Source organism: Helicoverpa zea, chromosome 1 (assembly GCF_022581195.2).
Source record: "Helicoverpa zea isolate HzStark_Cry1AcR chromosome 1, ilHelZeax1.1, whole genome shotgun sequence".
NCBI classification, from domain to species: domain Eukaryota; kingdom Metazoa; phylum Arthropoda; class Insecta; order Lepidoptera; family Noctuidae; genus Helicoverpa; species Helicoverpa zea.
The window spans coordinates 9,360,064-9,431,330 of record NC_061452.1 but is presented as its reverse complement, the minus strand read 5'-3'; the positions used below and the strand labels follow the sequence as shown (position 1 = coordinate 9,431,330).

The window sequence follows — 71,267 nt, the reverse complement described above, 5'->3', positions numbered from 1 at the left end:
GCACATATTTTTCCCTAGCATTGAACGTAGAAATGCTCTAGAATCGGGATACATTGACCTCGCTTGAAATTCAGTCCGGGATCGACGTGATGGATTTCAAGATCTCATTATGCAGATACAGGTGGAGTAATCACCAACCACCATTGCAGTTTCCTACTCCACATTATTGTAGGTGTGGAGCATATGCATCCATTTCTATTTCACAAGAAGAAAATTGTTCTTGTTTTTTTTTTACCATCAGATATTACTTTAAACAATTACCTTCTTTTAGCGACATCGGCATAGGACCGCTACCATTATTGAGCCAGCCATGTGCTAGCACTTTTACTTTGTTATTAAAATCGAAGTTTGAGTCATGTAAAGACGCAGAATCGTTTATCCTTAACATTTGATACTCGAATGGATTCCTCCTGAAATGAAAAACGCCTGTTAATTAATTTTGAATGAGGTTTGTCTAGACTCCAGACCACAAACACTTTATTCGCAGTAATTTGATAACAAATAACAAAGACCGCACATAAACAATGCTCCCAATGTTTTTGGTGAAACCTTTTCAAGTTGCTTTATGATTCAAACGGATAGTTAAAATGTCAAAATTAAAATAAGGTCGATATACTTTTTACAAAATCTTTAAAAACAATAATTGTTTTAAAGAACCTAAATTATTAAATGCTTTCAAAAATCATAAATACCTAATGTTAGTATTTAAATGACGATTATTGAATGAGTATTAATTGACCCTAATCCAGTCAATCAAACCTTCAGTGCTGAAAATGTATTTGGGGAGCGTCTAAGCACACGACAGTACCTATTATAAAGCTTCTTTATTTACAAAAAAAAAATCAAATCTATACATATAATAAATCGGTAGAAAAGTAATTTTTGTACATTGAAGAAATTGACAAAAAAAATAGCCAGCATTTTAAAGGATAACTAACAGAACCCATTTCCATCATTTTTGTAATTTTTGTCTGTTTGTCTGTTTGTCTGTTTATCTGTTTGTTTGTTCGGGATTCACGTAAAATCTACGAATTAAATGCAGACAATGCTTATATACAAAAATTCTACGTAACTTGGGGTATTACTTAGTTTCTGTTTCATCGAAATCGATTCACTCTATCAAAAGATATGATTAATTTTGTGAATTCAAGATGTAAAATATTACAACACGCAAACTATTTGTCAAAACTGTACATTTGAATGTTGTACTTATATTAGTTGATCGGCCTATTATTATTATTAATCTTTACACAGAAAATCACACCTTTATAAGTAACTTCGGAAGAAAAAAAAATATGAAAATTTTGTTTAGCCAAGGTTAAAGTAGCTCCATCTGTGGTAAATAAAATACATCAAATTTGTCAAAGAAGCGAGGTGGTAAATGACAATATTACCATACATTCTTTATAGACGATTATTATTTCAACAGATGGAGTTGTGTATTTTCCGTAATTCACCATATTTTAACACGTAGTGTAATTTTTCGATAGACATTTCAATAGTGTTTGTCAGTTTGCCGTGCCACATCAAAATCCAACTATAATTATTACCTTGATGAAAAGAAAATTAATAGTTCTCAGCCAAATTTAAAACGGTGCCATCTAAATTATTTTTTGAACATTATGTCAAAAATGATGACTTTAGTGGAACAATTAATTATCATTTAAAGTTACAGATGGAGTTCATATCAGGATTTTTTCATAAACATAGTTTAGCTTATCTTCCACTAATGTGGTGGCCTTAAAACAAATTACTTTGAGTGAGTAGTATTAAGTAGACCTTAATTATATTTTCTGATGCAAAATATGTAAACTTAATCCTAGAAGAAATGAGGATCTATCTCTCGCAAGCGCTGCTGAGCGTGAGGTAGGTAATGTAGGATTCTGTAGCTTTAAAAACAAGCCCAGATACAAAGTGCAGATAAGAAATGGGAGCTCTCTCTATTTAATACCATACACACGTAAAATGCTTTATGCGTCTGAAAACGTACATATTACGCGTCGCATACCAGAGACATGCTTACTTTCAACTTCTGATCGCAAATACACTGTTCACGATTACGAACAGTCTCAGTAAGACCCGAGCCAAGTCTAAAAACCCTAAAAAACACCTTTTATATAAAACTACGTTTGATGTAATTTAATCACAAAGACAGAATTGTTATCTGTTGCAAATCCTATCCACCTATATCCTATCCTAATCCAGAATGCATTGCAGGTGTGCATTGTACAAAAACCAATGGTATCCTATTAGAGAAGTCAAAAGAGTTGACCTGCCAACGTCAGCTTCTGCGCTAAGCAAGTGTTCTTAATAGTACCATCAGAATTACATTCATCGTTGAATGAGGTGAATAAATTTTCAGAAACCACAATAACAGTAAGAGCCAAAGCGTATTATCGCTTCATAGAGCTCTGATTGGCCCCAGGTGACCAAGTCAGGTCTGATTTGTTCGTTCATCAGATCTTTGAAAGTGTTTCGGTGGATACTTACTGTCGTCCTGTTTACGTGTGACACAAAATATGGTATATAAACGTCCTCCGCAAGAGCGAAATTTTCCCGGTGTGCGGTAGTGACGCACAGTATACAACACTTATGTTTCTTTTGATTTGCTGGCTCCACCAAGAAATGACAAATTGCGAGCGTACATTCTGAAAATCTTGGCAAAATTGCAGGTTTCAAGTACGAACACATGAAGTGGACTCTCACAGATACGTACATTTTGCCTATTCGTGAACTAATGCAAACATTTCGGTGGAGTCCCGGCTTAGGCCTCCTCCACATTAGGCGCGCGCGATCCTCGGGCGTGTGAGTAGCGCGGGCGCCGCGCGTGCGTCGCGAGCATGTTGCGTGAGCGTCGCGTTTTGCTGCCCTGCGGCATTTGCAGCGCGCTCGCGGCGCGCACGCGCCGCTCTCCTTGACGTTTAACTGCTAAGGCGTTTAGCGGGCGGCGGGGATAGCGGGCGAAGGGGTAAGAACGCAACTCGAGCGCCGCGTGGTCGCCACGAGCGCGTCGCTTGCACTCTTCACACATGCCGCAGGGCAGCAAAACGCGACGTTCACGCAGCGCGCTCGCGACGCCCGCGCTACTCACACGCCCGAGGATCGCGCACGCCTAATGTGGGGTCAGCCTTACCATAGTGAGTAAGTGAAACTATCCTACCCTATGCGCCTGCTGATGATGATGACTCATTTTATCATCCATCCAGCTATTCCCCAACTATGTTGGTGTTGGCTTCCAGTCACCGAATCTGTTTGAGTACCAATATTTTGCTTGGAGCGACTACCTATCTACCTATCTTCAATCCAGTCAACTACACAAGACGATATCCATGGTAAGACTGACAGACTTTCTGGCTTCTGATTAGTCGCAGCAGCTGCAGAAAATGTACAAATGACAGCTTTGTCAGACTCAAAGTATGTAGACATAGATTATAGCTGTTTCCTGTGAAAATTACTTACGCACCATACGTAATAATTTTCCAAATTGGCTGAACAACGTCACAAACTTTAGTTCTTTTGTTTAGATAAATGGTCACATCCACAACACAACCTTGATCAATGAATCTATGCGACTGCTAAGTGGTAATCCTAATTATACTGTCACGTGAAAGAATGCACCTACGGGATAAGTAGTATTTTGACGATTCTGTATTGCCCACGCAGACGAAGTTGCGGGCAACAGCTAGTACTTAATAAAAATGACAGGTAATGATGGCGACGTACAACTAAATATTGTCCAAGTTAACAGAGATCTTTTAAATATTGTCAGACGACAATGTTGAGTAGGTACACCTACTTCTAAGAAACACCAAGTAAGTATATGTTGTAAGTTTAAAACGGTTCCTTATCGAGTGAGAGGTCTAAATAGCATTAAAACTACATACGGAATTTCCTCCTCTGCATTGTACTGTAAATGGCAACGTACATAGACACATACACAATACCTTATTATAATATAATTATGGTCATTTAACTCTTACCGCACATTACATACGTATGCCATGCCAAACAATGGTTACCTTTTCGACCAAAAAGGCAGCGTTAAAAATTTTGTCACACACTTCGATAGGACAATATATTAACAGAACGTATTGCGAATTTTAATTATGTTTTACAATTTCCCCTTCCCGTGATACATTTTTTATGAATACAGAATACAACGCATGTTTTTGAACGTTCAATATTTTTAACAGCGAGCGTAAAAAAATACTGTGAAAAATCTTCACTATAGGTATGTTAGTTCTAAAATCCGAAGTATAACCAATGTTCGTATAAGAATTGAAATCTATCTAAGAGTCAGTATAGGAAACCCTAAATAGTTACTATCTAGATGCAGCAGAATAAGACGGTCATTCTTTCAGCCCAAAATTAGCACTTCATTGTGAAGACACAAGACACTACATAGTCACTTACTCATTTCATTAAATAAACATAATTATAGATATTTTCATTAATAATTATCGATAACTTGATCATTTGGGCACTAGCTACCTGTGATTACATTATCTTTTACCAACTTACACGAAACTTGCGACACGTAAAGCAAAAACTCATTATGGCACCATCTTAGAAAAACTTCACCAGAAGAATATCTTTATATTTTTAATGGTTCCTGCAAGCATTATTTAAAGTTTCAACCGAACCTTCACGCTGCCAATATCAGGTCGCTCGATACCGGCCAAAACCACATCCAAGCGTTACGCCCGAGCAGTTGAAACAATCAGTTTTCGTAGAGTTTGCACTTACAACTACTTGAAGAACTTTAAAGTTAAACACTCTGTTCTCTCTATTTCTTTAAACTAATTTTGAGTTCTGGATTCAAGACTTTAGATTTCTATATTTTTGTTGGATTGCACGTTGAGCGTTCGAATTCTCTTCAGAATAAAAATACGGTTAGTTAAGGCACAGAACAAATGCTGACAGTGGTAGATGCCTGGATAAAAGTTACAACTGCGTTACGGCCAAAATGTATATCTTCCCTTATTGATTGACGTATTCTAAATGAAGCAGTTTTATCCAGATATACTTACTCCTTACTGACTATTACCTTGTGTAAAGTTTGAATTCGACATCGGTCTCGTACACCCAGCCAAAAAAGAAGCGAGTCTCGTTTGCCGCCGTCACGGGGGGGTAGGTCTGCACGCTGGCCAGCCATACCGGGTCATACGGCGCCGGCGCATCCCACTTCACCGCGGCCGACACTACTGCTTCAAGAAACAATAAAAGGAATTAAGCCACAATCAAATGCAAAATAAATCTTTTTCTTCAAGTGGATGGATAAACTTAGAAAATTGGGAACAAAGAATCAGGTAATAGTTATTTGTTATACAAGAGTGCAAAGTTACTTTTTAACCGCGAGCTCAATTTTGATGACCGAACAAGCGAAGGATTCTAAAATTGAAACACGAGCGTAGCGAGTGTTTCAATAATTAGAATCCTGAGCGATAGCGAGGGAATCAAAAGAGCTCAAGGTGAAAAATCTTTGCACTCGAGTGCAACACGTAACTTTTCATCCCACCTCATCGAGGAAATTACTAAATGCAAAAAAACAAAATGGCGCGCACATATGAGTATCAAATTAAAAAGCAGTATCTATTAAAGTTCATTTATTTGAAAACTCAGTTTAAAAATGAAACGAGGTTAAAAATCTATGTAAAAACAATAATAAAAATGACTTAATTAATTGAATAATTATTTTAAGCAGTATTTTATTTGTTTAATATTTATTTGTTTGAAAAGTCTTATCAAGATTGTCACAAACGGAGTATTGCACACGATTTGACACGATGTTCTAAATTCAAATCACTTTACCGCTCTAGAGAATAAAAACGGCTTTTGCGCTCAGAGTGCCTAGTGCGAGTTGAACAAAATTTTGCGAATGACTTCACTGTCGAGTTTAGCGAGTCAACTTGAAACGAACCGAATGCAATATTTAAGCGAGTGCGAGTTGCCATCTCGCAAATTACTCGCATCACGTTTCCTCACGGCGAATAGCGATGATCATTTTTGTTAGGTTGGTGTTCCGTTCGCTTGGTGGGATAAACCTACCAAATTTAGAAAGACGTCATTTTAGCATGTAATCGTATGGGACGACTGTCTTTCAAAATTTTTGGGGTTATTGTTTGGATGTTTTGTTTATGTTTGACGCGACGCCCGAAAAAAGTTTTTAGTTGTTTTAAATTAATTAATTTAAAATGAAGACAAGTTCTTGTCTAGCACCGGGAGTGCTAGGGAAGCTTATATATTTCTATGAGTCAGAACCTCAGTTACTTGTTCTAAATACACACTGCACATTTTTTGGGATACGTGCTTTGCTTCTCTAATTGGCCTTTGATAGGATCCAGTGGCAAAAAAGAATAAAGCGGTAAGTACCTGCAAATAAAAGAAGGAGAAAGTTTCTTCAATCATAAATATACATACCTAGTTTTGTTTTGGAAATTGATATTGTAACTTACATGAATTGATAAATAGGTACCTTATGTTCCAAGGAAACACGTAGAGTGGATTTTAGATTTATGCTTTGTCTCAGTTAATTGCACAAGAACTTAAAAATCTTCTTGGACAATCTATATCTATGTCTAAATTGCGTCTCCGTGAGGTGAACTAACGAATTAAAAAATGCGCAAGCCCTTGCCCCAATTCTGGCGCTTTTGTTGCGTTCATCTTGGGCCTTTGCTGCCGCAAACATCCTCCGAGCAAAGAAAAAGCGTCCTGCCATATTTTTGGTATTATTTTCACTAAATAAAAACTTAATTGTTGATATACGAATATCTCCTCACTTCACTTTCACCACAAAAATCTTTGTGAGAACTTTTTGGTTAAATTCGATCGCGTTTGTATTTATTTACTATTCGATCTGTCAAAATCTGAATCTCGCACTCGCATCACGGCAGAAATAAACCAATCCCGTGCCTGTCACGTTCACTTGAGAGTCCGAGCGATTAGATTTCGAAAATTTGTAAACTGGCACTCGCTACTTTAGGTTCCAATTTTTGACACTAGGCGGAGCTGAGTGCCTAGTGCGAGTTGAACAAAATTTTGCGAATGACTTCACTGTCGAGTTTAGCGAGTCAACTTCAAACGAACCGAATGCAATATTTAAGCGAGTGCGAGTTGCCATCTCGCAAATTACTCGCATCACGTTTCCTCACGGCGAATAGCGATGATCATTTTTGTTAGGTTGGTGTTCCGTTCGCTTGGTGGGATAAACCTACCAAATTAAGAAAGACGTCATTTTAGCATGTAATCGTATGGGACGACTGTCTTTCAAAATTTTTGGGGTTATTGTTTAGATGTTTTGTTTATGTTTGACGCGACGCCCGAAAAAAGTTTTTAGTTGTTTTAATTTAATTAATTTAAAATGAAGACAAGTTCTTGTCTAGCACCTGGAGTGCTAGGGAAGCTTATATATTTCTATGAGTCAGAACCTCAGTTACTTGTTCTAAATACACACTGCACAGTTTTTGGGATACGTGCTTTGCTTCTCTAATTGGCCTTTGATAGGATCCAGTGGCAAAAAAGAATAAAGCGGTAAGCACCTGCAAATAAAAGAAGGAGAAAGTTTCTTCAATCATATACATACCTAGTTTTGTTTTGGAAATTGATATTGTAACTTACATGAATTGATAAATAGGTACCTTATGTTCCAAAGAAACACGTAGAGTGGATTTTAGATTTGTGCTTTGTCTCAGTTAACTGCACAAGAACTTAAAAATCTTCTTGGACAATCTATATCTATGTCTAAATTGCGTCTCCGTGAGGTGAACTAACGAATTAAAAAATGCGCAAGCCCTTGCCCCAATTCTGGCGCTTTTGTTGCGTTCATCTTGGGCCTTTGCGGCCGCAAACATCCTGCGAGCAAAGAAAAAGCGTCCTGCCATATTTTTGGTATTATTTTCACTAAATAAAAACTTAATTGTTGATATACGAATATCTCCTCACTTCACATTCACCACAAAAATCTTCGTGAGAACTTTTTGGTTAAATTCGATCGCGTTTGTATTTATTTACTATTCGATCTGTCAAAATCTGAATCTCGCACTCGCATCACGGCAGAAATAAACCAATCCCGTGCCTGTCACGTTCACTTGAGAGTCCGAGCGATTCGATTTCGAAAATTTGTAAACTGGCACTCGCTACTTTAGGTTTCAATTTTTGACACTAGGCGGAGCTGTTTTTGTTCCATACAAATCTTAGTATACGCGCTCTCATGTGAGTCCGTAAATAAATTCACGAAAACTCGCACTAAGCACTCTGAGTGCCTAGTGCGAGTTGAACAAAATTTTGCGAATGACTTCACTGTCGAGTTTAGCGAGTCAACTTCAAACGAACCGAATGCAATATTTAAGCGAGTGCGAGTTGCCATCTCGCAAATTACTCGCATCACGTTTCCTCACGGCGAATAGCGATGATCATTTTTGTTAGGTTGGTGTTCCGTTCGCTTGGTGGGATAAACCTACCAAATTTAGAAAGACGTCATTTTAGCATGTAATCGTATGGGACGACTGTCTTTCAAAATTTTTGGGGTTATTGTTTGGATGTTTTGTTTATGTTTGACGCGACGCCCGAAAAAAGTTTTTAGTTGTTTTAAATTAATTAATTTAAAATGAAGACAAGTTCTTGTCTAGCACCTGGAGTGCTAGGGAAGCTTATATATTTTTATGAGTCAGAACCTCAGTTACTTGTTCTAAATACACACTGCACATTTTTTGGGATACGTGCTTTGCTTCTCTAATTGGCCTTTGATAGGATCCAGTGGCAAAAAAGAATAAAGCGGTAAGCACCTGCAAATAAAAGAAGGAGAAAGTTTCTTCAATCATATACATACCTAGTTTTGTTTTGGAAATTGATATTGTAACTTACATGAATTGATAAATAGGTACCTTATGTTCCAAGGAAACACGTAGAGTGGATTTTAGATTTGTGCGTTGTCTCAGTTAACTGCACAAGAACTTAAAAATCTTCTTGGACAATCTATATCTATGTCTAAATTGCGTCTCCGTGAGGTGAACTAACGAATTAAAAAATGCGCAAGCCCTTGCCCCAATTCTGGCGCTTTTGTTGCGTTCATCTTGGGCCTTTGCGGCCGCAAACATCCTGCGAGCAAAGAAAAAGCGTCCTGCCATATTTTTGGTATTATTTTCACTAAATAAAAACTTTATTGTTGATATACGAATATCTCCTCACTTCACTTTCACCACAAAAATCTTCGTGAGAACTTTTTGGTTAAATTCGATCGCGTTTGTATTTATTTACTATTCGATCTGTCAAAATCTGAATCTCGCACTCGCATCACGGCAGAAATAAACCAATCCCGTGCCTGTCACGGTCACTTGAGAGTCCGAGCGATTCGATTTCGAAAATTTGTAAACTGGCACCCGCTACTTTAGGTTCCAATTTTTGACACTAGGCGGAGCTGTTTTTGTTCCATACAAATCTTAGTATACGCGCTCTCATGTGAGTCCGTAAATAAATTCACGAAAACTCGCACTAAGCACTCTGTTTTTGTTCCATACAAATCTTAGTATACGCGCTCTCATGTGAGTCCGTACCTAAATAAATTCACGAAAACTCGCACTAAGCACTCAGATATCAAAGGGTAAAACTACTCTTTCCGAGATGGTGGGATGAAAAGGTTTATTTCTGTTCTCCTATTGCTCAATTCTAGCTTTCTCTTCATGGAAAAGACTATTCATAGTCCGCAACAGCGATCTACGATTTCCTAGAATTTGTGGAACCCAGAAATTCTTTCTAGCTATGCTGATTACCAAAGAATGTTTTCCACTATAGTTCTAATTGTGTAAGTCTTACTAGGTAATGTGATGACGCATTATTACGTTTAAATTACTCTATTGTTTTAAGTCACCACCTCCATAGAGGTAGTTACTATCTACAGTCAGATTACATTTAAATTATCTGTATGATATAACGATATAACTGTGACTTTATCAAACATTTTCTATCGAATTTAAGTATTTGTAAATATCATCTTATAAGACATTCCGGTCTCATTTTGTTGAGATCTTGAAGTGTGTAGTACACACTGTGTACCTATATTAACCAGCCAATTTCTTGCAACAAGCAACAAACATGTCTACAGACAAATAAGCTATAAGCTTTGATTGCTAGAAAGTACAATTTTCTAATGGAGGTCAGATAGCTGTCGGAACTTGATTCTCGTATCTTTAATGCCTAGAAAGTACTGTGAAACACTCAAATGTGCTTGCGGGGAAAATAGAAAATCCAAGCTACATTAATTACACATCAGTGTTCCGCCGAACATGAGGTCCCGGGTTCGATTCCCGGTTCGGTCGACATTTGTGTGATGAGCATGCTCGTTGGCCGTGGTCTGGGTGTTATGATATGTATTTATAAATATGTATATATGTAGCTATATGTAGTTTATCAGTTGTGTTAGCACCCATAACACAAGTTAATAAATAACTTACCATGGGGCTAACCGACCGTGTGTGAAAAAGGTGTCCCGACATTATTTATAATTTCAGATTGTTTTTTTTTTTCAAAATTGATTAGTAAGATTAAAAAATACAAGTAAGAAGATTACTTTCTAGTTAGTTATGTTCTAGTTTTGTACTTAGAGAGACTTTTATTAATGTCCTGAGAATTGTTGAAATTACCGAATGTATTTACCTAATGTGTCTGTTGCTATTTTTATTCATTAGCCATTTGTACTAGGTTCTTAAAGCAAATACCTAAGTGCGCAATTTTGTGAGATATTTCATAGATTTTTTGCGTCTTTAAAACAACCAATATTTAAAAGCAATTACTTTTATCAGCATAGTCCTCTGGAGGAGAATAAAACTCAATGACCTGAAGCTTAGTCAAAACTGCCATAAGTAGGTACTAGGTAATCAAAATCGGTTTTATTTTGCTTTAGGGAAACAAAATTTAAGTAAACACTAACTTAGTTAAGTTATGTACCTAATTTATTCCTAGATGTTTTTAACTAATAATAGGATAAAAATTCAAAAATATTCAGACCTATTTCTACCTACAACAAGGTGTCTTTTGGGATGGGATATAAACGATTAGCTTTTCCATAAGAATCTAATATTTAATGAACGGGGTGTTCATTGATGTTAGAAACAGATTTCTTTGGAACACCCTTCCCTCCATTTCCTGCCAGTCAATCTCTCTTCAAAAACATCTACGTGCATACCTAACTTGTACCTACTTAATCAATAATTCAAAAGCTTGTTCAGTTGCTTCGTTAATTTAATAGAAGTCAGTCAGACTTCCATAATGGACTCGAGGATATAGATTGTTATCTTCACTTTAGCATTCAATGAATGCTTGAGCATTTACTTCACCTACAAACACTGTGAAAGTTTAATAGCACCAAACAATTAATATTCATTGTTTGATTTAGAGACGGAACGTTCATGTTGCTTTTGCCAATCTACGGAACCCTAGGGACACTTAGGAGAGTTAAAAGAGGTTGTATCTCGAATCTATTCGTAGCTTCATTCTTTGTTCTTACTTACAAAACTTACAGTGCAGAATAACGGACGGATTAGATTGATTTATTTTTGGCCTAGGTTTTTTTTGTTAATTCGAATTGACTTCTTAGTAAGGCATGTAGGCCTCCTTACTTCCTTTATTCAAATTTCTATCCACTTATAATACCTACCCAACTTTTCGTGTTGAAAATACCGGTTAGGTTAGTTCTAAACGAGAATAAAAATTACAAAGTTTTTAATGGGAATTGCAACGTGGCAAAAATTTTGCAAAAAATTGGGTAATAAAAATAGGAATACAAAAAATACCGAAAAAGCACCCTGGGATCTAGTTAACATACTTCTCACGAACCTGTACACAAAGCAAACAGCAACGGAATCATTCCAACTCCGCTTCCTGGCAACAAACACCAGACTCACTGAGAGCAAAACCAACTTTCCACACATCGAACAAAACTTTGTTGAACTTTAAACTGACTAGAACGCTCATTTTGAAGCTAAATCTAATTGTAGGACCGGCACCGAGGGCTCCCCCATTTTCACTGGCCGCTCGAAACAGAGATTGAATTTAAATTTACGTAGCGGTACCAGCTCCATTACGATTCATAGTACGATTCGCTGGCCAGTCCATCGATCATATTAATCAATCTGGACCTTATTAACATTACATACGGCACCCTGCGGATTCTTCGTAAAATGGTGACGGGAGAAACTTTGAAACTTGAGTCATCTAATAATAATTTTGAAAAGGGAAAATTTTATGCAAATTCGAAATGCTCGGTCTAGTGGCTGATGTTCGGATTTATTTAATCTTTAAATAAAGTTAAATAGATAGGTACTACACCCAGATCTAAAAACACTATAATTTATAGGATTTGACTGTAGGACCTACCCAGTTGAACAGTACCTAAGTATATAAGTAAGTACCTACCTATTGAGTAGGTATGGAATGATAGCCATTTTGATGAACAAGACTTTAGACATCAGGGGCCTGATTCTCCTAATTTTACTAAAGCAACATACGATTCACGTTCGACTCGATTCGACTGAGACCCAATCCCGACTCGATTACGATTGAAGCGTATGTGGCATTCCGCTATGTTTTCTTTGAAATAAACGTTGTTATCCTGTTCTGTCATTCAATAATGAAGTATTTTGACTGCAATTGATTTACGATTGCAAAATGATTGTACAGCAAACTACCGTATAGACCAAAATCACCAAAATAGGAGACCAATCGCACACCAATCAAATGTCAATCGAATACGATTGGTCTTTTATTAGTAGCAGAATGCCCGATATGGTTAAAACTGCTATTGCTATCATATTGCGATTCGATTTTGACATTGTTAACTTAGGAGAATCGGGCCCCAGGTTGTAAAAAAAGGGAATTCGACGAACTACCATTTACCGAGGTTTAGATAGGTACCGTTTAGGGTCTATTTATAAGGTAAATTAACAACTGCACATTGAACCCATATAACCATTTTTGCGAACATAACGTAACCGTTTCGACACTTAGCGTCGACACTGATCTATCTCGAAACATAATCTCGTCGACGTTCCGTGTTAGCGCCGTCGCTGCAACTAAAAATGGGGAAGATCTCGACACAATAAACAAGTAACATTTGGTTTCTAATTTACGTCGCCGTGTCGTAACATTGTTACCATATTTTAACCAGAGTTAGCACTAATCATTCAATCATTCATTCGTTCGATCAATTTCGTTGGCTCGTGCGTGAGTGACACGACGAATACAAAATACAAGAAATCCCATAATGATGGTTTACTTACCTTGAGTTGATGAACTCAAGGTAAGTTAACAAAGTTTTAGTTTTCATTAATTAATATGGTTTATAATGCTCAAATCTTATTGGGAAAAAAAGTTTACTGTGTAATTTCTTTGAATATGTTGATATTTCCAACGCGCCACCGTAATATCATGTTTTCATAATTCTGGCGAAAGAAAAACTTTTGTTAAATAAAATTAAAATATAAAATTATGCACATTGAGTGCTTAAAAGCTTCCATTTAAATACAATATCAAATATTTTAATCCTGATACAAATTATTTTAGCAAGATTGATTGATAAATAATGAACTATGAAAAAACATTTTTGATGTTTGTTATGAAAAATATGCTCGTCGCAACTAGTCACAAAGTTACGATAATGTGTCGACACGTGTCGACATGTTACGGTAAATTGTTACAAAATTACTAGATTTTTAAGATGGTTTCTCTTAATATTTGGTTACAGTGTTTCCCAAAGTTTTTATCAAGTCAAGATGCCTTTTTTCATTGTTCTAACCAAAGGAGGCTCATCAGAATTAATATCGCTTGTGCCGAGTACTTGAGTTAAAGACGAAGACGTCTTGTTTTGGCCGAGAAAACGAAAAAACAGCGATTTGGAGCTCGAAAGTTGAAACTTTGGCACTAGGGACTATACCACTAAGCTCCTCCACTAAATTCCGTACTGTTTTCCTGTAAATGGCCTAGAAAAGAATAAGTTTTAAGTTCAATAAAATGGGTATCCGTCAATGTGCCCTACCAACAATGCACATCATGAAAAAAATATTAGGTATTATAATAAAAAAAAAAAACTTGTGTACGAGTACAATTAGGTACTTGAGATATTTTGGGACGTACTTATTTCTTTTACTCTTCTGTAAAAAGTTGAAGTCCATCGGAATTTACGTAAGGTTTTTGGTTGTTTACTCATTTTAAATTTCATTAAATGGTTGATAATGGCAGAAAACATAGACAGTTTGAGAATAACTGGCTCTCGTCATGTTTTTATATATGCAAGTTAGGTTAAAGTGTTCTGGAACATCGACTACACATGTTACTACCCAGTTACAACACAATTGTGTCAACAATGCACACTGGTTACAAACCAAACGCAAAGTTTCTAAAATGTGTGGTTACAAATTAAGCTGTAAAGTATCGACACAGCGACCACACAAAGTTACTGAATCTAGTTTCCGTCACATTTTTACTGAACCGTTACAACTCGTAAACGCTAATCCCTCCACAGTCACGTTGTGTCGTATCAGTTACGAAACTGTTGCGACTTGTTACATCTTTATCATATCTGCGACCAAAAATGGCTGTATGGGAAAGTAAATGCATTCCAAATATTTTGAAAGTTGAAGCATATTTTTCTGTAAGCAATTTCAAATATTTTTAGGCGCTTTTGGGTTTTTTTTAATATATTTTATCGAATCTTCATGTTAATTTGGAAACAAATTAAAATGCACATTATAGCGGCACCGCAACAGCACGGCTCCACACCAGCATTTAAGTTGTCATTCAATTTAGAGCCTTAAATCGTGTATATTATAATATATTTCCTAATGTCAATATGAAAAAGCCAACGGCGAGCAGTCCGCGTGCTTGCCGCTTCCACACGACTCGCCGCCCGCGTGCTGCGAGCTCCTCATGCGTACAGCGCGCCGACGGCGTGCTAATTGCGCGCCGACTCCGAGCCGGCAGCGAAACAACGTCATTACGTCGTGTTCAATCATAACATCAATCATAATGGTCTTAAAATAATATTGAGTTTGCGTTGACAGCAAGTTTACACCTCGCGGCCGGCGCGCCGACGGCGAGCCGACGGCGAGCCGACGGCGAGCGGACAGCGCGTGGTTGGCGCGCTGGCAGCTAGCCGTAGTCTTAATTCGAGGCGACGCCGTGCTGCAGCCGTGCTGTTGCGATGCTGCTATAATGTGCCACAAGCTTTATTATTGTAATATTTTTTTTTGTATGTAGAAAAAAGGTACTTCAGTGAGGCAGTACTTATATCTAATAATGATAATCATACATTTAGATATTAATAACAAAATAGCAGTGTTACAAGTAAAATAGATACGGACTTGTTACACTTCCGAAAGGAATCGAATCGGGCTTGGGAATCCCCGTCAGACGCATCCCATCGGGTTGAGTTAATTAACTAACATATCGCAGCAGCTTTAATCCAATACTGTTATTAGCCATTTGAAGATTTCTATAGTTTTATATTACATTAACTATAGTTTTATATTTTTTTCAAGAAGGAACACTTTGTAAGGGCTTAACTTTTAAGTCCTGACCAAAAAATAGCTCCCTCTAGAGCAATAGGTGGAAAATGTAGGAATCAAAGCCATTACTGTATTCATTTAGCGCCATCTATTTGCTCAGCACTGTAAGCGAATAGATGGCGTTAATAACAGTTTGAAGCTCAGGAAGCGGCGCCGCCATCGGTAGGTATTGGTATTGGGGCAGATAACGCTCCTTTATCCTTGGCGTCTGTGGGAACCGCACAAAGAGGCCTTTAAAGAGGACTTGTTAACCCTGTTACTAATTCTTCAGGGGATAAAAAACTCAATGAGATAAGTTTTCTCTATTTATTTTATGCAACAATCAAGTATATTTTATTTAGTTTATTAGATTTAGTTAAAAGAATGCCAAGTTAAAAATAAAATCTCCTAGGAAGATAAAGGCCTCGGTTGTTAGGTACAATTATAATAAGTAAAATTATAATAAGGTAGGTAAGGTACAATAAGGTATTATAAGTAGGTTAGGTAAAATTATAATAAGGTAAAGTTCCTGAGTATATCTTTGTATCTAATTGAAAACTACCTTATTTATTTGTGAGTTTCAAAGGCTACAAATTATTCCAATTCTAAAAATAGCTAATTTATAAACGTTTACGATTTGGAATGAATTTTAAAAACACCAAAATGATACTTAAGTACCTTTTTTATAACATCGGTATACCTATTATATCTATAGTCATGGTGGTCAGGAGCCCGATTCTCCTAATTTTACTTAAGCAACATACGATTCACGTTCGACTGCGATCCTATCCAGACTCGATTACGATTGAAACATATGTGGCATTCCGCTATTTTTTCTTTGAAATAAACGTTTTTATTCTTTTCTGTCATTCAATAATGAATTTATTGTGTTTCATTATGTCTGCAAATGATTAACTATTGCAATATGATTGTAGAGCAAACTACCGTATAGGTCAAAATCACCAAAATAGCAGACCAATCGCATACCAATCGAATGTCGTTGGAATACGATTGGTTTTATATTAGTAGCAGAATGCCCGATATGGTTAAAACTGCTATTGCGATCATATTGCGATTCGATTTCTATTCGATTTTGACATTATTAACTTAGAAGAATCGGGCCTGGGGTCAAGCAAATTACAAATACCAATGCAACTTTTCTAAGTTTGTATGTAGGTACCATCGAAGACAATCATCTTAGACACCAATGACTGTGTTTCGGATGGCACGTTAAACTGTAGGTCCCGGCTGTCATTGAACATCCTTAGCAGTTGTTACGGGTAATCAGAGGCCAGTAAGTCTGACACCAGTCTAACCAAGGGGTATTGGGTTTCCGGGTTACTGGGCTGAGGGGGTCAGATAGGGCAGTCGCTCCTTGTAAAGCACTGGTACTCAGCTACATCCGGTTAGACTGGAAGCTGACCCTAACATAGTTGGGAAAAAGTCTTGGAGGATGACTATCTAAAATTTATAATAGGTGGCTGTACACTTACATTGCGTCAAGCGATAATAAAAAACTCAATTATATTTTGACCTCATAACAACGTTATCGGTAAACTGCGGATGTTAGATATGACCTTGATCAGAACAGGAAAAAAAGTCCTTATTTTAATCGGCCAATCCGTGGATAGAAAATTAGCTCTAATCAAATCCAACTTCCGTCTTCCTCATTTTGACATGACGGTTGCAGATATTTTTGCAGTGGTGTCCGATGTGTCCGATAGCGCCATTGCTTGAACTGGCATTCGATGTGGCGACATTATGAAATTCACCAAAAAATTTGGAGTTAACATTTTAGGATCAGTCTTCCAAATAAACAATTTATAACGATACATTAACCGTTTATATTTATCAGCAGTCATGATCCACAACAGGGAGTCTGTTTTATCGTGAAATTTAATTAATTTTGTATCAAGCTTACAAACAAATTACCTACATTCATTGAGTACCTAGGTATTTATAATTTTGAGTAATCTTCCTACGAAAGTATCTGCTTTCAGATAAAACCAAGAGCAAGAAATAAATATACAGATTCCAGACATGTTATAAGATGATAGTTTTAACAGATTTAAGATTATTTTGGATTTTGAATAAAATCTCTTAAATATGGGTGATTTAATTTCCACGCTTGGTATAATTGACTGACTGATAAGTGACAGCAGCTGTCAACTTACTGCACAAAAAATTCAGTTCTCCTATTTAGGTTGTACTGTGTATCCACGTAAAATCAATTAATATTTGAGCGTTTCTTACGGAGTGTGTGTTACTAAGGAAATCTAATAATCCTGTGTAACTAAGCGCCACAGTTGCAGTCGTAGTAATACAGTTAGGATTAAAGTTTATTGTACAAACAAAAACGCACAATGGCACTGGCCCTTGAAAACACAAAAATCTTAGAATTTTTGGAACTAGTCGGTCGTTTGAAGGTAATGTGCTCTAATAAATAAGAATTCTCGCTAATAATATTCTTAAAAGCACTGTTCCAATAGATTTTTCTGCATATTTAAATATTGTTTGATCATTATGTTCGGACGCGTTTCCTTGTGACGAAATAAAATTATTTCAACATTTTTTAAATCATACTCTTGAGCGGATACTGTTATAACTGCAACTGCTATAAAGTGGAACAAAACTATGTTATTAATATAATTTAAATTAATTTTCAGCATGTGAAGAGAACTGGGTGGGTGATTTGTGACATAAATGAGTGCGAGTCTATTGCTGGCCATATGTACCGCATGGGTCTAATGACCTTCTTGCTCACAGACGAAAACAACCCTACCAATCTTGATAGATTCAGGTGTTTGCAAATAGGTAAATATTCCCAATACACATTCAGCAGGTCGATTCTTTTTTCGTACCTTTAATTCCATGTTATGTTCATTTTGGTAGACTATTGGTGATGTTGAACATCCTAGAACAAAAATCATTGTTTGTTATGATGGATTAAATAACTATTTAAATATTTACTTGTAGTCACAGATTATTTATTCTTCACATTCTCATTCAAGGCATTCTAATTAACCCTATTTTGTGTGTACTTTCAGCTCTTGTCCATGACCTAGCGGAGTGCATTGTTGGAGATCTCACACCGCACTGTGGTGTATCACCAGAGGAGAAGCACCGGCGCGAGGACGAGGCTATGCAGAAGATTGCAGAACTCACTGGCATCGCTGGTGACAGAATGTATGATTTGTACAAAGTGAGTAATACTTTATCTAAGTACAGTTAATTTGGGCCCAAGATTACTGACAACATAGACATGAGTTTTCTTTAAAAAAATGTCATACTAAAGTTTATTGGGTAGCCCCAGAATAATTGAGGAGATCAGAAGCAATGGCTTCATGTTAAATACTAAACAGGTACTCTGTTTTATCCAGTAAGACTGAAAACTGACTCCAATATTTTTAATATACACCAGAAGGCAGGCAACTAGGAATTATGCTTGTAGATATTAGAAACTAAATAATAATATAGTTTTCTTTAATTAATTAAATAAATTCTAATTCAAAGTGCATTGAATATATCAGCAATTTCTTTAGACATGGAATTATCATTAGATTACTGATAATATACTGCATAGGTTATCTGCCCCTTTCAAAAGTGCAATGACTGTATACTGATAACTGTAATTATGATAGCGTTACGTAAACCTTATTAAATCAAACCACTGCTCATGCATGCATATGACATGAGTGAACAGTGACACAGTAAAACTGTGATATGTTCATTTCTTAAAGTAAAAGCTGTGAGGCTTTGGAACATTATTTTAGGCTATAGGCGAAAGCTCATTGCTGGATTTTTTAGTCAAAATTATGGAATATTTCTTATGTAGCATGTGTCCTGTGTAGAGAAACAATTGTTTTTGTCTATGGGTGGATGACCATATTTTCATACAAAATAAGTAATCACAAACCATATTGAAATTACAGGAATATGAGAACCAGACATCACCAGAGGCTAAATTTGCTAAAGACTTAGACCGCTACGACATGATATTGCAAGCCTTCGAATATGAGAAGCGTGAAAATACGCCGAAGAAACTGGAAGAGTTCTTTACTGCTACTGAAGGGAAATTCGACCACCCATTCATCAAAGGCTTGGTCACGGAACTTTATAGACAAAGAGAGGAGTTTGAAAAGAAATGCCTAACAAATGGCCATGCATAATAACAAACTTCTCTTCCATGCTAATAGATTGTTATTAATTCAATAACGCTAGCATTGTTACCTAGCCAAGCTAGTTAGTATTATATTTAATTGCACAGAGTGAACGGAACAGGATTAAGGCTAGCCGCTGATTGCAACTTTTCGTCACCGTGACTTTTTATCACTTAGTCAAGTGCAATGAAAACTATACTGAGTGCGCTCATTATGGTGACGTGATAATACGGTGACAAATAGTTACAGCAACGGGCAATGCCGAAGTAACGTGACTGTCACTCGCCCTGCACATTACAATGGGAGTCCGCTCAGTGGTGACCTATTGTCACACAGCCGGCATACAAAAATGAACGCGATTTGTCACCTAAGAACAGATTCAGTGAGCGCATCGTGGGTGACTGCAGGTGACAGTGACAACAAGTCACGGTGGCAAAAAGTTGCAATCAGCGGCGGGCCTAAATGTGTTACATAAATATGCACTTCAGCAGACACTGATATTGTAAGGCTTGGCGCTGATTGCAACTTTTCGTCACCGTGACTTTTTGTCACTTAGTCAAGTGCAATGAAAACTATACTGAGTGCGCTCATTATGGTGACGTGATAAGACGGTGACAAATAGTTGCAGCAGCAGGCAATGCCGGAGTGACGTGACTGTCACTCGCGTACACGTACGTACATTACAATGGGAGTCCGCTCACTGGTGACTTTTTGTCACTCAGCCGGCATACAAAAATGAACGCGATTTGTCACCCAAGAACAGATTCAGTGAGCGCACCGTGGGTGACAGCAGGTGACAGTGACAAAAAGTCACGTTGACGAAAAGTTGCAATCAGCGCCTAGCCTAAGGCTAGGCGCTGATTGCAACTTTTCACCTCTTTTCTTCTCTTTTCATCTCTTTTCATCTATTTGTCACCGTCTTATCACGTCACCATAATGAGCGCACTCAGTATAGTTTTCATTGCACTTGACTAAGTGACAAAAAGTCACGGTGACGAAAAGTTGCAATCAGCGCCTAGCCTAACTGATTTATATGGAACAAATGTACCTAGTATATGCTAGTGCCATATACAATACATATACCAGTTTACTTTTACTGTGATAAATAACCCCACCACCCCATTTTGAAGTGCATATTTTAGGGAAAATTATTTACCTAACAAACTGGTATTAAATACTTTTGTTTAGATTTAATTTTTGTATGGGATTTAGTGCAACATGTCTCGAAACATAATAATAAAAATAGAAGTAGGTACTCGTAAAAAGATTACTTTTGGTGATAATTATTTGTAATTAAAACTTACAATTTAACAAGTATTCTTTTTGTTAGTGTGTGTAAGATGTAGCCATTTTTTATTCACTCATGATTCATTTTTATTTACATGCTGTTACCAAATTAAAACTTATTTTTGAATCTTAAAAACGTAATATTATAAGTGATTTATTTTATTCCATTACATAATTCTAAGTACACAACATTTAGTAAGTGTGGTATAACATGATACCAATATGTGTAATCGTTGTATGGCGTAATGATGGCGTACTATAATTCTATACGTTTTACGTACCTATCACATACTAAGTTGAATTCCTTTTAAAATGACCTACCAGTTGATTAGTTATACACCAAATATCATTCCGACTAGTCACTACGACAACACCATTTTATATATTTGTGATTGTTCTGAAACTTTCATATCCCCTTGTAATATTTAAATCTTACATTGCAAAAGCAGAAGCCCAGAAAAGTACTGTTGTAATTAGTACTTAAATATAACTGCTTGCTTACCTCCTTACTATTGAGGCATTAACTTATTACCTTCTTTTGTCAACCAAAGCCCCATCCTTATGCTACGTTCACACGCGCGCCGCGCAGCCCGGCGGGCTGCCTGGCGGGCTGCGCGGCGTGCAGCCCGTCGCGGGCAGGCGGACATTCAAGCTGTTCACACGCGCGCCGTCGTGTCAGTCAGTGCCACAGTCAGTGCAAGAATGGCGAGCAGCGAGGATCTCGGTGTTGTTGCTGTCATAGCCTTTGGCTTAACTTATTTTTATTGGAAAAAGAATCAAAATGATTAACGACGTTAACAATTCCGCCATGTTGTAATCTCCGATCGTAGCGACTTTCTTAGAACGTTTAATCGTCACGAAAGCGCAGGAGAGACTGACTGCCCGCGCGCGTGTAAACAGTCGCCGGGCGCCCGCACATTCATCCTTTGAACTTTGCCAAAAAACCGACACTCGCCCGGTTCGCGGCATTCACGGGCACGGGCGCGTTCACGGGCTCGGGCGTACCGTTTAGACGCTCGTGAACGTGACTGTGCCCGTTGAATGTCGATTTGAACGCGCGCGTGTGAACGTACCATTACCTATTTTTTTTTTCCATAAGAAACGAAGTAAGCGGGTTAGTATCCCAAGTCATGTGTATGTGTGTGTGATACCTATAGTCTGTTTTTTAATCTCGTAGACTAAATTGACACTTGCAAAATGTCAAACTTTCTAATAATTTTGCTAGCTCTGTGGTGCAGTGTTGTACTTACGATACCGGTTCGTTGAATCGTAACTTTTTATCTATAATAGACGAATTTAATATTCATTCAAAGTTTTATATTTAAAATTCACGTACGTACACATGGCTGTACGACGTGCTACAAACTGCCAGGGATATCTGACCACGCAAAGCCATGCGTAATCATCAAGGATAAGCCCATTATTTCAGGATGACTTATTGTAAAAAGTTACGATTCAACGAACCGGTATCGTAAGTACAACACTGCACCACAGAGCTAGCAAAATTATTAGAAAGTTTGACATTTTGCAAGTGTCAATTTAGTCTACGAGATTAAAAAACAGACTATAGTGATTTTGTTTTCCTAATAATCTCTAAAAATAATTTTAAAAATGTTCCGTAGCCAATCTACAATACACGATTTTTACGATTTGAGTTTTTTATTTCTTTAATATTGACTCCAATGTAACAATGTAAATTTAGAACAAACTTCTCAAAGAAGTAAATATAATTTAATTAATTATAAAGTAGCATAATAAAAATCAACGTTGCTACGATAAAACAGTAGATTTAATTCTAATAAACTCTTAAGGTCTTAAGCCATTAGGGCCTGCTCGCAATCCTTTTGTGTTACAGGACAGCACTCGTAGGAATAAAAAATATGAATTTTGTCATTTAGATAGTTCACATTTTGAGAAGATGCTACTTTCGTTTTCACATGAGTTAACATTTTGAGGCAGCATTCTCTGTTATAACTGTATTCATGAAAATATTGTTGCAGTAAAGTGGAACAAGGTATTTTTATATTCAAATATATTTATTATACAATAATACCTACTACAAAATCGGCAAGATATTGATGTAATAAACATGAGGCTTCTTCATAACCAACTTCCATTTGCATCCACTTCAGTATAGTTAACTATACAACAAGGGCGATTGGCACTCCCACTCAGTGTGACTGAACAATGTCATGGAATCTATTACAACTTAACACCAGGATGTTATTCTTAATTTGAATTTAAACAGGTAAATTTCCAGATAAAACATAACAAAAATTGTACTTTTAAGATTTTATTGTACAAAAGTGGGTAGTTGAGTATACATACAAACCTACTCAGTCAAAATTAACATTAAGATTTGCATAAATGCTAAGACTTATTGTGACAAATCTATTTCCAATTTGCATTGGAGCTGTGATGAATCACAGATCCAACTTCAACCGCTTCAGATCATACTCATTCAAATCCTAGACTCCCAACTTAATTCAACATAAACATCTTTATTTGGGTTTATAATTAAATTAGGCTCTGTTAAACACAAGATTTTAATGTTATTCTAATTTATAGGATTGCTTATCTCACATAAACAATTTCAGCTCTCCACTGACAAGCTCAAAACTTTATGTGATCATACATAATATGGAGCAGTCAAGAAACATTCATATTTAATCATAGTTAATTAGCAGCTTGTTTTTGGTTATTCATTTTTGCTGCTAATTGTTCTTCTTTTTTTCGTTGCTTTTCTCTCATTAGTTCAGCATCCCTATAACAAAAAAAACAGACATTAAAAAATAATTTACAACAATTTATAAACTACTGGCTAATACATAAAGCAATTTGTGTCATTATTTTCAATCCTTTAACTCAGAACAAAGAAACAATAAATTAAAAATGTCCGCAAACACAGATTGTTAGCAAGCAAATGGTCAAAGTCAAATCATTTAGTTCAATTAGACCATTTACAGGTTCCAACTGGCTGAGTAGTAAGCTAGACATAACTTGAACGTCGTTATTTCATTTTAAAACATATTAGTTACCGCCTTTCATTATTGTTCACTCAAAATATTTTATTAAAATAAATAACTGCCAGCCCTACCCACCTGGGTCACAATTTGAGCACCCTCTATTTTTATTTGAAAGATGAACACCAGACATTAGTGATGGGGTAAATAATGTAATTCAAATTATTAAGAGGTTATAAAAACAAGTACCTATGTTTCCTTTCTTGTAAAGACATACCAGACTTTTCACTGGCATTCTTTTTCTTTTGCATTTCTTGCTGTTTTTTTTGGTTCTTGGCGCGAGCCAAATCTCTCTGGTTTCCGCCTGGAACAAAGACTTGTTTACATAAAGGTATCTATGTTCTGACAGCATCGTGAAAAAGTGAAAAATACTATTATTAACAATTTATAACAATAGCGTGCTCTTAATCAATCAATAACATGCAATAAGTAATGTAAACACGAGAAAATGATGGTTCACTAGAGCGGATAGAATCAATTTTCTTGATACAAAGCATAGCGTCACCCAAATATGACTCGTGTCATGTCATGGATACAGCGTCTAAACGTGCTGCATTCTAGAACGTTCGATGGAATTTGTCCTTCCAGTATTATTTCAAAATAGTGTTACGAGCACTTAGTGGTATTTAAATATTGTAAACATGATTATTTACATGTGTGTCACGGTACTTACGGGTCATCTCGTATAATTAATTACTCAACACCAGCAAGGTTGGACTTGTCGACAGTCGCAATTACCTAATTAGTAGTTTTAATAGCGCTATGGAAGACCGGACGATACGCTAGTCCGGCCGAAACCTAGGACAACGCACCGCCCTCTCTTCTTACCAATACGAAAGAAACTTTAAAAACAACTAAAAGATAACGCTGACTTCCAAAAGCTTGAGCCAGCTGGCCACAACCACAAACAAAATGTCAATGACGGGATTTTCTTGTTTATTGGTTATTTTTCTCTTTCATGGATACACAGGCTTTTGAGCAAAATTGTTATTCGAGTAAAGAATCCGAAAACAAGCCCAAGGAAAAAACGATCACTTAAACATAAGCATGTTGTATATTTTTGTAACAAGGAAAACTTAAAGAGAAGTGTTGGAGGCTGGGCGTTTTTCGGGGATTTTTAAGCCATTTGCTTTTAATGGTTTACTATAAAGTTTATAATATAATAATTAACACTTTTTGTTTCGACTTTCTTGTTTCTTTCGAAATAATTCCTTACATATTAAAATAATTCACTATATACAAATCAAAAGGGTATACAAGGTAATATTAAAAAAAAAGTGTTATCGTTTATAAGTGGATTATACATAAGACATAAAGAATAAATACTCACAAACGTGATAATAATATTTTGATTTTAATATTTGATTGAGATTGGGTCTTTATTTTGGTAGAACTAGGAGCTTATCTGCCACTTTCCACCACAAAAACTACAATCATGTATTCTTGATGGGAAGAACAAGTGGTGCAACTAATTTAACAACAACACATGTCTGTCTGTCATGATTTAAAGAATCTTAACACAAAAATATATCATTCATATACTTGTTGTAAAAAAAGTGTCCTTAAATAATACCAATCAAGTAGGTGTGTAAAAAGTATTACAATAGGTTACTAGGTAAAATGCCTTCCACCACGTTCTGCCTAGCCCACACCGGACCCCCCCTACATATCTATTTATCTATGAAATTAAGCAATGAAATGCGGGGGCGTGCGTTTATTGTACAGATTTATTGATTTTCAGCGAACAGAATATTGATTGCACAATATATTTATCGAACTACTGGGCAATTATATTGACCATCGAATGACCTCCTAAATAAGTAACATCCGCACATAAACTCGGAACCAAAAATTATATTTATTGAATAAGTTAGTTGGCTGGCAACACTCGTTTTTTCAGGTTCAGTTTCAGCTTGTTGTCTTGTCTTGTTCAACAAAAAATAGTAAACTGTCAAAATGTCGGTCAATGCACAAGTTCATTTGAGTAGCAGCGAAAATACTATAAAGAGTGATAAATGTTTAAAACAGTTGTTTCCTAAACGGGATGAGTGCTCACATGTGTCTTGTTATTGGCAAGTTTCTTTTGCGATCCCACATTTCTGTTAGGCAATAAAAATATTTAATTATAACGTGCCTTTGTTGTGTTCTTTTCTGCAGCGAGGAAAATGTCTGGAAACTGTGTCAAGATGTATCAATAAGAATCCCAGAGGAATTGGATAGATGTTATATAGTTTTTATTTCTAACCCTTGTCGTACGGTGCCTCTGTGGAAACAAAGGGCTGGGCGCGAGGAAGATCGTCTCGTCATATGGGTGTGTACGAAAATTATGTCACGCTATTATGTGCTTTTACAATGCGAATTCGTACACCTTCCGAGTTCCGTATTATTGAAAAATTATTATTGTCTATTCTATATTTTTTGTTATTTAATTTAACACCTGTTAGTTTGTCATTAAATAATTTTCATATTAGAAGCTGTTATTAAACCCTTAATATACACCTAAATTAGTCAGTGGGTCATCTTAAAAATAATACATGCATTTCCTAAATATGCCACTCATGTGTTTCATGATTGTTAACATTTTATCCACATGATGATCAGTAATGTCATTTACTATAATGTGGTAATTTTATTTCAGGATTATCATGTGATATTTCTATACTCCTGGGACAGCAAAACATGTCTTGTATATGATCTGGATTCTGAGTTGCCATTCCCAACATTTTTCCACAAATATGTTACAGAAACATTTCGCACTGATCAAGTTCTCAAGTCAGACTTTCACAGGTAAACAATAGTTTATTCAATTTAAATATGATTGCTGGATGTATTTCTTTTACATATTTAGGTAATTTTGGGTTATTATCTTTTATGACAAACTAAAAATATTCTTCTTATTAGTATAATTTTAACTGTCGTTTCCAGGTTCTTTCGTGTAGTGCCTGCTAAGCAGTTCTTGCAGAACTTTGCATCTGACCGCCGTCACATGAAGAGACCAGATGGGTCATGGATTAAGCCGCCGCCACCGTATCCAGCAATATGTACTTCAAGTGAGTATATACTTGAAAAAATAAAAAATTAAATAGGCATCCACTGCATTTTATAATTCCAGAATCTATCTAGTAATTTTTGGAACATTCTACAAGTTCTTTTTGTTATGGAAAGCTTTGGTAACTTTTAAAATGCTAGAGGATATTTTTATAAGTAGAGTAAAGCTTTGAGTATAAGCTAGGATAGCATGAATTTGTCTATTAAACAAAATGAGATCTCATTACAATCCAGTATCCACAAATTTCTTTTTGCCTTTGTTTTCTTTGACTGGCTTTCTGCCAAAAGCTTAATCCACTCACTTAACTAATGTAAAACATTTATTTACAAATGGAGCATTCATAATACAATACAACAAATGTACTTTTTGTTATTTTATTTTCTTTGTTCTTGGTGTTTTGTTGAAAGTTAGGAAATAGGTCAATGGGTCACCACCATTATGTTGTCTGTAGACCAACTGAATGTTAATGGAACTGAATATTTGAATACTTGAATATTATGCTTGCTCATGTTTATTCTTTCTAGGTTTTATTATGAAATATTTCTAAGGATGAAAATATAATGACATCATTTTATTGCTGTTTGTTAAGCAAAGTGCTTTTCATACTACAAGGTCTTTTTATGAATATGAGTAAATATTAACTGAAAAAATATGTTACAGTATTGATTGAGTGCTATAAATTTGGTTACGATACGATTCTACGATTTTATTGAAAGGTTCTCATGTGTTTTGAAAATTGCATTGTATGTTGAGATTGTAGATTGAGAGTAATCACGTGATGTATTGTCTGTGTTAATATTTGTTTCTGTGTTTCAGCTTCAACCCACAACTTAGACGAGTACATCAACATGGACTTAGGAGTTGGCCCTGGTCAGGTATTTAACTTGACTGATTTTGTTCAGCGGTTCTACAAAGTAAACAAGTAGTACAAATTATGTGCTGATAGATAGTGAAATATTGTTTTAAAGTTAGTTCCATGACCCAAATGGTTTGTGTTATGTTGATTATGTTTTAATAATCTTTGTTTTGTATGTACCTTAGAAGTTTCTTCCCACCTTACATACTGAATGTAAAAATTATCATTTATTGCTACCAATAATACAGTTTATTGTATTTATTAGTTTAATATCTCCTTGTGTCATAATTTAGAGAGATTTTTGACTTGATTAGTTATTGTTGTCCCCAATGTTGTATTAAAAATACCTTAAAATTTTCAAGCACAATAAATTAACGAATTTTTTCCACAAAACACAAAGATAATGCACAAATATTAATAGAATCAAACAGTTAAAAGCTATACCCACAATATTGTTATGTAGGTTTAACTGAATAAATATTGAGATTATACATTATTAGTAGTTTTTAAATTTAAATGATATAATTATGCAGTTATGTAATCAGTCAGAAACCTACATAAGAATATGTTAGAAAATTATATACATTTCTCAGATAATTTTGAATAAAATAATAACTACATAATGGATATGGCAAATTATATAATTCAGGGCACTTCTATTCCCCTTAAAAAGATTAGCTGATTTTGATATAATTAGATAGTTAAATATTAAGCGTAGGTAACTTTAATCGAGAGGCTAGTGCTTAAAATTTCAATTTTATATGAGTAACAAGTGAGTAGTGTTTTGGATGTTCTGCATTTTCTTTCTATTTGTCGTTATTGTGAAAGAGTATATAAAATATTATTATTCGAATATATGTGAATCGTATTTATTCTCATTTTGACTGAGGTAATCCTTGTTTATGGATTGTGTGTTACCTTGAGTGATATAAATTAATATTTAAGTAACTTTATAGTAGTGTATATGGTCGCAAGTAGCTTTTGTATGTTGTTAAACTATTTAATAATTTTGTAACAACTTTTATACACTCTTTTTATTCTTCCCTAGCACCCTTAGAAAATTGATAAAAATACCAAAAATATATTTACGAATATTCGCTTACGGTAAGGGTTAATCCAAAGTTTGAATTGTATGATTCATTTCTAAGGAGATAAGAGTTGTTTACGTCCTTCCACTTCCACCTATGTATTAATTTAATTATGCAATTTAAGGAAATCTTATCTATTGTTCTAAATCTTGAAATATTTATTTTACCTAAAATATTTACACTTAAAATTGTACCTATTAAATATTTTACAATTTCTCTATTATGAGTAACATTAACTATGTACTTCAATACTATATTATACTTATCCAATAAGATTATTGATACTACAATAGTACAGGTTTAAAACATTAGGTTTATAATTTTACTGATAAATATAAAACGCATTTATTGACTACCTACCTTCTTTTTGCAGGGTTTATGATCTGTGTTTGTAACTTTTACAGTTTACTAGTCCAATGTTAATTATATTTTAAGATTTTAAGACATTCTTCGAGTCCCTCAAATCTTGTTTAAAAATGCTTGTACCTAGTGTAATGGCAGTTAAAATAATTTAACTATATGAATTTGAGACCTAGTCATTATTGTTAATTCTTCCTCCTAACATATAATCACATGTCACATTAGTACTTAGTCGTCGAGGCGTAGCTGGATATTCTATGGGACCAAACTCTTTCGACTGGATGTGGTGGAACCCGGAGCGTAGAGCGAATATTTAATCCCTGGGAGTGTGTTTACGTCCCATTGGTTACGCCTTTGTCCTATTACATATTATCCACATGTTACCGACTCAATCGATACCTTCCTTCTACGCCTTCAAAGTTTTATCTATTGACTGACATATGAGTGATAATTATTGTGCTTGTGCTTTTAATGTACCAAGTTACATGTTTTTAATTTAAGATTTATCAAGCAAAATAAAAGAAACATTACACGCTATTTGAAATTTTATTTCATTGATACCCATAGTTAAACTCAACAACCAATTACAACAGAACATGAATATATAATTATGCAGTTATGTAATCAGACAGAAACCTACATAAGAATATGTTAGAAAATTATATACATTTCTCAGATAATTTTGAATAAAATAATAACTACATAATGGATATGGCAAATTATATAATAATTCAGGGCACTTCTATTCCCCTTAAAAAGATTAGCTGATTTTGATATAATTAGATAGTTAAATATTAAGCGTAGGTAACTTTAATCGAGAGGCTAGTGCTTAAAATTTCAATTTTATATGAGTAACAAGTGAGTAGTGTTTTGGATGTTCTGCATTTTCTTTCTATTTGTCGTTATTGTGAAAGAGTATATAAAATATTTTTAAGAACCAGAAGCAGGTTTGTTTAACAAGGAAATAACAAGAAATAGTTTTAACATTAAAATCAACTACGATTGAACCAAAGTATCCCAAAGCGCGGCAAAATCGTATTCCCGTCAAACTATAGCATGTCTTGTCACGATGACGTTCGAAAATGGAATCCTCCAAGCAGAGATACACGACTGAATGGTGGGGTGTCGATGGTCGCTCGTCTCTGCTGCCCTTTATGTAACCACTAGCAGCTAACACGGCCTCTCCTGACACCCTGACGTCCTCGGCAGGATCTGGCTGAGCCTGGTTGTGTCTCGGAACACCTGCACATTCAATAAGCGAGTTGGACCTGGCTCAATTTCGTCATAATTGAATCTCGATTGGTTAACGTGCTCGTCATCGTTTTCTGGACACATGAAACTTTCAGAATAAACATTATTCGAGGTATTACAAACCTCAAACAAAGAACTAATTCATTTAAACAATGAAAAATAAATAACATCAACTTTAAATCAAATAACAGGTACAAAATTAATAACAGAACACTGGTATACCACCCAGCGACTCGAAAATAAATAACATCAACTTTAAATCAAATGATTGGTTCAAAATAAATAACAAAACACTGGTATACCACCCAGTGACTCGAAAATAAATAACATCAACTTTAAATCAAATAATTGGTTCAAAATAAATAACAAAACACTGGTATACCACCCAGCGACTCGAAAATTAATAACATCAACTTTAAATCAAATAATTGGTTCAAAATAAAAAACAAAACACTGGTATACCACCCAGTGACTCGCCGACATAAGCTCAAAAGTTTGTATATCGCATAAGATTTCCGCACCGTAGGCATAGGCTCCAAAAGTTTGCCTACCTCCCAGTGACTCGCCGGCATAGGCTCAAAAGTTTGCATACCGCGCAAGGTTTCCGCACCGTAGGCATAGGCTCCAAAAGTTTGCATACCTCCCAGTGACTCGCCGGCATAGGCTCAAAAGTTTGCATACCGCGCAAGGTTTCCGCACCGTAGGCATAGGCTCCAAAAGTTTGCATACCTCCCAGTGACTCGCCGGCATAGGCTCAAAAGTTTGCATACCGCGCAAGGTTTCCGCACCGTAGGCATAGGCTCCAAAAGTTTGCATACCTCCCAGTGACTCGCCGGCATAGGCTCAAAAGTTTGCATACCGCGCAAGGTTTCCGCACTGTAGGCATAGGCTCCATAAGTTTGCATACCTCCCAGTGACTCGCCGGCATAGGCTCAAAAGTTTGCATACCGCGCAAGGTTTCCACACCATAGGCATAGGCTCCAAAGTTTGCATACCTCCCAGTGTTTACTCATACACGTACACACATACAACATATAAAGAAATCATGTAAATTATTCAATATCAATCCGTGTATCAATCATGTAAATTATTCAATATCAATCATATAATTATTAACTTGGTACCGTGTACAGCGAAATATTGGGCCTCCAAAATTTAAGTTGCCATCGACTCGCCAAGAAGAAGAAGAAGGTACCGTGTATAAGGCTGAAGCATATATCATAAGAAAAATGTAAGAAGGAATAAAATTTACTTGTTAGTTATACCGTGGGCGCAAGCGTGCACTCAAGCGCCCCCGGGCAAAGGTCTGTAGAAAGATGTTACTAAGAACAAATACTTCAGACTTTACACGAATATAGATAAAATTCAGTGCATCGTGAATGACAGAATCAGTGTCACAACGTGATATATAATCCAACATGGATTATCGCAACAATACCACGTCAATCAGTGGCCCAACACATCAGCACCACTAGCATGCTCTCAACTTTCAATAAGGCTGAGCAGACCACAGCGTCCACTCGACTCGGTAGCAACTCCACCACCAGAGTCGTCTTCTTTCAACGCCACATTGACGTCATCATGGCAAGCTACGACAGCAATCTGCCAGCAGCACCGGCACAGCAGCACTCGTGCCGCAATCAGCAGCACCGGCTCAGCGGTACTCGTGCCGCCACCAGCAGCACCGGCTCAGCAGCGCTCGTGCCGCGACCAGCAGCACCGGCTCAGCAGTACTCGTGCCACGACCAGCAGCACCGGCTCAACAGTGCTCGTGCCGCGACCAGCAGCACCGGATCAGCAGCGCTCGTGCCGCGACCAGCAGCACCGGCTCAGCAGCGCTCGTGCCGCAACCAGCAGCACCGGCTCAGCAGCGCTCGTGCCGCCACCAGCAGCACCCACACAGTGGCGCTGATGCTAAGACCAGCCGCACCGGTACTACAGCGCTGGTTTGCTGCGACACCGCCGTTACATATTTTTGTGTACAACTCTGTGAACAAGCACTCACGACATACATTTCGCTCGGCCACTTCTGACCATCAAAATCTGGTAAGCTTTTCGCTTTTAAAGAAATAAATTCGAGGCATAACCTTGACAAACTCAACTTTGGAACCCTGTCTCAGAAATAGTGTCAGTACTAATCATGTGTCAGCAACACTCAAAATCAAAACACAACCATCATTATGTTTTAGTAAATTACGTGTAATTAACTTTACTTCATATTTTGCTACACAGCATACTCATGAGCAACAATACCAATGGTTGGTACATTATAACACATTTTTCCTCTTAATACAGGTAAGAGCATAATAGCTTCCAATATGGAATCAAAAAGCCATATGAAAAATAGAACAGATCACCTGACCTCGATGCATGATATACCAGGTCTACCATCCACTGGCTATCATTACTGGAGTATGCCAAACGAGGTACTGGCAGTTGGCACCCTATACAGCATGCAAAACTCATGCAGCAGCACAGCACCGAGGCGCTTGAAGTGTCACAGCACTCGTAGTATGTCAAGTGGCACAGCACGTGCAGCGCTTACACCATCACCTTGCATAGTTCTCAAATTGGTGACCTCATAGTGTTTTCTGGCTTAGGCTTATCCTCAAAACCTGTAGTCAAAAGACAAGCAAGCAAGCATCTGGCTATAGCAAACAAACATTCAATTGAAAGACTCTCATGCATTGTCATGTTACAGATTTGAAAGTTGACATCACCAATTAATGCACCCAAATTACATAATCAGTAAAATGAAATAATAACCAAGGTCGGTAAACAGACTTTCAATTTATAAAATGCGAATTACGCCATTGCCTTCCATTGGGATCTTAGATATTGGTTGTATCCCTTTCTTGAGCTCTACAGGCCTTCGAAGGCCACAACTACAGCGGCATAACACCAACTGTACCAAAGAGTTTACAAACCTGTACCAAAGAGTTTAAAAGAGTACACAAGTCTCTTTTCGGGCACCTCAATGCCATCAGACAGGCCAATGGGTCTTTTCCAAGTCACCCTGATATCCATCATAGATACTGCACAACTCAATAGAATCAAAAGTAGAAATAGATAAATAAATCAAACTAATAAATCTAGAGGCTGATGCACAATTTGAACTATTCCACTTTGGTGTAAGGAAATTGAGCAAGTCAATATCAAAACAGAGTGCAGTTATATCACAACAGCAGTAAACTTATATTTCTGTGTACTTGTTGAAACTCTCATAAGCAGAAAGATTAGGAATAAACATTACTGAGCTCATTTACATAATAAGCCTGTTAGTTATTCGATTTCATGGGACAAAAACATTTTAAATGCAAACAAAAGATGCACATTATTATTCCAGCTTGTATATCATTTTGTTCAAGCTTTAAAACATTTATCTAAGTTTTGTATTAAAAAATCAACCCGTTGGTCATTAGCGGTGGCACCTGAGATTCTAACTCAAGGTTTCACTCAACACTTTCTGTATGTTTTTAACCAATAAGTTACCAAAATGGATTACAAGTCATGTATTACAATAAAGGCTAAATAAAACCGGATTGATCTCACCATTTACATACAGGTAGGCACATTACAGGATACTTCTCGTAACATCTGGAACATAGTGGGAGCAAAGCATGTTGTTCACAGACACCACGGCAATACATAAGCAGAAACTCATTCCGCCCGAAGCACACAAGAGTCCCAACAGCATCACCGTTCTAAGCTCAAGCAATAGGCACTGCTTGCGCTATAAATCGGAAGCATCATAACTTCTCAACTTATTTCATCGTTATATCTGTTATTTCCATAAAAATAAATAAAACCAATGTTCCTTTGTGATTTTTCCAATAATGGAATTTATGCAGTCCACATTAATGCTATCCTTCAATGTATTCTTCCAGTTATTTGGGCATTGATGTCATTAACTCTTCAGAATACGATAGACCTTCCGTATTATTTTTGTTCCACAACAAGTAAACCAACCAACATATTTATTGGTATCACTTACGCTGCCTGCATAGCATCTTGAATATACCAATCTATGCAGCGCACTGCAATCCATTACAAAATTAAAATAGAACAGCAAAAACTTTGGTCGGCGGGTTTCCTTACACCGTGTCGTACTTAATAAAAAGTGCCAATGAATCTAAACTGAAATCAAAAACTTTATAGTGGGAGTGAGACTATCCCACTTCTGATTTTAAGAACCAGAAGCAGGTTTGTTTAACAAGGAAATAACAAGAAATAGTTTTAACATTAAAATCAACTACGATTGAACCAAAGTATCCCAAAGCGCGGCAAAATCGTATTCCCGTCAAACTATAGCATGTCTTGTCACGATGACGTTCGAAAATGGAATCCTCCAAGCAGAGATACACGACTGAATGGTGGGGTGTCGATGGTCGCTCGTCTCTGCTGCCCTTTATGTAACCACTGGCAGCTAACAATATTATTATTCGAATATATGTGAATCGTATTTATTCTCATTTTGACTGAGGTAATCCTTGTTTATGGATTGTGTGTTACCTTGAGTGATATAAATTAATATTTAAGTAACTTTATAGTAGTGTATATGGTCGCAAGTAGCTTTTGTATGTTGTTAAACTATTTAATAATTTTGTAACAACTTTTATACACTCTTTTTATTCTTCCCTAGCACCCTTAGAAAATTGATAAAAATACCAAAAATATATTTACGAATATTCGCTTACGGTAAGGGTTAATCCAAAGTTTGAATTGTATGATTCATTTCTAAGGAGATAAGAGTTGTTTACGTCCTTCCACTTCCACCTATGTATTAATTTAATTATGCAATTTAAGGAAATCTTATCTATTGTTCTAAATCTTGAAATATTTATTTTACCTAAAATATTTACACTTAAAATTGTACCTATTAAATATTTTACAATTTCTCTATTATGAGTAACATTAACTATGTACTTCAATACTATATTATACTTATCCAATAAGATTATTGATACTACAATAGTACAGGTTTAAAACATTAGGTTTATAATTTTACTGATAAATATAAAACGCATTTATTGACTACCTACCTTCTTTTTGCAGGGTTTATGATCTGTGTTCGTAACTTTTACAGTTTACTAGTCCAATGTTAATTATATTTTAAGATTTTAAGACATTCTTCGAGTCCCTCAAATCTTGTTTAAAAATGCTTGTACCTAGTGTAATGGCAGTTAAAATAATTTAACTATATGAATTTGAGACCTAGTCATTATTGTTAATTCTTCCTCCTAACATATAATCACATGTCACATTAGTACTTAGTCGTCGAGGCGTAGCTGGATATTCTATGGGACCAAACTCTTTCGACTGGATGTGGTGGAACCCGGAGCGTAGAGCGAATATTTAATCCCTGGGAGTGTGTTTACGTCCCATTGGTTACGCCTTTGTCCTATTACATATTATCCACATGTTACCGACTCAATCGATACCTTCCTTCTACGCCTTCAAAGTTTTATCTATTGACTGACATATGAGTGATAATTATTGTGCTTGTGCTTTTAATGTACCAAGTTACATGTTTTTAATTTAAGATTTATCAAGCAAAATAAAAGAAACATTACACGCTATTTGAAATTTTATTTCATTGATACCCATAGTTAAACTCAACAACCAATTACAACAGAACATGACAACAATGAAATAAATACAAGTAATACAACAGGCCAATACTTTAACTATCACACACACAGTAAATTATTTTATAATACACAAAGAGAGAATTATCACAGTTATTGTAACTATATATTGATTGGTAAAATTTGTCTAATTATGTAGCTATCTATCACATTTCTATTATTATACTAAGGATATAAGTTCAGGGTAACCAACAGGATAAGGGCCTATGCGCACCACGTTTTTTAAACGCGCACGCAGATTTTATCCTGCTGCAGTCCTGACTTGCGTGCGAATCGCGTCTGTATCGCTACAAACGCGCGTCGACGGCGCGTTTAAAAAACGTGGTGTGCATAGGCCCTAATGGTCAGTTGATTTTGGTAACCAGTAAATCTTATCTAATCAAGTTGGCCACCCTGCTGCAGCGTATTTTTATTTGGTCAATATCTCAGCTCCATTTTCAGTAATTAAAACTGTATGTTCTGCTTGAGCACATCGAGAGCCATCCTCCGTCAATAACGTCCAGCCATCTTCCAGTAGTACTGTATGTTCACTACCATGTGATATCGCAGGCTCAATAGTGAACACCATACCTGGTTGCATAAACCCTGGGTACTTGTTAACTATGGAAAAGATATTAGAATTAGGAGAAGATAAAATTGATGGAGGTAAACAAAATGTTGTGAATGTAACTCACTTGTGTGGTGGACTTCGGGAGGGCCATGGAAATACTCCCCAATCCCATGACCAAGTACAGAAGGAATTACAGTTAGGCCATATTTTTTTGCATGTTTGTATATTCTGTGACCGATTTGTGAAAATGGCACACCTGGACCACACCATTTTATAGCCTGAAACATTAACCAAGATGCTAGAACATAGTGTGAGCATTTATTGTTACATTTTAATCAATAAAACACCTAAGTACTATCTTCAGTATGATAGATGCTGATACTGGTCATCACATTTTTTTGACAATAAATAAATTATAAATATGTGTGTGTGGTTGTCTAATCAAAATTCTGAATTACTCACAAGGTCTAAACAGTCCTCAGTAACTTGCACAAGTTGTAAGCCTCTATCATCCACATCACCAACAAGGAAAGTCTTTGAGCAATCTCCATGAAAGCCTTTGTAAAATACCTGCAGACAACTCATCAATTTATAATGTACAGAAATTTACAAGATAACAGAACTTTTTCATTTATAAAAATAATAATACTAACTGTTATGTCCACATTAACAATATCTCCGTTCTCTAGTGGCCTCAGATCGGGTATACCATGGACAACAACATTGTTGACAGATGTACACACACTCTTTGGGAAACCATTGTAATGTAATGGTGATGGATAAGCTCCAGCGTCAATAGACATATTGTGGGCCAATTCATCAATTTCATCCGTTGTCACTCCCGGCTGAAAAAATTATGAAAAAGCAAAACTTTATAAAAGTGCTTGTGTTACATGAGGTTCTGTACAAAATGAGGAGCACAATTAATTTGGCATGTATTTTATCTGTGCTGTATTCATCATGACAAAGAAACTTTTATGTTAGAGCAGTGAACTAAAATATATGTCTAAAATATATTTTTTTTTTTTCAGTATTAGTGTGGCTTTGAAAGATCCTAATCTATAATATAAAAATGAATCGCAAAGGACAATGGGCGATTCCGGTCCAAATGTCCACCACGAACGAGACCTATATGGCTAGATAGCCCGTTAAATATATAACATTTTTTGTTATGAAAGTAAAAAAAAAATATAATGCCAGAAAAAAGTTATAGCAAAATCAAATAAAACATTTATAGATTTTTTCAATTTAATTTTCGTTCGATTTTCGTACTTTCTGTAACTTCTGACAAAATAGCATTGTTCATTATTAGAGAGAAGACCCCACCAGTTACATCGAACTTTCTTAGATCCAGGAACCGCTGAGTATATTCAAGCACTTCTGGCGCCTCAATTGGTTAGTGATTTGTACATCCATCGGGCAAAAAAATATGGGCTGTTTATATGCAAATGTGTCTTATTCATTTTAGTTTAAGATAACGTACGGAAATGGAAGTGGAATAAAATAAAAAATAATAATGATAACATAAAACATCTACCGAAAATTAAGAATACATTTTTGGCTATAACTTTTTTTTGTCATTGTTTTTTTTTTACTTTCTTAGTAAAAGTTGCTCTAAATTAAGTGGACTATTTAATTATATAGGTCTCGTACGTGGTGGACATTTGGACCAAACTTCATACATTCTTGCCCAATCTCCTTTGTTGGTAAGCGCATTACTCAACAACGCCTGGACCAATTTGGCTAATTCTTTTTTTGTTGTGTTTGTTATTGTCAGGAGAAGGTTCTTATGAAAAAAAAAAATAGGGTAAAGTAGAGAAGTCAGTTGACGGGAGCGAAGCCGCGGGCAAAAGCTAGTGTAAAATAAAATATTTGCAGCAATACCTGTATGAATTGTCCCAGTCTCTGTAATATGTTAGCTGCTAGCTTGCAGCTTATTTGCATGCCTCTAATTTGGTCAGCATTTTTTATTTCAGGTACTTTAGGCACCTCTAATTTCTCAGCTATTAATATATATTTTGGTTTTTCAATATGATCAGGTACTATTCTACTTGGGGTTGTAGCCTCTGGTAGTACTTTACTATATACACCAAAGCGTTTCCTAAAACATTATATAATGTTATATAACATTCTTTATACTTTGAAGAATAACTCACCCAAACAGATGTGCATCAAAATAATACCAATACCAACCAGTTCAAATTCCACACAACGACACATAGACAATACACACACAACATAGAAAAGCTAAACAGGCACAGGAAACAATGTAAGGCAATGCATGCATACATGAATAAAACCTACAACATGAACTGTGTTAGTGAACTCACAATATTACTCACAAAATTAATTTAAAATCACTTAATACCAACTTACAGTATCCGTCTTTGGATCCTCGGGTTCAAGGCTTTAGGTACTCTCATTTCTAAGGGTTCTACTTTGATTCTATGCTTGCTGTCTCTATGAGGTTAGGCATTAAACTGAAGTGCAGCTTAAATAAAAAATCATTTCATAATTTAACACAATATTGGTGCAAGGGATCAATGATATAGCATGTTGATGTAGAGATGAATGATTATAGGGAAATTTGGATAAGAAATCAAGCCAAACACTACTTAGAATCACAATCAATCTTACACATTTGCTCTCCAAAACCGGCCTAATGACTGCATTATAGCTGAAACAAACTGATATTAGTACAGATGTTTTATTAATTCAACATCAAGTTCTTTCATAGAATTCAAAATTAATGCTTATTTGCCGTGATAATGCAATATTATTATAAAATTACAAATATTTTAAATGACTTTAACTTGCATGTGACTGACAAATGACACATGATATATATTGACAGTACCTGTCAGTACCAGTGCTGACAGAGATGACAGTGACAATAATGAATATTAAAGGGCTGATTCCATCATCGATATATATGTACTACGTACTAGATAGAACGTTCCGAACAAAAAGCTTACCACACTGAACTGCAGTGCAGACTATGCAGTGCCCAAAATGGCAAATCAGAGCGATTTTGACACCTGCGTCAGATGGATGTCTATGAAACGACAATTATAAAATAGAAAATACATATCAAGGTATAAACTTACACATATAAACTAATTCGAGAGTCAAATTAGTAAAATTACACGCTGTTCATGCTATTACAACGCTTGAATATCATACTTTTCATTTATAATTCAATTTTACAAATATGCATTAATTTGTTCCCGCCCGCCATCTTAAATTATGGATTAAGAAAATCGTGCAGAAACAGATGTGCCATAAAACTGGCAGTAGGTAAAATATCAATGAAAACAGACTTCACTTTGTCATGGTATGTTCTTACTTTCAAGAAAAAATAATTAAATTCGCGAAAATTTGTGATAGCCCTCTTAAGAAAAAAAAAACATCGTAATTAATATTAAAAACCCTAAAAATAAGTTCCTGGTTTTAATATATTACATGATTTTGCATTCAATTAGATATAAATAAACTTTTTGATATATTACATGATTTTGAATTCACTTAGATATAAACTTTTTGAGTAATGAAAAATGTAGGCAAAATACGAGCGACACTTCTGCAATTAACATCAATGAGGATGACTACATGTCACAATACGTCATCGAGATGTCAACAGACGACATAAGCGGGTAAATTATTTGTATGGATGTTCTTGTCTATCGCTAGAATATATGTCAATGGATTCCATGATGTTATGAATATTCCAAAAAAATACATTCTGAAAACAGTTCAAAGTTAATGACCTTCCATACTCAAACTACAAGCTTCTTATTATAATAATGTTAAGTATATGTTCATATATAAATTGCAAATATTGAAATTAGAATAAATAATTCTTTTCAAGCTCCTTGCTTGGGTAGAAACCGTAATTTCATTTCCGAAAGTAATTTAAGCTCCACTCTACTATTCTTAGTATATTCTGTGGCTACTTTTCACAGATAAAAAAATCCCTCTGTTTTTTACCGCTATCGATTGTTTTTATTTTCTTTCAGATCTACGAAAAATACATAAATTGTTAACACGAAATAAAGCTTATAAGTGTTGTAAGACATGTCTCAGAGTAAGTAAAGAAAGATTAGCTGTTAATGCATAAGACTTTACATTGTCTTTCGCAAATTACGAATGGGTTTTAAAATGAACCATACGCTTACATTACAGACTCTGAAAAACCTTCAACGCAAGATGTTGTGGATCCGACGGGTCCTGCGGCAAGAAAAGGAGTCCTTATATCATTTAGGACTGGGAAAACAATGGAAATACCCGAGAAAGATATTGTATGTAAACATAACCTTTAAACTACCAGTTTGTTGTGCTTGAATGTTTTGGTTTCATATCATATCATATTGTTTCCATGAAGTAGGTAAATAGTTTAATATGTTTCATTCATAGATATATTTTGCGCAAATGTCGAAGAGTATAATAAAGTTATGTACTTCCTGGGCAAATTTTTTTAAAGCTTAGTATACTATTTGTAAATATTAGTTTTAATATTTCCCTATCATAAATTGTATTCTTATTATTAGTATACTAGGTTTTAAAATGTATTCGTATCCTCATTCTAGCTTGGCAGATGCAGGTTTGTTGGTGAATTTGAAAAACTGAACAGAATCGGAGAAGGCACATATGGAATAGTGTGTAAGTAGAATATAAAATAATAGAACCCCAGATGTTCTAGTCTAGACAAAGTGAATCGCGAGTTCCATAAGTAACATATCTTTTTTTACAGACAGGGCCAAAGATAAGTTGAATGGCAGCATAGTCGCCTTAAAGAAGGTGAGGATGGATGTCGAAAAAGATGGCTTGCCTTTGAGTGGTCTCCGTGAGATTCAGGTATTGATGGCATGCAGGCATGAGAACATTGTGCAACTGAAAGAGGTTCTAGTTGGGCGTTCTCTTGAGAGGTAAGTTCCACCAAGAAGTAATAATAGTGGTCCTAAAACTAACCTTGTGGCAGTCCTTACTCATAACGGCATGCAATGATAGTAGAAAGTTTCCTGTTTTGATACTGAAAGTCAGTGAAAATTATTACCTATTTAAGTTCTGTTCAAAAACTAATTCTATGGTTATTTTTTCCACAAGCATCTTTCTATCAATGGAATACTGTGAACAAGACTTAGCCTCATTGCTGGACAATATGACGTCGCCGTTCACAGAGTCTCAAGTAAAGTGCCTGATGCTTCAAGTGCTCAAAGGCCTTAAGTACCTGCACTCTAACTTCATAGTGCACAGGGATTTGAAGGTCTCTAATTTACTTCTGACGGATAAAGGATGTGTGAAAATTGGTAAGCAAATTGTTCACTCTAGTTTGTTTGCATTATTATATAATTAACTTTTGAATGGTCACCATTTGCCTAACCTGTATCTAGGTAGGCCCTATACCCACCAAATTCGTGTGATTTAAATAAACATCTCACAAAGAGGACTTCCAATATTACATAATTGCTAAAAAAAATTTAGCGGATTTCGGCCTCGCACGCTGGCTGGGTGCACCGGCTCGAAGCGCGACTCCTCGCGTCGTCACTCTATGGTACAGAGCACCCGAGCTCCTATTACAATCGCCGAGACAAACCCCAGCACTCGATATGTGGGCCGCAGGCTGTATACTTGGAGAACTGTTGGCTAACAAACCATTGCTGCCTGGAAGGACTGAAATTGAACAGTTAGAGCTGATTGTTGATTTGCTTGGTGAGTTTTTATGCCTTTTCTTAAACATTACCTGAATCACACGAGAAAATACGCCCGTTATTAGATGTTGCGACGTCACCTGAATTTTTTTATAATTCTTCTAGGTACACCATCAGATGCGATCTGGCCAGAGTTCAGTGCATTGCCTGCTCTGCAGAACTTTACACTGAAACAGCAGCCATACAACAATCTCAAGCAACGCTTCCCATGGCTGTCGGCCGCGGGGCTGCGTCTGCTAAACTTCTTGTTCATGTATGACCCCAACAAGCGCGCTACGGCTGAAGAATGTTTGCAGAGCTCGTACTTTAAGGAACAGCCGCTTCGTAAGTATTCAAATACCCTTAGACGAAATTATGTTTGATTAGGTTCAGAAAGTATAGTGGAAGATCCGAACTTAAATCGACCTTCACCAACTTGATTATAGAATAAATATAATTTATGACAAATTTCATGTATTAGAAAATATATTAAAAATAGGTTGTCTAAAAAAATCCTGGACAGACTATTTTTAAATAATTTTTAACTAAATTTTGTGACGTTAAGATAATAAGAAAATTTTTATTCTCACTTAAAGTATAAAGCTTATAGAATGTGCAGTCATTGGGTTGTCTATTATTTACCTGGACAAACTGCTCGGTTGTCAGGTATAAACAGGTATGTTCATAGTAGTTACCTTCATTAGATTCTTCCTCTTTTCATGATGAATCAGATATTGAATAAAAAATATTTATTATAATGTAATTTTCATTGTTTTTGTTTTTATATACATGCTTTTCAGTAATAAAACTTTCAAACGTAATGCAAGATCCTTTAGCCTATATTTTTTGTTACTTTTTCATTTGGATTTTTAGCTGTCCACTTTGTATTTCTTTTATTTTCTCTGGAAAGAGAAAAAAAATCTTAGTATAAATATTTTCATTATTTAAGTCATCATATTTTAAGTTACTAAATTTTTTCTAATATTAACCAATTATTAGATTTATAAGTCACTATGAATGAATACACAAATTCTCATAAAAATTTATTTATTTAAATGATGTTATTGTGTTCGATTTTTTATTCATATGAATTATATGTATTTAATTAATTATTCTTTTTGCAACTAAAACATCAGTTGCTCCAAAATAACGCTCACTGTTTACTAGAGTATCGCTGTCATTCTTCGCCGTATAAATACCGAGCATGCGCACTTTCTTATATTCGAGGCCCCGTCACGTGTGACTGCAATGCCTTTATTATTACAGGCTATGCTAAACTCGGATCTCTTTGTCACACATTTCCACTCATGTGAAAATTAACAGCTTTAAAAATCGCAAACCCCTATTGGGCCTAAATTTTTCACAGACAACCCTATATCAACGTGTTCGTAATAAAACAGCGCTTCTATTGGTATAATTTTTTTTTATATTATCATTTCAAGTGAAGGTAACTACTATGAACATACCTGTTTATACCTGACAACCGAGCAGTTTGTCCAGGTAAATAATAGACAACCCAATGACTGCACATTCTATAAGCTTTATACTTTAAGTGAGAATAAAAATTTTCTTATTATCTTAACGTCACAAAATTTAGTTAAAAATTATTTTTAAAAAATTATTTAAAAATAGTCTGTCCAGGATTTTTTTAGACAACCTATTTTTAATACATTTTCTAATATATGAAATTTGTCATAAAGTATATTTTATTGTATTATGAAGTCGGTGAAGGTCGGTTTAAGGTCGGATCTTAGACTAGTATATAAATCAATCATGTGTTGTTCCAGCTTGCGACCCTAAGCTAATGCCCAGCTTTCCTCAACATAGAAACATGAAAGGGCAACAAAAGAGCTCGTCCAACCAGTTGAACATCCCTCTGTCCAATTTGAATACGGGAGCCAACGACCAAACCAACAACTTACCAGCCATTTCTGACCTGCTAGGGTCGCTAGTCAAGAAACGAAGGCTGGATTGACGCCCTGATGATAAATGAGTCAGTTATTATAGATATTTAAGATAACCAATAAACTTCGTCGAAATAAGAAAAAAAACTTTTATTGTAATTAAATTGTAAACACTCATATTTTTTTCAAATATTTAAGTCAAATACTTTACTAGATTACTATTTTTTTAACAAATTTATTTTTAATCTGTCGATGCGTCTTCGTCGCCCGAGAGTCCCATGGCTTGTTTGAATTTCTGCTGATACTTTTGGATCATGACAGTCTCGTTGCTCTTAGCTTTTATTTTTTCTTTCTGGAATAAATGGACGCAAATAAAAATACTCGAGTATTTGCGCATTTTTTTATAACGATATAATTATACACACATTCCACACAACGAATGCAAAATCTTAGTATGGGTAGTAACCACGCTATTAGTTGGGGGTGTTGTACTCACAATTTCTTTTTCTTGCTTTTCAATTGCTTTCAAGGTTCGCATACATTGTGAACAAAGAATAACATCTTCCATGTGGTTTATGGTCTTTTTACGATGGTGATGTTTTAGTCTGCGGACAAAAATAAATTTCAAGTCTGTAGCTAGTTTATTTAACCCTTCTACGATTTTAATGATTCAAAATAATTAACAGGCCGAAAATTTCTGGATAGCATGCATTATACCGTAGGAAGTGTACTCTAATCTGTGTTTATACTTACTGTTTTCCACAGTAGTCACATTGGAGTTTGTCGGTGCGATGTGTAATGATGTGCCAACCCAGCTCGTGGTAGGTCGGGTAGCGTTCCGAACATCGCGGACACACGATCTTGCCTTCTGACCGACCGCCATTGCTTTGATGTTCGTACAACTCTTGCGAAGTTTGGAAGTTCTGATGGCAACTTGGACACCTGTTGAATAAATTGTATGTTCATTATATAGTTTATTGAACGCAGGCTTCCCCTTAATAAAAGAACTCGTTGCTTTTTTAGCGAATTCAAGCAGTTTTTTATAACTGACAAAGTTCACTTACATAAATATGTTGGGTTGAAGGTGAAATGCCATGTGCTCTATAATTTTTTTCGGGTAGAAGTAGTGAAACTTTTTGTCGCAACACGTTACATAGCCTGGTACGCCGTGCCTTTCTTTGTAATGCTTCATAAGGGATCTGAAGTGAAATCCGTTCTCGTGACAAATGCAGCATTCCATTTTGTAAAAAAGTGTAATTTGGCGATCCAGAGCTGCGCCCTGCTTGGCCGGTCTGCCGTCCAACAACACCACTGGATCTAGACTGTCTGTATTCAAGTCTAGATCCGCTTTGCTAGTCTGATGTGTCTCTTTCTTCTGTGAGCAGCTTAGAAATGACTTAGTGCCTGGGGTACTAAGCAGACTTTTGTCTAGCTTCTCACTGTTAGCGAATTCTTCTAACGTCATCGCTTCCATGTACTTCATGTCTGAAGGTGACTTCTTCTTTGGTATTTTGAACTTCGCTAGTTTCGTGTCACCTTGCTGGAGTTCTGATGGTGGCGATTTAAGATTTTGCGTGATGCTCGCAGGCTTTTTCTGTATATCTGATAAGTTTTGGTTCGACAGTGTTGTTATAATTGGGTGCAATAGCCTGTCAGTAGAAATGTCCCGTTTTTCTTCTTGCATTTTCATTTTATGGAATTCCAAAAACTTTTGTGTTTTCTCCACTTTGACGGCATATAAATGAAGGGCAGACACTTGCTGTAAACAGTCATGGCAAATAGCCTTGGGCAAGGCATCATCTGTGCGAACCTGAGGAACGACAAGTATAAAGAAGGCGTGTTTAACTTGATCTATTAGGTACGTTATATGCGATTGTAACAATGTGGTTGGACAAGACAGTAGTTTTGTATGATATACACACTACATTGGGGTTGATTAGACGCGCTCTTGCTTAAGTCTAAATGAAATAATTTTAAACATAAAGCTGTACCAGTATATCAAAGAGTCTCTTGATCTTCCTCTTAACTTCGGCACTCAGCGGCTTCAGTTTGACCACATCTGTGCACAGACACAAACGACACGACAGTTCACGAACAATAGTTTTTTCTAAATTCGCAAAGTCATTCATATTGTGATTTTCTTACAAAAACGATTGAATACATAATAAAAATGTACAAAATAAATATAATATTGTAAATGATTGTGTAGGCTTATTTGTTCATGACAAAAATACTATTTTAAAATCAATCTGATAAATTTGGACACAGTGACAGATCCATGACTGGTTACATATTATTATTTTGTCGTTGTACCCAAAGCGGCCAGCGCCAATCAGGATTAATTACTTCTATGTTGACCTTTTTAAATTCATGAACAATTTTTTACTATGTTAAACTATTTCTAACTCGAGAGTTATGTTTTGTCTCTGTTTTTGATTTTACTATTTGATCATGATCTCCAAAAAACTTACCTATCTAGTGTTTTTATCGCTAGTTAGGTCCTCTTATTTTATTTGAAAGGCAGACGTGTGTTGCGTTCGCCAATAAAATGGTATTAAGTAAAGAGATTCAGTCAGGTTCAGTTTAAAGTACCTACCCTGTCTAGGCCAGCCTAGACACATTACGTAAAATGTTTGATACAATTTAATTATTTGGGCTTAAAAACGCGACTGTGTCACTTTAGCAGAGGTCGTGTCCACGTCACGTACGACTGTTCGACTGTTCATCTGTGTAAATGAAAAAATACACTTCAAAGACGCGATCTACATTTTTAATTATTGTTTTTTTTTGTGCTTTTCAGTTTTATTATCTCGCTCGCATTTGTACCTACGAATGATGGATGAAATTCTGTCGTAGAATAAAATAGTTCCATTAGATCTGTCATTTAGAAAACTTTTTATTAATGACAAAATGTTCAACTCACGATAGAAAAATGGAATTTGCTTAGGCTTATTGAAATGAAAAACTGATTCCAGTTTTTAGGGGTGAAATTACCTTCATAGGGTTTTTAGACAGGTATTGGTATTTATTAGTGACCCAGGTTATAAAATCTCTTGTCGTACACTGCTGTATGCGCATATTAGGCAATACTTCAATACACATATAGGTAAAAAGGGTCTAATATAGTAAGCATATGCATGTTAAAGCAAAAATCTCCCTTATAAACTTAGAGAATAAAAGGCAATAGACTTTTCAGGGTTCAATAAGGTCCGTTGTGAGTAAAGGACTCAGTATCAGTATAATAACGTTTTAGAATTAATAGAATCCGTGCCGGCCGGACTTTTTGTGTGATCGCGGGGACGGATTATTTACAATATTCCGTCTGGCAATCCTGAACTAACATTCGCTCTGTGAAAATATTTAGCCACTGGAAATGTTTGCGGAAAATTCTTACCTACTAGTGTAACTTTGAAGTAGTGTACATACGTACGTAGTTTTGTATAGATATGAATTAAAAAACTTGTATAGTAATTTTATATACCTAACTACCATTGGTATATGATGGCACTTAGACTTTGCAAGTTTTTTCGCTAGGACATGGCTTATTCAGAAACAGTCTAAATAAGTACTTCGGCATGATATTCATTCTATTGATTATATCAGGTGAACTCAGCCGTGATGCCAACTAATATGGTACCTATTTCGATACATTTTGGTAGATACTAGGTAACTTATAGGTATATCTATATGCCTCTTCTGTCCTCGCTATGAATGGCGTGCCAGCTGCTTGTTATTCCGCTAAAGCTGTAACAATCAATTGAACGGAGAATTCACACGAGACGAAGGCTTTCAGCGAAGGCATTACTTAATATTATTATAGCTAGTTGAATACAAAATTGATTTTGGTTTGAATTAAGCTCTGTTACCTACAAAGAAATAGACAATTTTTAACACGCTTTTAATAGGTCAACCTGTGCGTATCTAAGTAAGTATGTAATGTAATCTAAGTTAACTAATTTAACAATCTTCCAAGGATCCGCGTCATGAAAATTAGCAGTTGTAGGTATGTAGCTACATAGTTCTGATGACAAAACCGCCGAGCCGGAAGATATGGACTGGAACTTCATGATGGAACATCGTATCATAATTGTGTTTGGACTTCTTAGTAAAGTTTTGTAATATTTTGTAGAGGTAGGCATAAAGGAAAGCGTGTTTTTCTAGGATTTTCTAAACTACCTATTAATTTATTTACGGAATCATTTTTAAATTAATGTAAGTCTTATATTGACTATACCTTAACATTTGATACCTCGACAGCAAATAACCATTACCTACGTCTAAAACATTTCAAAATCGGGCTACCTAAACGTCTAAACCGAAAGATGATCCTTGATTAAAGGTAGGTACAGGGTCGGTACTAATAATTTGCTAGGCTAAACCTATCAGCGTTATAGGATGCTAGAGAGTTCGATCCGTGTAATCAGAGAATGATTAAGAGGCAAACTAAGCCCAAGTAGTCGGGCGAAGTTACTGGGCGGGATCAGTCTTGCGCAATGAAAGGGTAGCTACGACATAGGAAGAGAATCTTCAAGTTCAGTAGATAATGTAGATACATAGATAACTAGCCCAACTTCCCACTTCGGTGAAAGTTCAAGGAAATTATCAATAAGAAGGTAAGTACTACCGTTCATAAACGAAGAGTACCTATGTTTGAATTAGGAATGGTTGAGGTGATTTAATATTCGGAAAGGTTAGAAGCCTTTTTGGTTAATCCTCAATATTTTCTTGTAACCACTGTTTGCTTAGACCATATTAATTAACGAGCTTAATTAATTCTCTATATAGGGTGCGTAACCAAAATAAACATATCTAGATGGAATATTTGGGTGCCAACATCGTTTAGCTATTTTGTAAATTAATTTTCAAATTGACTTTTGTTGCATAATAAGAAGTTGCTCTAAGTTAAACTTTAGAACGGAGTCGGTTTTAATTAATTTGACTTGATAAAATTATGAAACTTTTTAGTAAACACTAACAAGTTTCATAATTAATAATTTAATCAACTTAAGTTTTAAAAGCCACTTAAATCTCTTAATATTTTAAAATAACAGGTAAAAGGTTCCTTCGAGTAATGAACACTTGGCAACGTTTAAGTGGAATTTGAAATTAAAATAAATATTGTTCCTAAAGTTTCATGTAGCTACGGACTTAAGTAATTGTAAGCTTAATTGCTGAAATTAACTTTACTAGATCCGCTACTTAAAGGTCCAGTAATTTCTTTTTTGTATCAAATATAACGAAATATGTACCTAAGAGGTGATAATTGTAGGTAATAGATATACTTTAAGTATTTGGGTACCTACTTCCCTAGCCACCTTTCTAAAAATCTACCTGTGCTTGATTGAGACCATTGGCGAAGACAACTTGTAAACAAAACTAAAACTATATAAACTTTTAAACCCGACACGCAACCGAAGAGTTAGAAACTTTGAAGAGGCGAACGCCGACGGTAAAACGGTTAATCCTTAACAAAAAACGTGATGTGAATATTTAAAATAGGAGCACTATTCTACTATTTTGAAAGGTAAATATAGGTTACTAGGTTCCTGTGAAAGCAAACTCCATTTTTATCCATATTATTAAAAGTATGCCTGCTAAGATACTGAGAGTGATTGATGACAAGAAGCGAGAATAATTTAATACAGTGCTATCTTCAAAAACTCAGGTATCCCGAGTTGCTCGTCCTCCGTACTTACTTCTTACGACTATAGGCCCTTGTTTTGTTCGACGCGCTCCTCAAATAGCAGTCAGTCAACTTTGCGAGCTTCGAAAGAGTAACCGCGGCCCAGGCACACAAGTGATTGAAAAAGAAATAAAAGTGGGTCTTACTCAGTAAAAATCTGACACTCCCTTCTACTGCACCCACAGAGAGAGGGGTCATCATGATTTCAGACATAAAAGAAAAGCTAAGTAGCTAAGTCCATGTTTTTGAGGTCGCCATCTTGGGCAGAGAAGATGGGGTGGATCAACGCTTAGACGCCCGGGGCGACTTGTAATACCGGAATCCTTTTACCGACTGAATAAGATAGGAATAAAACACGACCTACTTAATTAAATTTGAATTTTATGAAAATTGTTGGTCTGTTTATTACACGAAACGTGTTTTAGAAGTCCAAAACCACTTAAAGATGAAAATAAAAGTTTGTTTAAGAGTTTAGGATTAAATATTTTCTGTTATATGCAAAAGTACCTAATGCATTTTATTTTTAGATTCAAAATATATCTAGGTATCCGTCTCTTACAATATCAGACCGTCTCTTTATGCCCTTAGTCCGTGACATGATATTTTCAGGATTCCTGCTTCCTACGTTACGGAATGGCGGCTGCAGCATTTGGTGCATTCAAACACCGTGTTTGGAACTCACACGATCTTAAGTTACAGACTAAGATTGCCGTATACAAAGCTTTAATTCTACCACTGCTTCTTTACGCCTCGGAGACATGGTGTCTTTACAAAGGTGATATTAAACGCCTTGACACTTTCCACATGAAGTGTCTCCGAGCAATACTCCGTATACGTTGGCAAGATCGGGTTCCCAATACGGATGTTCTTCGACGGACGGGCTTGGCGGGCATGGAGTGCCTTCTGATGAAAGGTCAGCTGCGCTGGTGCGGTCACCTGGTACGCATGGAGTCCTCCAGGTTGCCGAAAACTATTTTCTATTCGGAAATCAGTTTGGGTAAACGACAAGCTGGAGGACAATATTTACGTTACAGGGATGTATTAAAGCGCCACTTAAAATCAACCGGTTTATCCCCGAACTCATGGGAGGACCTAGCCACCCAAAGATCTGAGTGGCGTAAGGCAATTCATCAAGGACTAGAAAACTTCGAGTCCCATCGTCTTGAAGACCTTGATGGTAAACGCCTGGCCCGTAAAACTCGTCCAAAACCGACGTATAATTATACCTTTAATGCAAACGGAGAGCTCTACTGTGCATCATGTGACCGAGTTTTTAAAAACAAATTCGGGTTCGCAAGTCACTACCGGGCCCATGAGCGAAGACATATTGCCGGGAATTGACAGGGTGTCGCCGTCGACGGACACGTCTGGGAGGACATCATCATCATCATCACGTTACGGAAATAAGTTGGAACGAAGTTTTAAAGGAATTCACCTAGAAACATGCGCATCCAAAAAGAATAAAGCAAACGCTTTAGAAGGGCTTGTTCAAAGAAACGTTCAAACTTTTTAGTGAAATTAGTATGAAGTTGTATTGTTATATTATACCAATAATTAAATTGCAATAGACAGCTGTGTTGCTGGGAAGTTTGTTTTTCACCGATTCTTCTTTGCAGCCATACCTAACACTAGGATGTGGTGAATGGGGGTCGTTTTAGGGGGGTGTTGTCTTATTGTAATTTTAATTTGAAAAAAAAAATGCTAATATAATCATCCTACTTTGAACCGAAAGCTTTGAACCATATTAGCTTAACCTCCTATCTATAGAAAGGTCAAACCTGCCACGACCTTAACCCTAGTGATTCCTAATAGATTTGTCTGGTAGGTCTCACCGCAAAGTTCTCTTTTCTTTGACTGCGGTCGAGACAAAGCCTTGGCCTCATTTTGCCTTAACACTTTAGTAGCTAAATTCATCTTTATTGAACTTGAAACATAGTGTTACATTGAAGAAACCTCCATGATGAAGATTAGCAAGTATTGGGCAATCGCTTACTCACGAGGGCTTTGCATTATTTTTATAGGTGAAAGTGAATTTTTCACAGGGTTCATGTACCTATAAGAACAGAATAAACATTTATCGTGTGGTATTTAGGGTGAAAATATGGCTTGTCAGTAGCAAAATTATTTTAAAAAAAGCTATATCTATGTGTGATTGTACTTAAAATCTTTGGAGGCCTTTTGTCTTCAAATTATAATATAAAAGAATAAGAATATATTAAGCATAATAAATGTACTTCAGAACATCATGTAAATGGAATAACAATTTTCATTACTTTGAACAGCTATCTGTATTTTCTTGACTTTCTGAAATGGTAATACAAATCATATCATTTTAGTCGCACAGTCTCAGGGATTTAATATTTCTTCAAAGATTTGATTACGTAATGGTGGCCATTTATCTTATTTAGAAATCCTGCTTGTTTATTTAGACATTCTTAAGATTAAGTTACATTCCATTTGAATATTTCCAAGAAGGCGAAATTAAATTTATAAATACGAGTCCAAAACGTTATCGGAAAGAATAGAAATGAAACTTCATCTTTTTCACAAATCGACTGAAGAAAAACTTTGGTTTAAATTGGCTTTTAAATAAATAGTTAATTGTAATCCTATAATTTTGGTTAAAAAAATGAGATCCACCATCCACCTTTCGTATACCTTGTGACAAAATATATTAGGCCAGGGTCGGAACCAGCCGTCAAAGAATGTTGGGGACAATAATATCCGATATATGGTTGAATAGTCACATAAATTCACAATAATTAAATTTAGGTAAATGGGGTAGAGCATACAATTTTATAAGTGTAAACCATACTAGTATATAGGTTGAGTACATAACAGGGTATATAGAAGTAGTACCTACATAAATAAAAAAAAATACTCAATTAATTTATTAGTTAACTAACATACTTGACATCACAAGTGAATGAGGGTTGTAGGTACACAGTGCACACTACGGCAGATACGGCGCTGCGTTAGGCCATGATTTCAGTAGTTTATAAGATTGTTTATATTGTGCGTAGAGCCAGGTGCTGTTGCTATTATTTACCTTCTAAATACGGCCGTAGCAACTACTAAAGTAGGAGAAAATACTGATAGTTTTTCTTTGAAGTAGTATGTAGTCTTTTGTGCAATTATATTGAGCAACTAAAATAAATTCATAAATGGCAATTACGAGTAAAAATGTCAAATTATAATTCAGCAGATGTTCAGACTGCAACGCTAGAGGACATATTTACATACCCATTTACATCATTGCCATTACAAATACAAAAAAATGACCTGCTGAAAATAGAAGGTCAATCAAATATAATCTGTTTAGGGTTCAAATATATTTGGCTGGGGCGGATTTGTAAAATCCGGATTAATCAAAGTTACTACGACATAAATAAAGTCTTTGAAGTTTGGTTTATGCTGAATATCAACGGACGCTTGTAATGTGTAAAAGGATTTTGTAATAAACACAAAGAAAACTTTTCTGGCCTTACTACAAAAACTTTAACAACTGTTTTACACTTGTCTATAAAAAATGTGTCTCCAAAATGAATGTCTTATGTCAACGTCATAATTTGACATTTTTTTAGACAAGTCTTAAACTGACGTTAAAAAGTTTTTGTGGTAAGACGGACAATGTTTCGGATTTTACGTGCTTATTTCTTGCGTAGGTATGCAGTGCCTAATGCATTTGCGGTGTATCGTAAAACATAAAAATATATTTGAGTGATAATTTGATAAATCTTGTCTTTTTTATAGGTATTATCTAGACACACGGCAGTGTGTCCGCCAAGTTCGAGCAAAAAAAGCGACACACCGGCCGTGGGTTATATTACACGAACCATTTCGGGCCAAATTCGACCCCCCTATAACTCAAAATCTATTTTATTTACACATTTCAAATTTCTACTATCTGTTGAGACCCCCTCACTTATCTAAAATACAAAATTTCATTAATATACCTATTGTAGGTCTTGAGATATTGACGTCAGAAAATCGCTATTTTTACTATACACTCACTGACTGACTCACTCATCAAAAACCTAGACCACTTCCAATGGTCGTATTGACTTGAAATTTGGCATGGAGGTAGGTCTTTATGTCAAGGTAAAGGGAAAATACTGAAAATGGCCAAGTGTGAGTCGGTTTCAAAATAATGAAGGTGTAAAATACCCAGTGTAAATTTATACCCCTAAGGAACTAAAACGAACTAAATTTATCTATATTTATATAATATATCTTCGAATGGTCGTACCAATCTGAAATTCGTTACAAAGGTTTGTATTTAGTCAAAGTAAAAATCTGAAAACGGCCAAGTGTGAGTCACTTTCGAAAATAACGAATGTGTAACTTTGATCCACGAACATAATATATGATAACATGTCATGTCAGTCAGTTGGTAAATCTAGTCCATTTAGTTAATCTAGTTCATTTCTTTGTAAGAAGCATAGTGCATATTCAAAAATCTGAAAGATAGTATAAATGAGACATTTCCTTAACTAACTTAATCATAAGAAAAAAATAAAATAAACAACCTTACAAAAATAAATGAAATCCCACCCAAAACAAAAATGTGAAAGGCTGCCAAGTTCGATAATATGGAAATCCTTCGCCTATAAAAGAAGTGAGATCTGAATAAGTACCAAGTTCCATACACATACCTACCTCAGTTAAAAATACACTCGGGAGCAATGAAATCGCACACTCCGGATTTTAACAAAAAAAACTGGATTTTCTTATTATAATTGCTAAAAAAATATTAAATTGCAATGGACACTTAAAGATTATTTCATTACCTTTCCAACGATACCACTGAAGTGCATGTAACATGCTCAGAAGGATCTTTCAGGAGATAAAATGAAACTTGCATGTAAAGTTGTGATTATTGCATTTAGCGGACAAGACATTCAATTGAAACAAATCAATACATTTTCAATAAAATCTTTATTAATATGGAGTGTTACCCCCTCTAGCTCTAATTACGGTTCTTAGACGGTTTTTCATCGACCGTATTAACTTAATTATGAACTCTTGTGGTATACCGTTCCACTCTGATGTGTGGGAGCTGGACTTCTTGCTCGAACACGCCTTTTCAGCTCGTCCCATACATGCTCGATAGGATTGAGATCAGGACTACGAGCTGGCCACTCCATCACGTTAATACTGACGTCTTCCAAGTAATCGCGAACTGTCCTAGCAACATGTGGCCTGGCATTATCATGCATAAGTAGGAATTCTTCCCCCATAAGCCACGAAATCGGCCTAACATGATGTTCGAGGACTTCTTCCACGTATCGCTGGGCTGTTAATCCTCTCGATCTAGGGCCAGTATTGGCCCCAGTAATGAAGACAATGTCGGTTTTGGAATCGAGCATTATGCCACCCCAAAACATACACGATCCACCGCCATAAGCGACACGTTCGCTAATGCAGCATTGTGAAAATCGCTCTGATGACCTTCTATAGACTCTTGAGCGTCCATCGTGGCCATGTAAAGTCATTCTACACTCATCGGAAAACATAACTGCCCTCCACTGATCGTTCTCCAATTTAAATGCTCTCGGGCAAATTGAAGCCGGGCTTGTCGGTGGACTGTGGTCAATTTCGGACCATTTGCGGGGCGATGTGCAGTCAACCCCGCTTCAGACAATCGTCTTCTGACTGTCCACCGACTTATGCTGACATTGCGTACTTCTCGAAGCTGTTGTCCTAGCTCAACCGCGTTCAGCTGTCGATTTCGCAAAGATCTTGTCACTAGAAAGCGGTCATCACGGTCTGATGTAGTACGATGGCGGCCTGATCCTGGTCGCCGAATATAGCCTCCAGTTTCTCGAAACCTCTGGTATACACGTCGAACTGAATATCGACTTAAATTCAACTGTCGAGCGACTTGACTTTGATTTTGCCCAGTTTCCAACAAGGCTATAACTTGAGCAGCCTCTGCAGGTGTCGTGTCCATGTTTTTCAAAGTTTTCCGTATGTATTCACAAGAGGGGTTATCACGTTAGAACTCGGTGCACAAATGATTTAAAAAAACCTTTAACTGACCCTTTTATACCTGCGATAAGGGGCGCAAGTAGTGCCTACCTGAAACGAGTTAATTCGAGGAATTTTGTTGTTTTGATGTTTTTGCGCGTAACTTCCAGGAAAATGAATTTCTTTTTACATGACATTTTAAACAAAGTGTGTATTTTTATTTAAAATACCTTTCATTTACTTAAACCAAAGAGTTTTAAGAATATCCACTGTTTTTGGTCAAAATCTAGGGTGTGCGATTTTATTGCTCTCAAGTGTAGTTACTTTTTAATAATGTTACTTGGCAAGTTTTAATAGAAAATTAAATACTTGATTCATTGCGTTTAGTAGGTTTATAAGAAGGTGCGTGAAAACTTGCCAAGTAACATCATTAAAAAGTAACTATTTTTAACTGAGGTATGTGTATGGAACTTGGTACTTATTCAGATCTCACTTCTTTTATAGGCGAAGGATTTCCATATTATCGAACTTGGCAGCCTTTCACATTTTTGTTTTGGGTGGGTTTTGTTAACGCTCCCATTTTAATATTCTAAATATGATATAGGTAATCTGGTGTGTTATCCTAATGTTTTTTTCTTTAATATTTAGTTTAACGAGAATTCAAAAACAGTGAATTTAGGCATGTTTTAATTACTAATACTAATCACAGTAGGTCATATTTTAGCAAAATACTTAAAGTTCTGAAAAAATACGATGAATGGATCAACCTAATAAAACACTTTTACGTCAAAACCAAAACCCCGTTTAATACACTATCTAAGCCGTCTAAGCCGTCTCCGCCCAGAACCCTAGCGCGCCGGTCCTGCAGACCCCGAGTGGTCCACGTTGGGCGCTGAGGCACCTTGACCGGGAGCTTCTCCTGGAAGCCTCAGTCGTGCAGGCCTGGGTGTCATCACCGGACAGGCCCGCCGACATCAACGACGAGGCGGAGTGGTTCCGGGAGACCATGTCCGAGATTTGTGACGTGGCCATGCCCCGAGTCCCGCCAGGACGCGCCCGACGCCAGGTGTACTGGTGGTCTCGCGAGATCGCCGCCCTTCGAGAGGCGTGCGTCGCTGCGAGGCACCTGTACACCAGACACCGCAGGCTGCGCATCCGCCCTCCGGATGCAGAAGCCAGGGAAGCAGAGCTGTACGAGGGTTACAGAGCTGCGAAGACCGCCCTCCAATTGGCCATCGTCCAGGCCAAGGAGGTGGCCAATGCGGAGCTGCTGGGGTCTCTGGACAGGGACCCGTGGGGGCGCCCGTACAAAATGGTGCGGGGCAAGCTCCGCCCATGGGCCCCCCCGCTGACCCAGAGTCTTCGGCCTCAGCTGGTGGAGGAGGTGGTGAGCGCTCTGTTCCCTTCGCGCGGGGAACACTCTCCCCCGCCCATGTCTCTGCAACCCGCGGTGTCAAGTACGGACCACACTTCCGACGACGACGATGTCCCCGAGGTGACTGGGGTGGACCTGAGAGTGGCGGTGGCTAGGCTGAAAGCCAAAAACACCGCCCCAGGGCCTGACGGCCTGCCTGGCAAGGCCTGGGTCCTGGCCCTTGAGGCTCTCGGGCCTCGACTTAGGGGGCTTCTCAGCGCATGTTTGGAGAGGGGCCAGTTCCCACTTCGTTGGAAGACAGGGAAACTGGTCCTCATACGGAAGCCGGGGCGCCCTGCGGACTCTCCGTCCGCATACCGGCCTATCGTGTTGCTCGACGAGGTGGGCAAGCTCTTTGAGCGAGTTGTCGCACACCGCCTCGTCGCGCACCTTGGGGGGATAGGGCCGGACCTTGCGGACCACCAGTTCGGTTTCCGCAAGGGGCGCTCAACGGTGGACGCCATCATGCGCGTGAGAGCTCTCACGACGGGGGATGCTGTGTCCCGGGGGGGGGTCGTCTTGGCGGTGTCTCTTGACATCGCCAACGCCTTCAACACCCTTCCCTGGAGTTGCATCAGGGAGGCACTCCGGTATCACCGGGTGCCGACCTACCTTCGTCGCGTGGTCGAGGCCTATCTGTCGGATAGGTCCATCATTTACCCTGGTCACAACGGGGAATGGAACCGGCGAGAGATGTCGTGCGGTGTTCCGCAGGGGTCGGTACTGGGGCCGCTCTTGTGGAACATCGGCTACGACTGGGTGCTGCGCGCCGACCTCCCTAGCGGCGTCAGCGTGGTCTGCTACGCTGACGACACGCTGGTTCTGGCACAAGGGAGGTCGCACCAGGAGGCGGCCGACATAATGACGCGCGGGGTTGCGATAGTCATCGAGAGGATCCAGCTGCTGGGACTGGAGGTGGCCTTGCACAAATCCGAGGCCATGTGCTTTCATGGGCTTCGGAACGCGCCACCTTCAGGCTCCCAAGTCACGGTGGGGGGGGCTACCATCGGCGTCGAGAGGGCGATGAAGTACCTGGGACTCGTCCTCGACGGCCGGTGGAGCTTCGTCGAGCACTTCCGACGTTTGGGCCCCAAACTGGAGAAGGCAGGTGCTGCATTCAAGCGGCTCCTGCCCAACCTGGGAGGCCCAAACGCCCCCTGCCGTAAACTCTACGCGGGGGTCATGCGGTCCATGGCCCTTTACGGGGCCCCGGTATGGGCACGTTCGGCACGGCCGCGGGCTGTGCACTACCTGAACGTGCCCCAAAGGGTGATAGCCATTAGGCTAATCCGGGGGTACCGCACGATCTCCCGCGAAGCAGCTGGCCTACTCGCTGGACTGCCACCGTGGGATCTGGAGGCGAGGGTCTTCTTGCGCCTGTACGACTGGCGCGAGGAGGCTCAGCGCCGGGGAGAAACCCCGTTGCCGCGGCAAGTTGTCGCGCAGCGGGCGGAGCTCCGGCGCGATCTCATGGTGGCCTGGAGGGAGCGACTATCGCAACCCAGTGCAGGGCACGCCACCATCGTGGCGGTAAGTCCCCTCTTTGAGGAGTGGCTCGGGAGGAGTCACGGCGCCCTCACGTCAGTGGCGTAGCTTGGGTATCTGCCGCCCGGGGCAGTTGTCGATTTTGCCGCCCCTTCCCGTGTATTTTTTTTAACAAGTGTTACTGGCCGTTTGTCATTTTTAACCGACTTCAAAAAAAGGTTTTTTTTTTGTATCGACGTTAAAAATCATCAAATGACCCTTCCCGCTGTGGGTTAGCAGCGGCGAATGAGTGTCAGACTCTTACTGATTAAAAACCGTCGTGTTCTGTCGAAGGCCTTTTATGTTTTATGGTAACTCTTTCGAACAACCCGCAGCCCCGGCAGAAGGGGGAGGTTCTCAAGTAGACTTTTCTTTTATATCTTCGTTACTTGATTTCTGGAAGGTATTAAAATTCCAAATACGCGAGCGAAGCGAGCGGGAAATTTTTATCGGATTTAAACCAAAAATTACGTAAAATTTAGCCCAAACGTACTTAACTTTTTGCTTGTTGATAGATGTAAAAATAAGGGCATATCGTTTTTGAATACGCGAGCCAAGCGAGCGCGAAATTGTTATCGGACTAAAAACAAAAATTACGTAAAATTTAGCCCCAAACATACTTAATGTTTTGTTTGTTGACAGATGCAAAAATAAGGGCATATCGTATTTGAATAAGCGAGCGAAGCGAGCGCGAAATTGTTATCGGACTTAAAACAAAAATTACGTAAAATTTAGCCCCAAACATACTTAATGTTTTGTTTGTTGACAGATGCAAAAATAAGGGCATATCGTATTTGAATACGCGAGCGAAGCGAGCGCGAAATTTTTATCGGATTTAAAACAAAAATTACGTAAAATTTAGCCCAAACGTACTTAACTTTTTGTTTGTTGATAGATGCAAAAACAAGGGCATATCGTTTTTGAATACGCGAGCTTAACGAGCGCGAAATTTTTATGGGACTTAAACCAAATATTACGTAAATTTTAGCCCAAACGTACTTAACTTTCTGTTTGTTGACAAATGCAAAATCAAGCGCATACAGTTTCTGAATACGCGAGCGAAGCGAGCGCGAAATTTTAATTATTTTTTATTGAAGACTCAAAACCAAAATAACGTAAAATGTAGTGTCACGTGTGTTTTAAGTACCAAATTTTAACAATAATTAATTTTAAGTTTAAAAAGTTTCAACTTGTTTAATGTTTTGTTATTGTTAGACAGTTTTATGTAGCGCAGATACTAGTTGCGAACAATTTTTTTTTAATTGGGTTAATTTTGCCGCCCCCTAAAAGCTGCCGCCCGGGGAATGTGCCCCCTCTGCCCCCCCCACGCTACGCCACTGCCTCACGTACCGCATGACGCAGGTCCTCACCGGACACGGTTGTTTCGGGAGGTACCTGCACCGCATCGGTCGTGAGGAGGCGCCCGGGTGTCACCATTGTGCGGACAGCCCCGAGGACACGGTGGACCACACAGTCCAGGTGTGCCCCGCATGGGAAGGGCACCGCCGGGTCCTCGTCGAGGCTTTGGGCGGCGGCGACCTCTCGCGTCCGGCCCTGGTTCAGGCCATGGTCCGGGGCGAGAGGGAATGGGATGCCGTCGCCTCCTTCTGCGAAGCGGTCATGCTCGAGAAGGAGGAGGCGGAACGCCAGAGAGTTCGCACCTCTCATCCCGGCCGCCGCGCTGGACCAGGTAGACACCATGGGCGCCGGGTGTCGCGAGATGACTCCCGGCCACCGTAGGCGTGGGTCTGTGGGCGGTGAGTTCGGGTGGCTCATCGTCCCTCTGTCTTCCTAGACGACAGACCCGTGTCGACGGCGCGCGTTGTTCCACGCGCTCCTCAAAGAGACGTCAGCAAAGCCCAGCGGGGCCCAGCAGGGCCAAGGCCTGCCGGGGCTGCGGGTTGTTCGAAAGAGATACCGCGGCCCTGGTACATAAAAGGCCTATGACGGAACACGACGATTTTAGTCAGTAAAAGTCTGACACTCCCTCACCGCTGCTAACCCACAGCGGGAGGGGTCATTTGATGATTTTACGTCGATAAAAAAAAAAAAAAAAAAAAAAAAAGGAACTAAAACGAACTAAATTTATCTATATTTATATAATATATCTTCGAATGGTCGTACCAATCTGAAATTCGTTACAAAGGTTTGTATTTAGTCAAAGTAAAAATCTGAAAACGGCCAAGTGTGAGTCACTTTCGAAAATAACGAATGTGTAACTTTGATCCACGAACATAATATATGATAACATGTCATGTCAGTCAGTTGGTAAATCTAGTCCATTTAGTTAATCTAGTTCATTTCTTTGTAAGAAGCATAGTGCATATTCAAAAATCTGAAAGATAGTATAAATGAGACATTTCCTTAACTAACTTAATCATAAGAAAAAAATAAAATAAACAACCTTACAAAAATAAATGAAATCCCACCCAAAACAAAAATGTGAAAGGCTGCCAAGTTCGATAATATGGAAATCCTTCGCCTATAAAAGAAGTGAGATCTGAATAAGTACCAAGTTCCATACACATACCTACCTCAGTTAAAAATACACTCGGGAGCAATGAAATCGCACACTCCGGATTTTAACAAAAAAAACTGGATTTTCTTATTATAATTGCTAAAAAAATATTAAATTGCAATGGACACTTAAAGATTATTTCATTACCTTTCCAACGATACCACTGAAGTGCATGTAACATGCTCAGAAGGATCTTTCAGGAGATAAAATGAAACTTGCATGTAAAGTTGTGATTATTGCATTTAGCGGACAAGACATTCAATTGAAACAAATCAATACATTTTCAATAAAATCTTTATTAATATGGAGTGTTACCCCCTCTAGCTCTAATTACGGTTCTTAGACGGTTTTTCATCGACCGTATTAACTTAATTATGAACTCTTGTGGTATACCGTTCCACTCTGATGTGTGGGAGCTGGACTTCTTGCTCGAACACGCCTTTTCAGCTCGTCCCATACATGCTCGATAGGATTGAGATCAGGACTACGAGCTGGCCACTCCATCACGTTAATACTGACGTCTTCCAAGTAATCGCGAACTGTCCTAGCAACATGTGGCCTGGCATTATCATGCATAAGTAGGAATTCTTCCCCCATAAGCCACGAAATCGGCCTAACATGATGTTCGAGGACTTCTTCCACGTATCGCTGGGCTGTTAATCCTCTCGATCTAGGGCCAGTATTGGCCCCAGTAATGAAGACAATGTCGGTTTTGGAATCGAGCATTATGCCACCCCAAAACATACACGATCCACCGCCATAAGCGACACGTTCGCTAATGCAGCATTGTGAAAATCGCTCTGATGACCTTCTATAGACTCTTGAGCGTCCATCGTGGCCATGTAAAGTCATTCTACACTCATCGGAAAACATAACTGCCCTCCACTGATCGTTCTCCAATTTAAATGCTCTCGGGCAAATTGAAGCCGGGCTTGTCGGTGGACTGTGGTCAATTTCGGACCATTTGCGGGGCGATGTGCAGTCAACCCCGCTTCAGACAATCGTCTTCTGACTGTCCACCGACTTATGCTGACATTGCGTACTTCTCGAAGCTGTTGTCCTAGCTCAACCGCGTTCAGCTGTCGATTTCGCAAAGATCTTGTCACTAGAAAGCGGTCATCACGGTCTGATGTAGTACGATGGCGGCCTGATCCTGGTCGCCGAATATAGCCTCCAGTTTCTCGAAACCTCTGGTATACACGTCGAACTGAATATCGACTTAAATTCAACTGTCGAGCGACTTGACTTTGATTTTGCCCAGTTTCCAACAAGGCTATAACTTGAGCAGCCTCTGCAGGTGTCGTGTCCATGTTTTTCAAAGTTTTCCGTATGTATTCACAAGAGGGGTTATCACGTTAGAACTCGGTGCACAAATGATTTAAAAAAACCTTTAACTGACCCTTTTATACCTGCGATAAGGGGCGCAAGTAGTGCCTACCTGAAACGAGTTAATTCGAGGAATTTTGTTGTTTTGATGTTTTTGCGCGTAACTTCCAGGAAAATGAATTTCTTTTTACATGACATTTTAAACAAAGTGTGTATTTTTATTTAAAATACCTTTCATTTACTTAAACCAAAGAGTTTTAAGAATATCCACTGTTTTTGGTCAAAATCTAGGGTGTGCGATTTTATTGCTCTCAAGTGTAGTTACTTTTTAATAATGTTACTTGGCAAGTTTTAATAGAAAATTAAATACTTGATTCATTGCGTTTAGTAGGTTTATAAGAAGGTGCGTGAAAACTTGCCAAGTAACATCATTAAAAAGTAACTATTTTTAACTGAGGTATGTGTATGGAACTTGGTACTTATTCAGATCTCACTTCTTTTATAGGCGAAGGATTTCCATATTATCGAACTTGGCAGCCTTTCACATTTTTGTTTTGGGTGGGTTTTGTTAACGCTCCCATTTTAATATTCTAAATATGATATAGGTAATCTGGTGTGTTATCCTAATGTTTTTTTCTTTAATATTTAGTTTAACGAGAATTCAAAAACAGTGAATTTAGGCATGTTTTAATTACTAATACTAATCACAGTAGGTCATATTTTAGCAAAATACTTAAAGTTCTGAAAAAATACGATGAATGGATCAACCTAATAAAACACTTTTACGTCAAAACCAAAACCCCGTTTAATACACTATCTAAGCCGTTTATCTAAGTTCAGAATGGACAATTCTTTTTCAAACTTATATAGAGATAAATGTTCGAATACGAATCCGTGGGTAATCCTTAAGTTAACGTTCGTCTGAAACGAGAGACCGGGCCTAAGTGAATGTATTTTTAATTCACTCAAATCTTGCTTGAGGCCTCGCCACCATTGCTCTAATTGAAGATTACGTTTCACAGATATTGTTACGGCCATTACTTTATTTAATGGGTTTGACATTACCGGTTTAGGGTATAGCTAAGTATATGTAGCAGGCTGTTTACTTTCTAAATATAAATAAGATTTGAGACGTACTTAAATGGGAAGAAATTGAAGGTCATTGTCATTGCTAAACGCCGAACGAACAATGTTTAGGATATGGGCTTGAAAAAACTTATTGAACGTCACTAGGACCATTTGCTTGGTTCAAATGATGTTTGGTGTAAAATAATTTTCAGTTTTCTCCCCCAGCAACAAATTAATGTGTTAACAATTTGAACCTCAAGCTTAGCTGTAGCTCTGAATTGCGGGCACTTCTCAACGTGTTCATTAGCAGCAATTGTTAACAAACTCCCACCTATTAATCATTCACAAAGTTATTCGACAAATAATAGTCCCGCGCTCCCAAACATTCAGATACACGAATCAACAATGTACATTGAATATAACCGTCAATTGTTTCTACAAAACACGTTTTCCTTTAAAAGGATAAATTAAAGTGTTTCCGCCTGATGGAGCAGAAATTGCATTTTCAAAGCGTTCTTATTAATTTATTATAAACTTTTCATGTTAACAAATTGGTCAAAGAGTGTTATTAATGTAGAATGTATTCTGGGAATGCTTTGAACTGTGTAATTGTGTATCTTTTTAGATATACTTAGGTATGTACATAGTTCCTGAATCTCTTTGTGGTTATAATTCCAGTTCATAGTGGGAGGGTGAAACCATTTGTTAATTTTTTGGACGTGGATGAAATATTTATGTGATCATACAGCCAACAAATAGTTCTATAGAAAAGAAAAAAGAAAAGAAGAAGAAAGAAATACGTTTATTCACGCGTGTGACACATGGACTTAATAAATAAAACGTACAAAAAATTTGACATTAAAAATACGAATAAGAAATACAATATCGGGAAATATGTGTATCGTTTTGGTGTTCTACAATTTAAGACAAACTCGTATCTAAAAACATGCAACCTCCATGGTTCGGCCTGTATTAATTGATCGCATTTCCAGTAGAGTGGCCACTGGCCGGTTCGGTACACGGAACACGGTATCACCACTCGCTGCATTAGCGGCTGTTTTCATAACAATGCACAAGCGAATAGATTACGTAGATTGTGTTTTAAATTTTATTAGGCTTTAGGTTACCAAATAATTCCCAAAACAATTGGTAAAATTTTATGCAAAAGTCTAAAAGAACCTTAATAATTTGGAAAGTGGAAACACACATAATGAAGAATCAAAATCCCAAAATGGATAAATACTAAAATGTTTTTATCGTCATCATCACTTTGGGAATTATACAAGTTGAGGAACTTGGAAATAAAGAAACTTGGAAAAAAAGTCGTGGTGGCCTAGTGGGTAAAGGACCAATCTCTCAAGTATGAGGGCGCGGGTTCGATCCCAGGTCAGGCAAGTACCAATGCAACTTTTCTAAGTCTGTATGTACTTTCTAAGTATATCTTAGACACCATTGGCTGTGTTTCGGATGGCACGTTAAACTGTAGGTCCCGGCTGTCATTGAACATCCTTGGCAGTCGTTACGGGTAGTCAGAAGCCAGTAAGTCTGACACCAGTCTAACCAAGGGGTATCGGGTTGCCCGGTAACTGGGTTGAGGAGGTCAGATAGGCAGTCGCTTCTTGTAAAGCACTGGTACTCAGCTGAATCCGGTTAGACTGGAAGCCGACCCCAACATGATTGGGAAAAAGGCTCGGAGGATGAGGAACTTGGAAATAACCTCTACATAGGCTCTACCAGAACAAAATAACTTCGACATCAGATAATTACAGAGATGCTGAACATCGCTTTTGTATTTGAATTTTTTGTTACCGACTCTAACCTTAATGCTGATGCTGGGCACAAGGACGTTTTACATATCCGTAAGTATCATCATCTTCCGAGACTTTTACCCAACTATGTTGGGGTCGGCTTCCAGTCTAACCGGATGTAGCTGAGTACCAATGCTTAACAAGGAGCGACTGCCCTATCTGACCCCCTCAACCCAGTTACTCGGGCAACCCAATACCCCTTAGTTAGACTGGTGTGACTTACTGGCTTCTGACTACCCGTAACGACTGCCAAGGATGTTCAATGACAGCCGGGACCAACAGTTTAACGTGCCATTCGAAACACAGTCGTCCGTCGCAGATATCCGTAAGTAACATCATATTATATGAAACACGCTGCTAGCCTTTTCATACTCAGCAAGCATAAATCCACTTCGTAAACTGTGCCAAAGTATTCAATAAATAGTCCAGCAAACTTGTGACCGTTATGAGAAATCGCCACCAACTCTAGTACTCGTTGTTGTAATCTAGTTGATGTGTATCGCTCTCTAAGTTGGTAGTCATGTGAGTGTGATTTGTTGGGAGACGGATTTCAGCTCGTTAGTAGTGTCCAGTTTTTGTTCTGATTTACGGTTCTCAGAATCTTAATCTGGTGATAGTTCGTGGAATTATTAAGTCTTGTTACTTGTAACATGCAGAAGATAGGTATATACAGCTTGGATTAAAAGAAGCTTGTAGTTTTCCTCGATTAATGGGCTTTCTGCCACTTAACAAATTTCTTCGAATTGGTTTAGTCCTGAGATTAGCTTCAGTTTTATAATATTAGTAGTGTTCAGTTTTATAGTTCCTGTGACGATTATTCAATCTATATAGAACCTTTTTACCCTCATAGTCATCATTATCAAGAGGAACTATTTATTTATTAATATTTTTCTCAGTCACTATGGTTACCCTAAATTTTCATTTTTATTAATTTATAATTTCAAACAAATTAAACAAACAACATGCTAAAAGTTTTCTTTTTGATATAAACATAATAATGGCGTCCACGGCCGATTTCGGCCACGGCGGCTGTTCTCATTTAAGGAGATCAGCCAGCTGCGCAGGACCTATTATAGTGCACGAGCATTTGCGCAGACACAGGTGCACTCACTATTTCTTCACTCTCATAACCCGATGGGACAGCAATCCGACACAACCGGAAAGAGATCAGGCGCAGGACCGACATTTACGTGCTCTCCGATGCACGGGTGAATCAATCACCAACTTCCAGACTACGGGCTGCTTTGTGAAAGTTCAAGAAAACCCACAAAGCGATTTCGGCCCGACCCGGGAATCGAACCCGAGACCTCGAGAACAGCAGCCACGCTTGCGACCACTAGACCAACGAGGCAGTCAGATAAACATAGAGCTTTTAACGATGCCCAAGGGACAATATGAGCGAGCTTTTAACGCTAGACTATCTGTCATAACGTTTTTCTGTGGAATTTAAACCATTTATCAAGGCATATTCCTTAGGTACACTTTATTTGATGTGACGTTTAGAAATATTGATCCAGCATCTTACCGTGCCTAAGAGTATTTCACCAGGTATTTTTATAACTAGTATTTACATATTTTGGTACATAACAGGTGCCTATATCCTTAGGTTTTTTTACGACTGCCAATCCAGATGTTTGAGTTTTCCAATTTTATTGGATTTTTGCTACACCTACGTGGAGATCGTAAATCCATTATGTTTTAGTACAGGAACGGCTGTTGGGTAAGATTTCCTTTCTTCATCGTGTGAAGGTATATTTAAAGGGCGGATTTATTTTACTTTATTGGTGTTACGCACATATTTATTCGCTGCGTGAACATACTGTGTGTTCGGGGGTTAATATATATAGTAAATCCGGGGATTTTTGTGATGTTGCCTACGAGATATGGAACTAATTTCAAGTTTATGTGACTTATGTTTCCTGATACTGTTGATTTGTTAAGATGAATAATTTTATTTGGAGGATAAGGAAAATTATGTCCATCCAGCTCCTGCCAGCGGTTTCACTTGCCTACTGAGGAAACTAATTATAGAATAAATGATAACAGTTAGAACAGATGATGTGATGTGAAGTTATAATCTTCATAATTATTGAATAAGATTTTTTTGCGTCAACTATAATGTAGAAATTAAATATTGTTGAAATTCTACTGAATAAAAAAGCCTAAGAAATAATATACCTTTGTAGAATTGTTCATGAATAAACAAAAATTGGTCACTAAAATGTGACCATTTTTTGTTTTTTGCTAATCATTTCAAGGAAAAATTACTACACTTACCTACTATCACAACATACTTACTGGCTATTAGACAAATATTATCACGTGAACTTAATGGCCGGAGAGATATATGTCGTTAATTACCAGGAACCTGAACTCTTAGATACCGACGAGCGATGTACGAAAACTGACTCTTAAAGTGATGTAGCTAATAAAATATGTATATAATTACTTAATATTATTCTGTATCAGAAAGCTGACTTGAAATGTTCAGAAATGTCTTATAAAAAATATGGCTTGTGAAAAGCAAGTTTGATGCTAGAATGTGTGTTAATGTGGTTTTTAATTATTTTTTTTGCCATCGTGCATGGATGACATAGGATATATGCAAATACAACCTTTGAGACGTGTTTCTCAATTGGCTATACCCTATTTACCGCATAATTTACTGATCACCATAATTTACCAATTAATTTGTAGTGACTTACAGCCAGTTTCTTCATCAAAAGTTAAAGCCAAAGTAAAAGTCAAAGTAATGTCTAAAGTAAAAGTAACGGTCAAATTCAATTTTTCTATTAGTTTTGCTGTCACTTTAGCCTTGAAAAAACGAATTTGACCGTTACTTTTACTTTAGACATTACTTTAACTTTAACTTTTGATGAAGAAACTGGCCGTTAATGTAAATTCTGATAAGTGTATAACAACTAACATGAATACCAGAGTCCCTAAAAAGATAACGTTACGTAGGGCCAGAAAGAAACCTTTTGCTTTCTTTTTTTTTCAAAGTAAAATAATAGAACGTCTTCGTTAAGCATAAAGTAACAAAAGATCAGTGATAAGAGTGCCCAAAAAGGTTTGAAATAAAGTAACGAAATTGAATTTCACATTCAATTTTATATTACTTAATTAAATAAATAGAAAAAGGGTTCAATGTACTGTAAGTGGAATTTCTAGGTTTTACTGTATAATAGAACTAAATTATTACGTGTACGAAAGGTTCTTTTCTTTTGGAGTTAGTACCATGTACTGGAGAGTAATTTAATGACTGATCTGACAAAAACTGATAAAAAACTATTTTTTTATGAAGATTCTATCTACAGTGTTTACTATTAAACTGATGTCCTTCCGCGTTATAGTATCCTAGCTGATTCCCACGGTTTTACAAGCATGCCGGAAGAACCACTTCTCGCAACCGGGTAAAAAGCAGTCTATGTCCTTTGTCATGCTAATTGTGTACCACCAGCCCATAATTTGACATCTAAAAATATTATACTTCTTAGTTCTTATTAGTTATTAGTAGAAAATAGGTATAGGTGATGTAAGAACATCAACAATTTCGCTTCTAGAACTATTTTGGTGAACCAACTTGTACTGTACCTATTTATCTTAGATGTGGGGTGTGACAGCTTGCATTAATAATAGGCCACTGTTATTATAATAATATGTGTAACAATCGTCTTGAGACCTCTTGAATAGGCTTAAGTAGGTTATGACAATTTGTATGTGAAGTCAAAGACATATTTTGTGGTACTTAACAATTTCCTACCCATATGGACTTTAAATTGTGATTCCTTTTTTTAAGAAAATACTTTCTCATTCCTACTATGTATGAGACGAGATCAGTATCATTGGCACGATAAAAAGACTGCTGATGAACGAGTAAATACTTGCACTTACCTTATTTTAATTTCATTAAAATTTCACCCTTTGGTAATAAAAGCCATACACCAATAAGTCAGGGACCAATAAATATATTTACAGCAATAGAAGCGTGCTTGCACGAGTTTAATTTACTGTAATATGACCGCTGAGCTCACGTGCCTCACGTTGCATGAAACTAGTTCGAATCTAGATTGTAAATAGTACCTATACCTAACTCTTTTATTATATTACAAATGTGTATATTTTTATGTTTATTGTGATGTTATCTTTAAGGGTTCCATATCAAAAGAGAAAAGGGAAACTATCTACTCAATATGCGGAAAAATATATAACACGAAAGTTCTTTAAGGTGGCCTATCTGACGCTTGCATGATTACCACAGCAAAGAAATATTGTTCTGTGGTGTAAACCTGTCATGCTGTAGTTTTCTGTCGCGCGTTTAAGCGCCATTATCAACACTACTTGACCTCTCCATCTAGTGCGATAGTGATATAAAACGTATTGGAATTTTCCTTTACTTTACATAATTAGAGAAATCTGAATCTCACCTAAAAACAGAGCGCAGCTCAAAAAAATCCAGTCTAGTTTTAAGTTGTGTAGTCTTTTTTAGTTTCGAACGCGATAATTGGCCGTATCAGGCGAGCGATTAAGGGCCGGTATACAAGTGCAGAAGCCGGCAAATCGGTAAGTGCTCGGGTTTGCCGCTTCGACAACGCCTCGCTCGTTAATTGGTTTCTGCGTTCTAGAGTTCTAGAACACGCTATTACACGCTCACTAGGTTTAAGTTGAGAGGTAGGTTTTTTGTGGTATCGAAGAAGTTGTTTGTTTTTTTTTGTTATAGGTTATTCTTTGTTAGTATAAATTATACCTAATCAAAAATTAATCATCGAAATATCGTTCCAAAAATATTTTTGAAACGACAAGTCTCAAACAATGGTCAAATTTTTTTGTCAATGATATTGTTAAATCATTGGTTTCAATTTACCGTCATTTATTCCTCGGTGATTTTAATATTTATTTAATAAAAACACACAAGTTGATGATTTCAAACTTTTAACAGAAACCACACTTCAACAATTCATACTTCATTACTAGAAGTCCAAACAAAGTCAGCAACAATTGTCATACCAGCAAACAACGTTATAAAGACAAAACAACAGTTGTTTTTAGAGCAATCACCCAACAACTCGAGGATAACTAACTCTGTACAAAGAACACTGAAAATTGCTGAAACTCGAGATATCTGATCATTAAAAAGACTACACAAGTAATCACTACAAAACTAAGATTTATTTCTGCAACCAACTGTAAATTGAAAAACTAAATAACTCTACTAGAAGAAACCTTAACTTTTCCAATGTTTTCAAAGATTTTAAAGTACTAAGATATTTTAATATGAGTTTGAAAGTTTGAATACTGTTTGCAAGATTGTTTTAATGTCGGTATAAATAACAGAATAAACCTTTTTCTGACATATTCCATATTTTGAAATACATACTACGATGAAATTGGACGGACATACAGTGTCCGTTCGCGCCAACTCAGCAAGGCTGTCATTTTTAGCTAACCCTCTTATCCAGCAAAAAAGTATATAAAAAATCAGCACATTTTTTTTTTGCAATATCCCTTTTATTTTACGTTAGTCTACAAGAATTTGTTTACAACATACCTCAACCTTAAA

At 37.1% G+C, this 71,267-nt stretch overlaps 7 protein-coding genes across 12 annotated transcripts in view; 3 read left to right on the top strand and 4 right to left on the bottom strand.

Annotated features, from left to right (window-relative positions):
• Positions 1–12,057, bottom strand: part of LOC124633484 (pancreatic triacylglycerol lipase-like) — an 18,507-nt gene extending 6,450 nt beyond the window's left edge. Inside the window, exons 1-3 of one of the 2 annotated variants that reach the window (XM_047168725.1) lie at positions 11,830–12,057; positions 5,048–5,207; positions 262–410 (exon numbers count right to left, since the gene is read on the bottom strand). In XM_047168725.1, the coding sequence (XP_047024681.1) occupies positions 262–410; positions 5,048–5,207; positions 11,830–11,860 (340 nt within the window). In that variant the 5' untranslated portion in view covers positions 11,861–12,057. The remainder of the gene's footprint in view (positions 1–261; positions 411–5,047; positions 5,208–11,829) is intronic. The other variant, XM_047168732.1, reaches the window with a different exon arrangement.
• Positions 12,058–17,685: 5,628 nt separating this feature from the next.
• Positions 17,686–19,806, top strand: LOC124629919 (5'-deoxynucleotidase HDDC2). The gene is made up of 4 exons (XM_047163593.1): positions 17,686–17,959; positions 18,200–18,347; positions 18,581–18,735; positions 19,466–19,806. Exons 1-4 carry the CDS (start codon positions 17,897–17,899, stop codon positions 19,700–19,702), a joined length of 603 nt encoding a protein of 200 aa, XP_047019549.1. The 5' UTR covers positions 17,686–17,896; the 3' UTR covers positions 19,703–19,806.
• Positions 19,807–23,257: 3,451 nt separating this feature from the next.
• Positions 23,258–24,937, bottom strand: LOC124629926 (putative SERF-like protein). The gene is made up of 3 exons (XM_047163604.1): positions 24,677–24,937; positions 24,193–24,307; positions 23,258–23,744 (listed from the first exon to the last, which is right to left on the bottom strand). The coding sequence occupies exons 1-3, from the start codon at positions 24,681–24,683 to the stop codon at positions 23,657–23,659; spliced, it is 210 nt and encodes a 69-aa protein (XP_047019560.1). The 5' UTR covers positions 24,684–24,937; the 3' UTR covers positions 23,258–23,656.
• A 933-nt stretch (positions 24,938–25,870) lies between these two features.
• Positions 25,871–36,186, top strand: LOC124639084 (protein N-terminal glutamine amidohydrolase). 2 transcript variants are annotated; one of them, XR_006985446.1, is made up of 6 exons: positions 25,871–26,075; positions 26,161–26,314; positions 26,642–26,790; positions 26,929–27,053; positions 27,869–28,797; positions 35,091–36,186. XR_006985446.1 is itself a non-coding variant. In XM_047176341.1 (5 exons), exons 1-5 carry the CDS (start codon positions 25,960–25,962, stop codon positions 27,976–27,978), a joined length of 654 nt encoding a protein of 217 aa, XP_047032297.1. In that variant the 5' UTR covers positions 25,871–25,959; the 3' UTR covers positions 27,979–29,893. The 2 variants fall into 2 exon arrangements, 1 of the variants encoding a protein (XP_047032297.1); XM_047176341.1 differs by lacking the exon at positions 35,091–36,186 and having other exon boundaries at positions 27,869–29,893.
• On the bottom strand, positions 36,177–39,643 carry LOC124638842 (methionine aminopeptidase 1D, mitochondrial). 4 transcript variants are annotated; one of them, XM_047176000.1, is made up of 7 exons: positions 39,443–39,639; positions 39,182–39,296; positions 38,690–38,906; positions 37,459–37,650; positions 37,268–37,375; positions 36,930–37,083; positions 36,177–36,855 (listed from the first exon to the last, which is right to left on the bottom strand). In XM_047176000.1, exons 2-7 carry the CDS (start codon positions 39,226–39,228, stop codon positions 36,665–36,667), a joined length of 909 nt encoding a protein of 302 aa, XP_047031956.1. In that variant the 5' UTR covers positions 39,229–39,296; positions 39,443–39,639; the 3' UTR covers positions 36,177–36,664. The 4 variants fall into 4 exon arrangements, with proteins under 4 accessions (XP_047031956.1, XP_047032113.1, XP_047032036.1 ...); XM_047176157.1 differs by lacking the exon at positions 37,268–37,375 and having other exon boundaries at positions 39,443–39,641; XM_047176080.1 differs by lacking the exon at positions 39,182–39,296 and having other exon boundaries at positions 39,443–39,641.
• A 1,107-nt stretch (positions 39,644–40,750) lies between these two features.
• LOC124633553 (cyclin-dependent kinase 10) lies at positions 40,751–44,543 on the top strand. Its single transcript, XM_047168827.1, has 8 exons — positions 40,751–40,889; positions 40,988–41,103; positions 41,392–41,464; positions 41,556–41,730; positions 41,909–42,111; positions 42,287–42,514; positions 42,619–42,837; positions 44,280–44,543. Exons 1-8 carry the CDS (start codon positions 40,880–40,882, stop codon positions 44,465–44,467), a joined length of 1,212 nt encoding a protein of 403 aa, XP_047024783.1. The 5' UTR covers positions 40,751–40,879; the 3' UTR covers positions 44,468–44,543.
• A 63-nt stretch (positions 44,544–44,606) lies between these two features.
• LOC124633558 (zinc finger protein 555-like) lies at positions 44,607–46,525 on the bottom strand. The gene is made up of 5 exons (XM_047168838.1): positions 46,388–46,525; positions 45,461–46,206; positions 45,150–45,338; positions 44,893–45,001; positions 44,607–44,748 (listed from the first exon to the last, which is right to left on the bottom strand). The coding sequence occupies exons 1-5, from the start codon at positions 46,523–46,525 to the stop codon at positions 44,638–44,640; spliced, it is 1,293 nt and encodes a 430-aa protein (XP_047024794.1). The 3' UTR covers positions 44,607–44,637.
• Positions 46,526–71,267: the final 24,742 nt, after the last annotated feature.

Bases quoted from the DNA above. Each gene is read 5' to 3' on its own strand.
- LOC124629919 (XM_047163593.1), top strand. From the start codon at position 17,897: ATGGCACTGGCCCTTGAAAACACAAAAATCTTAGAATTTTTGGAACTA. The intron at 17,960-18,199 runs GTAATGTGCTCT...ATTAATTTTCAG, and splicing joins AACTAGTCGGTCGTTTGAAG to CATGTGAAGAGAACTGGGTG. The intron at 18,348-18,580 runs GTAAATATTCCC...GTGTACTTTCAG, and splicing joins ATTCAGGTGTTTGCAAATAG to CTCTTGTCCATGACCTAGCG.
- LOC124633558 (XM_047168838.1), bottom strand. From the start codon at position 46,525: ATGAATGACTTTGCGAATTTAGAAAAAACTATTGTTCGTGAACTGTCG. The intron at 45,002-45,149 runs GTAAGTATAAAC...TTTTGTCCGCAG, and splicing joins TGTGACTACTGTGGAAAACA to ACTAAAACATCACCATCGTA. The intron at 44,749-44,892 runs GTGAGTACAACA...CATTTATTCCAG, and splicing joins AAAAGCAAGAAAAAGAAATT to AAAGAAAAAATAAAAGCTAA.
- LOC124629926 (XM_047163604.1), bottom strand. The intron at 23,745-24,192 runs GTACTTGTTTTT...TTTTTGTTATAG, and splicing joins TTACAAGAAAGGAAACATAG to GGATGCTGAACTAATGAGAG.
- LOC124633553 (XM_047168827.1), top strand. The intron at 42,112-42,286 runs GTAAGCAAATTG...AAAAAAATTTAG, and splicing joins TAAAGGATGTGTGAAAATTG to CGGATTTCGGCCTCGCACGC. The intron at 42,515-42,618 runs GTGAGTTTTTAT...TAATTCTTCTAG, and splicing joins GCTGATTGTTGATTTGCTTG to GTACACCATCAGATGCGATC.
- LOC124638842 (XM_047176000.1), bottom strand. From the start codon at position 39,228: ATGAGAGTACCTAAAGCCTTGAACCCGAGGATCCAAAGACGGATACT. The intron at 37,651-38,689 runs GTATTGCTGCAA...TAATTTTTTCAG, and splicing joins GACTGGGACAATTCATACAG to CCGGGAGTGACAACGGATGA. The intron at 36,856-36,929 runs GTGAGTTACATT...TCTTTTCCATAG, and splicing joins TCCCGAAGTCCACCACACAA to TTAACAAGTACCCAGGGTTT.
- LOC124639084 (XM_047176341.1), top strand. From the start codon at position 25,960: ATGTCGGTCAATGCACAAGTTCATTTGAGTAGCAGCGAAAATACTATA. The intron at 26,076-26,160 runs GCAAGTTTCTTT...TCTTTTCTGCAG, and splicing joins TCACATGTGTCTTGTTATTG to CGAGGAAAATGTCTGGAAAC. The intron at 27,054-27,868 runs GTGAGTATATAC...TCTGTGTTTCAG, and splicing joins TCCAGCAATATGTACTTCAA to CTTCAACCCACAACTTAGAC.